Below are 50,652 nucleotides of genomic sequence, written 5' to 3'. Positions count from 1 at the left end.
AGGACGTCAATGGGAAGATGGAACATGTAAATAAGGGCTGTTCAGCCTCAGTCCTGGGGGGTGGGGGGGGGGCAGAGACCTGCAGGCTTTTGTTCCTCCCAAAGGAGGTAATAAGCTCCACCTGGTCTCAGGTAGATCTGGGACAGGTGGGGCTCATTAACTGCCAGCGAATAATGAAAAGATGGAAAAGTAGAACCATAAAAAACAAACTGATTCAATTACTAGTGGGGAAAAAGTGTAGTTTTTTTTAGAAACCAAAGAAAAAATACAGTTTTTTCTTGTCATTTCTACAGATAAACAGCAACAGAAGAGTTTAATTAGAATAAAACCAAATGTTTCTTTTGTTTCCTGCCTGCTGGGAGAAGCACAGGTGTTAATAATGAACTGGGCTGTAGAGATTTGTGAATGAGAGCAGCTGTGATGGAGGAATCACTGCAGCTGATTCACTGCCGCCACCTGCTGCACCAACGAAGAACCGACGCCGTCCAACACCAGAGAGAAGACCAACCAAGTCTTAATAATATAGGTATATATTTATTCATACGTACATATTCATTTATATCGGTTAATTGTAAAAAAAAAAAAAAAAAAAAAAAAAAGAAAGAAAGAAAAGGAAAAGATTTACAGTAATTATATGAACTACAGTCATTGTCAAAATTGTTTTTGAAATTTCTCAGGTGTCGATCTACCATCTCACCTGTTGCCCTCCGTCCTAATCCTCAGCCTCCCTCCAGTGTTTGCATGAAAAGACTGATGCAGAGCAGAGCTGTCTGCTGGGCCGCTCTGTGGAGGCTGTAGTGTGTTTTGTACCATGAAGACATAGAAAAGTATCAGGAGCGGGCAGAGCGCCACCTGTGATCTGTTCACTCTGCTTTAGGAGCTCGTGTTGGCTCCAGTCTAAATCCCACCACTTTTCCTTTTTCCTCCAGTTAACCATCTTAACCCTGGAGCACGGTGACAGAGTACATTAGATATCTCCGCCATTTTGACTCTTAGTGGTTCCCTAATCCCCCGTAAACCCCCATTCAAACAAAACAGATCAGACTGGATTACACTGGATTCATCTCAGCTTGTATCATCCCGCCTGCCGAAGCTGTCAAATCACAAACCGAGCAGAATCATCTTCGGTGTTTTGCAGGTTGCCGTGCACCTTTAAACCAGAACAATCCACGCTGGGGTTATCTCTTTTTACCAATTTGCGTCTCGTTTGATCTATTTGGGCAGGGTGCATCGTGGGAGGGGGTGTTTGGAAAAGCAAGGCATTTAAATTGAGGAGAGGAAAGCACGCTTATGGGAGAGAAATCAGATTCTGCTAAAGCGGCACACGATGCCTGAACAGCCACCAGAGGACTCCTCTGCGATGGAGACATTCAATAAGTAAACCTACGTCACACAGACACGCCATCCTGAACTCACAGTTTTAAAAATCCAACTTAAACTCTAACATTTATTACAATTGCACTGGCGCCGTCATTTCCCCTGGACAAAGGCTGCACTCCGGACATTTAGTAACAATAAAACTCTGAATACAAACACAAACACCATCAGATCAAAACTGAGGACTGGAAGAGGACTCAAACTCAAGTGGAGACACTGAACTCATGACTTCAAAACACAAAGCAGGCGCAATCCAAACCACACCAAAACAGAAATGCAAAAGAAGAGAGGAGGTGGAGATCCAGAGGAAGTCCGGAGGAAAAGCAGTAAAAGACATGTTTATAAAATGAAATGGGAGCAAAAGCAGGAGAAGATAATCCATAAGAAAAGGCTTCAATACTTCACAGGCCGGGGGGGCTGAAGTCCATCAGAGCCCTCAAAAAAATCATCCCTCTCGTCTGTCAGCAGGCCAGAAGTGTGCGCTCAAGATTCAGGTGACTTCCTCTCCGCCGGTCTGACCCGGTCTGACCCGGTCTGACCCGGTCTTCACCTGCGACGGCAGCGTCCCTGGTCCCAGGCGGACTGAGGAGGTCACAGGTAGGGGGGGCGTCCCTCCGTCCCCTGCGGAGCAAGGCCTCGTCACCGGTGCGAAAACAAGAGAGCAACTAAAGGAAACCAAACAAACTGAAAAATAAAAAGTACTTTGATTGTTTTCAGTTGGCTTTTTCTTTCCGTCGTCCCGCTCTGACAGCAAGAACTCATGTAGTGAAGTCAGACTTCTTTTTTTCTCAGTGTCTTTAGACCTTTTCCTGCTGCTGACACGAGCTTCCACAGGCCAGCAGCAGCTCTTTAAACTTCCCTTCAGAGACCCCATCGACAGCCGGCTCTGCCCCCTCTCACGACACCTCCCGGCGATCAGCGGCTTCCACTCTCGGCCTCCACAGTCCTCACATATTTACAATTAGATTTTAAAAAACTAGAGGTGTTACATGCAACATTTGGCATCTTCTCCAGTCCCCACTTGTGAGTCTTAATTGGTGTCCATTTTTAGAAAAATATTGAACTTTGTCTTTTTTCTTTTTTTTTCCTTTTTCTTTTTCTCCTCTTCAGTATATTGAAGCTTCTGATTGTAACAGAGAGACAGAGAGAGGTGAGGGTACAGGTGTAGCAAGCTCAAGGTGTGTGTGTGTGTGTGTGTGTGTGTGTGTGCATGTGGTGAAGGAAGGTCTGTATCGGTGCTGTTAGTAAAATGCCAGTCTTAAATTGGGAGATGGACGTCTTTGTAAAGTGTCTCATAATTGCTTTACTGTAAGTGCAAATAGCTGCAAGTATGCTTTTTTTTTTTTTAATAAAAATCACAAAATAGGCTTTCTGCTGCTGAGTGTGTGTGTGTGTGTGTGTGTGTGTGTGTGTGTGTGTGTGTGTGTTGGGGGTGTCAGCGGGTTACTTTGCTGTATTGCTGCCCTGTTTGGAAATAAACAGCCTGCAGAAGAAAGCTAACACAGGTCTCAGTTCCCATCTAGAGGTAGCTGTTAAGTGACCTTCAACACCGCGTGTGAGAGGTTAAGAGGGATTTTTTTCCACCTTTCCGATATTCTGTTTAGAGGCTACAACAGTGTCAAAGTGCTGAATCGGTGCAGAGTGCGGCTCCCCTCACGTGGAGCGATGGGTCTGGATGTGAAGATGTCGTCGTGCGGCTCCTTAAACAGTTCTTCTGTACTTCATCTGATGTTAAATCCCGTCACAGTGGCGATCGTGTTTAGTAATTCTGCAGAACCCTCTTCTTTAAAACGGGTTCGTCCACTGAAACACACTCCAGGAATGTTCTGACCTTCTTCTAAGAGTTAATCTGTGTGTGTGTGTGTGTGTGTGTGTGGAGGGATTTGGGAATGTTTTTGGGATAGTTACCCGAGACCCTGTAGCGTTATTTGGCTCTCTCCCTCTCTCTGCAGCTCCAAAAGGGGAGGTGGGGGTGGGGGGGGGACACATCAGCATGTACTCTATGATGGGGGGCAGCAGGTCAGGGATCAAGTGACGGGTTTCGGGGAGCGTGTACGAAGGGAGAGGAGGGAAAGGGAGAGGGGGGGGTTGTTGTCTTTACATCATAGCAGGATGCAGCAGCGGCAAAACCTCTGACGGCTGCCCCCGACGGAGGGGGGCGGAGTGACGGGGGCGAAGTACGCATGCACTTTGATGTTAGGCAGATGGGTCTGTGGAGAGAAGAGGGAAACACAGACGACAGGAGGGCTGAAAATGATTCACTTCAACGCCCCGAAATCATCTCACATCAGTTAGCAACACGTTTTCCAACCCAGTGAGTTACATCAGAGGAGGAGACAGACAGGAGATGTTTGTGTTTCATCATACGTCACCTCCTGATCAGTATTGGCAGGATCAATAGGATCAGATGAACCTTTACTGAAGTACTGACTGAGTGCATGAGCCCCACTAGAGAAGCTTTAATGGAATGGTTGGTTGGTTTAGAGAGCGACAACAGTTGATCAGAGATGGTTTCTAATCCTTCGTTACCAAAGCCAAAAGGTTCATGCAGCTTTTTAAAGAGTCAAATTCAAGCACTTTTCAAGGTGCATGGACTAAAAATGTCCAGACAAGCTTTTATCATCACTCCTGGACTGCAGCAGTCAGGGTTTGTCTATTTTACCAGCTGTTCAAATTAACTTTAATGGTGTGTTTTGATCAGGATTATATTGATAATGGCGTTCCACAGTAAGGGATCAACAGAGGATTATCTAGCTATGAGTGCCCCCCCCCCCTCCTTATCCTGTACAGGTTCATCTCCTTCCTGCAGCTTGTGCAGTACATCTTCCTCTCTGAGGCCAGATTTTAAAATATTTGTCTTTAACCAGCCTGTCGTCCTTAAAACAGCAGCCTGGTGTGTTGCTATAGCGATACCAAACTCCACCTGTTCTCTAGAAACAGGTACAGCAGTCAGCTAGTGGCCTTCAGTAATCAGCACGGACAGCGTCAGAGGTCAGAGGTCAGCCGCTCGGTCTGAGAGCAGATGGTCGCCCTCATGACGCTGCTCGTCAGTCGTCACGTCTGGTGTCAGACGCCAGGAGACAACTAACAAATATGAGTGATTGTGTGGATTAAACGCCAGATTATTTTGAAAATCCAGTATTTTTCAAGGAGTATATTCGAATTCAAGCATGTTCCCGACCTTACAAACACAGCATCAGGAGTATAATAGTGAGGCTGCACACCAGATGTGATTTTATCAGGTTAAGAGTTGACCTCCACTAATCCTCTATAGGCAATGAGAAGCTGTGTCGTGGTTAATGTCAGTTGTACTTTAAAAATGATCCCAAACTAGTCTGGATGGTGGAGCCTGAACGCAGCACCAATGGGCACCGGACCCCACCGGACTCTTCTGCTCCGTCCTCAGGTGGCTTCACCTCCACCAGTGTCTCTTGGATGTACTTCCTGCTTTGTTGTGCTGCAGCTACAGACAGCAGCTAAAGTCACAGTCAGAGTGTTTCTCCATCCCAGATGAACCTCTGGTCGTCATGGTGTTAAAAACCCTCTGAGCGGCTGACGTCTGGCCTGGTGCCCCCCCCCATTAGAGAATAACACTGATGTGCTGCTGGAATACACCACTGACAGTCTGCACGGGGGCTTTTACTTTGAAAACTGAGCTGATTCTCTTTGCTGTTTGACTGTCTGATTTCCTGCCGCCTCCTCTGCTCTGAGCCGTTTGACACACCGGTCAGAAATGGACCCGGTGATTATCTTTAGCGGAGCACCGCGGTGCTTCTACTGGGACTTGAAGCGTTGAAGCGTTAACTACGAGTGGACGCCATCAGCTTCAGAAGCTGCGTCGCAGATGCCCCCAGTGGGATTTAGCCTTGAGGGGCTCAAAACACCTTCACTTCATTCAGCATCAAAATAAAATATATACATCAGTGATTTTAAACCGTTTTCTACCACATTCTCATATGTTGAGTTCACGAAGTGGCCGTTCAGAGAAACCCATGTATGAGTCAGTGCTTGCTCATCGTTTGCCCACACAACTCACCCTTAGTCTCTTGATGCCGGCGCGGGTGATCTGCTGGCAGTCGTAGAGCTCGATGCGATCCAGGCTGTGGCAGCTCTTCAGGTGCTCCAGCGAGGCGTCTGTGATCAGGGGGCAGTTGTCCAGCTCGATCACCTCCAGGCGGTCGTGAGCACAGGGGCCGCTGCCGAGGTGTCTGATTCCATCATCGGTGATCAGCTCACAGTGAGACAGGCTCTACAGCAACACAGCAGCTCCGTTACTCAACTGTCTGCCAGGACGAGCTGCGACTCAGGAGCAAAATAAGCTGAAGTGGAGGACACGCACTCACCAGGACTTGCAAACGAGGGCAGTGGATAGAGAGCTGGATGAGCGTTCCATCTGTGATCTGATGCACAGACAAACAGAGACAAATGTAATGGGTCTCCACGGTTACAGCGGGAACAGAAGAGGTGTAGCTCAGGTTGTTTATTTACCTGCACACATTCTTCTAAATCCATCTTCTCAAGCTCGTGACAATTCTGCAGCAGAAGAGGAGAAAATAAACAGAGATGATCTAATGTGGGCGTGTGGAGACGAGAACCTGGAAATATTTAGTAGTCTAGTATATTTAGAGGTTTCCAAGAGGTTTGACACCTTTAATTTGGCATTTTCAAGATCAACATCTTATTTTCAGCACCAGAAATTATGTTTAACTCCACATTTGATTGGTTTGGTGAAGACAGGACCCTCCTCTGATTGGTCAGTGAGCAGGTAGCCCCACCCTCTTCCTGGTCTATCTTCCTCTAAATGGACCATAATTTACTAAATAACCGTCCTGCTGTGCTGAAGAAGACAGTAAACTAGAGACTGAGAGCAGAAACTGTTCACTGAGCTGATAAATCAAGAGAGAAGTCGCCTCATTTCCTCATTGACTTCCATCCAATCAGACTCAGTGGAGTCGCCCCCTGCTGGACACTAGAGAGGATGCAGGCTGAAGGTCCCGGAGGTGTCCACCTCTTTACACCTGTGAGCAAAGACTCAAAGAGGCCGACGCATCACTCACCCTTGCTAATGTAGTGAAGCCCACATCTGTAAGCTGAGAGCAGCGAGCCACCTCTAATATTCTGTAAGGAGACAGAGGAGCAGAGTTATAGTGACTTTAAGTGGATCTGCAGGAGTTAGATCTGTTTATTCATTACCATTATTATGTCAACCTTCACTGCAGGATTAAACTATTACTCACATTTATATTATAATTACTTCATCAAGAAATTAGTCCTGAAATCTTATGTTTGCAAGAAAACAAAAGTGAGATCACTGGTCTGCAATTACAGGATCAAGGTTGTCAACCGATCAGTAAGCGTCCTTAAAATACATTTAAATACTTCACACTCAAGTGAAACTGAACAATAACTCACAGTAATTAATGTTCAGACTAAATGGAAAGTTTTTTTAGGGTCTTTTGCAGGATTTTTAAGGATACTCCAGTATTTTCAATCCTTGTGCCTGATCACAGTAGGTCCATTAAAAGAGCTTGTTTGATCCACTGACAGGCTCAGAGTGTTATTCTAAGTGTGTGACAGCATTATGGAAAGGATCCCTACAGAGAGAGACCTGGAAGATCCTTTTGGTTTAACCACAAACAGCCGTTATATCGTTCTCTGCACACACACCAGACTCCATTCACAAAAACAGGGATTTTACCTTGCAAGACATAAGAGTGGCTGGTCTACTGCTGCCTTGATCAGTTGGTTTATTTATGTTATACGAATATTGTGTTGAGCCGAACTAACCCTTTAAAAACACCAAAGTCACATAATAACACAAACAAACTAACTGATTGAAATTGCAGTTTGCCAGTAAATATCATGTAAAATTACTGTTTTTGTCAATGGAGTCTGGTGTCCTTGTGGAAAGTGATATAATGGCTGTTTAATGGTTGATCTTCCAGGTCGGTCTCTGTAGGGATCCTTTCCATCATGCCGTCAGACACTCAGGATAGCAGTGGACGTACTAAGGTCAGGCACAATTGCCCCAAAGTATTACATTATATCCGCTGTAGCTTGTTGGCCACCTGTTCTGGGCTGCCAGGTGAGACGGTCCTTCAACAAGTGATGCACAGCTGAGCTCAGAATGAGGATGTGTGTGTGTGCAGGTGTGTAAATTCACCTGAGGCGAGGGCAGTTCTGTCCCAGGGCGTGCAGGATGGCGTCCGTGATATTGGCACAGCCCGACACGCACAGAGACTGCAAACGGTGACAGCCACGGCAAATCGTGATGAGGCCTTCATCTGTGATCTGCTGCTCACACAAAGAGAAAGTGTGTGTTAGTGTGTGTGTGTTCATGTTCCACCTTAACAGCCTGCTAATGAGAGCGAATTTCTTTTCTTTTGCAGCAACAGATGAGGAGAAAGGCAGCGAAACAAGAGGAGGAACAAGACGGCACGATGAGTTTTTGAGGTGTGACTCATGGAGATGTATAGATGAGGAAGAGCATTTAAATACATTGTGTGAGCAGGTTTCACAGACTGTTGTGGGTTGAAGAGAACAACATTTGAGTACTTTCCTTCTTTTTTCTGGCAAAAGTTCAGATTTAGGGGGTTTCTAACAGTGTTTGTAGATAGGAGCTGCATGTTAACATGCTGAAATGTGCCCTCAGCGTCACTTAAATTGCAAAACGGCCGAGCCGACGCATCGTTTGGTGCCGTTAACTGTTCTTACTGAGCATGTCTGCAGGTTGAGCGTGACCAGCTCTGGACAGTGAGCCCCGATGTGCTTCAGCGCCTCGTCTTCTAGCTGTGGAGGAGATCGACAGAGACAACAGTCACCTGGAAGCAAACTACACTCATCAAATGTACAACAAAGCACACTGAGATTAACCCGCCATCTGTCGCTGACATAAAGGGTTGTTCAGTGTATTAGAAACGCCTCAGAAAGCTAAACTGAGGTGTGTGTGTTTGTCCTGTAAGTAAAAAGATGTGTGGCATCTTCTTTGCATGCTGTAGTGTTGACGGTTGATATAACAGGAAGGCACTATGATAAACGAAGGCTTTTTATAACAGGAAGGCACTATGATAAACGAAGGCTTTTATATTTGCCGTCGACCGTTTCTGGCCCGTCTTTCCACAGAAACATCCCCTGTTGCACAGGAAGTGATGCATTTTATGTTTTGCGGTAGCAGCAGCTGTGCTCTAGTCGGACTGAAAATAAGAGGAACTTGGTCTTTAGTTTAATAAGTGACGGCCGCTATGATGAAACATACAAGAACAGTAACAACAAGAGAACTGTGCAACGAGGAAGTCACCAGTTAGTGAGTTCATCCACATAAGTTTCATACTAAAGTAAATCATCATGTTATTCCATGTTTAGTGGGAAAGTAAATAGCTGTTCGCATGTTTATTCAGTCTATTTATACAAGAAAATATCTACATAATTACATTAGTGATGCCTTGTGCTGATGCTCCACCATCTCAGGGCGAAGGAGACAATAAACACGTGGCGACAGGTTTGTTTTATTTCACATATAAAAAGATTTTTGGTTTACATGAGTGATTGTGTTGATAAAATGTCGGATTATATAGAAAATCAAGCACCGTTCATGGAGTATAGTCAAATCCATGCAGATTCCCCACCTTGAAAAACAGTTAAAGTCAAACATTTTCCAAACATTCAAGGCTGTGTGTGAACCCTCATACTGAGCCATACCTGTGTGCATCCCTTGAGGAAAAGGCCTTTGAGTCCAGGGCAGGAACGCACCAGAGCCTGGATCCCATCCTTGGTGACCTGATCACACCAGGAGATGTTGAGCTGCTCCAGCAGGGGACAACCCTCACTGACAGGAGGGAAATACATGAGGGCATGTTAGCATGTACACAACACCGGGGAGAAGGACTTTACATGCAATGCAAGGATATTATTAAATGTATTCAAGTGTATACAAATGTTTAAAATCTCCAACTCTGCCTCCCTTTTATTACGTTTCAATAGAAGAAAAAAAAGTTATAGAATTGGTCCAGTAGAGCAGAGAACAACCTACAATGACTGTAATGTAATCCTTTGGGTCACCAGACTCCATTGACAAAAATAGTAATTTTACACAGTAGTTGCTGGTCAACTGCTGTCTCAATCTGTTAATGCGTTTGTGTTATTATGCGACTTTGGGGTTTTAAAGGGTTAGTTCGGCCCCCACACAATATTTGTGTAACACAAAATAACACCAATAAACTACCTATCGAGGTAGTGGTGGACTACACTACACTACTTTTTTCTACGAGGTAAAATCCCTGTTTTAGTGAATGTAGTCTGGTGTGTGTGCTGTTTGTGGTTAAACCAAAAGGATCTTCCAGGTCTCTCTCTGTAGGGATCCTTTCCATGATGCTGTCACACACTTAGAATAACACTCTGAGCCTGTCAGTGGATCAAACAAGCTCTTTTAGTGGACCTACTGTGATCAGGCATGGTTTGTTTGGGTGTTTGAGCCACTGTAGCTCACAGGCTGCATGTTCTTGGCTGCCGGGGCGTTAAAATACTGGCCTTATCCCATAATGTGTTGTAAATCCAGGAGAAATGTACATCACGACATTGACACAATGTACACACCTGAGAGCTTTGAGTGACAGGTTGGTGATTGAGGTACAGGAGGCAAGGTCCAGGTGCTTCAGCTTTGGACAGAACTTACTGAGGCTGTTACATGTGCTGCAGAAGAGAAAAGACGATGAGCAGTTTGAAGGAGAGGAAGCTTTCCGATACGCCGACATGGCAGAACAATGCACATACCTGTCAGTGATCTTGGTGCAGCCGTTCAGACTAAGCAGCTCGATGTTCCTGCAGTTTTGTGAGAAAGTCCTGCAGAAGAAAAAAACAAAAACAAACCATCAAACTGAAATTGCCTCTCCCTCTCCCTCCCTCTCTCCCTGCCTCCCCGGGGTCTGAAGCCACACTCACCTCAGGGCGCTGTCACCCACACCCAGGCAGCCCCGCAGACTCAGCTTCCTCAGGAACCCTCCGCACCGCTTTGAGATGTTCTCCACCACCCGACCCTGCAACAGAAACCACCCACCGGCGATTTACAGCAACGACAGATTAGGAGTGAAGTGCGGAGACTGAAGGTGGAGAGTAAAGTAGACAGAGACCAGATTCACTCACTTCAATGTCCCTCTGAAAGTCAAAGAGGTCGATTCGTTGCCAGTTGCTGCCATCCAAGGCCAGAACATTCCAGGACTGAGAGCGTGGAGGAAGAAACACACGTTTAGGGTCAAGATTTTCCCCAAACACACCACACACACACACACACATATATATATATACAGGCACACCTTGTGGACACAGACTCACCCGTGAGACCTGGGCACAGCGACAGAGTGTCACCACATCCAGAAAGGAGAAGATTCTGGAAGACAGACAGGGACGGTTTAGAGACCCTGATCCCCGCTGCCAGAAGCTTCCTCTTTACGCTCTCAACTCAGCCCTGCGTCTGCTTCCACTCACAGCACAGCGGTGTGAGTAAATCAGCTAATATTGTCTCTGACTGTCAGCGGGAGAGATGTGTTTACCCCGTTTGCAGGATAGATGTGTTTACACAAAGCGGGGACCTGGCGAGGAAGAATCTGCCTCGGATGAACGCCACACCGCTGGAATCGGACTAGAGGATCCCTCAATGCAGCAAATACTGTATTAGGGTTGAAGCAGGGATGCAGAGAGTCCCTGCACGGCCTGCCAGCCTCACAAATCAGGGCGATGAACCTGGCCAGGCTGCACACAGTCAGCAGCCTGGCTGGCGAGGCCGAGGCTTGAGTTATGGCCTTCATTTTCTGTTTGCTCAGGGACTCTTGAGGTGTTTTTTTTTTTTGTTGTTGTTGCCTGAAATCAATTTGAATCTTTTATAGCTTTAAGCATCTGTGTTTAATTACAGTTCCAGCATTGGGGGAGCGGGCTAGGGTGGGGAACTGGGGGGGGGGGATGGCACCTTGGTGGTTGGTTTAGTTGACATGTTTGCTAAAGGATAAGTGAGCATACAGTGTGTGATCATCAGATGCACGATGTTAGTGTGTGTGTGTGTGTGTGTGTGTGTGTGTCTGAGGGGTGTAGAGGGAGGAAGGTGGTGCAAGGTCAACTGAGCCTTTGTGTATGATTGGATGAGCTGATCGGGAGCGAAGGTTGTGAGTGTGGAGCGTGCAACATGCCAAAAAACACCAACAACCTGCAGACAGTCTGATTGAAGTGTTTTGAAATGTCACTCACCGTAGCAACAGCTCCTTAGGCAGCTTCTTATTGATGACCGCCTCATCACTGTTTGTGAACATCTGTACGGGTGCAGAGGATAATAATGTGTTAGTCCTGTTTTAACTCACTGTAGCCTCCTCCACCTCCTCCTCCTCCTCCTCCTCCTCCACCAACACACCTCACTCAAGGACGGCCTCAGCAATAAGCAAGGATAAATGATCGTAATCTCATCAGCTGAGATAGATTCAATGTCAAGCCTTGGAAAACACTAAAGGTGACGGAAGATAAAGCAGGAGGCTGGATTTAATATCTTCTAAGCAGAATCAGCAGGACGGGACTTTGCACTGCCGACCACAGAGCCGCCGCGATGGCCTGCGATGTCACGTTATCTTTTCTGCATAAATATTCTGTCCGAGCTTCCTGCGTCGTTCACGCTGTTGAGTTTCCATCCGCGTCCGCATCAGCATGTGCCGTGAATGTACACTGGAATTAGCCACAATGGCTCTGGCGTCACTCTTTGATGAATTTCTCCAGCTTCTGCAAACAGCTAATGGATTTCCACACAAATAAACACATGCTGTGTGAGCGTAAATACCAGCCTGTAATCCACAGAAAGAGCCTCAGCACACAAAGAGGCAATAAATGAGCATTTATTAAACCCCACCTACTCACACACACACACACACACTTATTGACTCCAGGGTTCCCTTGATTTGTGGGAATTCATATTGTGCTGGATTGTAAAATGCAAGATGTTGAGACGATGACGTTTGGGAGCATTCGCTCAGTCACAACAAGGCAAATGAAGCAACATCTGGCCCAATCCATTTTCCCCCTCAGATTTAGAAAGATAAATGTAAACCAGGGACAGGGTAATTGAGGGGTGGGGGCTTTTTAGTGTGTAAATAAGATCCAGGAAGACGCATGTTATTTACAACAGGCAAACATGTGACAAGATCAACAAGGAATTTGCAAGTTCGTTCTTTACACGTCTCACAGGTGCGAGTATGAAGCAGCAGTTATCCAGAAATACATGATGATGAGCGGCTCCTAGTTATTTTGGATGATGGGTGTCCACCCTGTGACAATAGCTTCAGATTTTGAGGGACTTACACACTTAAGCAAACCCATTCATCAGCTCACAAAAACAAACTGACAGGTCTGCCTGTTTAAGAATCCAGTCAGCTCTGGGTCAAAGCCTCTCTATGTCCCTCTGATAAACATACTAACTCACACACACACACACACACACACAGAGCTGTCTGTGCAGGGGCTGCCTGCCAGTGCAGACGTGTAAAACTTTGAGTTTTGAGGGAGTAAGGAGGGACTGACATTTCACGTTTGGATTTGGGGCAAATTGACTCTGACAGCTCGTCTTCCACGGCACTACTTTCTGGCCAAATAATCCAGAGCCATTTCCAAAGAACCAGATGCGCATGGTCAACGGGCATACACTGTCCCCTTTTGTGCTCTAACATAAAATGAACCTGATGCTGCATGAATGTGAGCATTATGTTTTCTCCACTGGTCAGCTATAGTCAGTGAAGCAGGCCTGGCGGGAGGTAAAAAGCAGGGTGAGCTGTAACCTCCAGCTGCACATCTTTGGAAAGCAAAACAAAAGGTGATAATATTTTTAGAAAAACTTTTTTTTTTTTTAATGTTTCCTTACAAAGAAAATCCTCAGATTAAATTTAGATTAGTCTGACAAGTATGTTAAACCAGTGATTAGGTTCAGATATCTACTTTGTCCTTCCTCACATCCACAGATGAGACAGACACACCGGCAGCTGGCATTGTTTTGTTGCCTCGTGTTTAAACTGTTTCAACAACTCTTACATCAGTTCACCCAATTACACATAACTTGGCGGTAATGTCATCACAATGTGGGTTTCATTTACACGTTCCTTTTCACTGGGAAATAGAATTAGGGGTCATAAATGGCCGTTTACTTTGCATAGAGCTGGAGTCTTTTGTTAAAGGCTGGTACACAGCAGATCAGTATGTGCTGCAGAGCCGTGAAGACACACACGACGTAAGAGGACGTTTCTGGCACAGTCTGTCAAAGTAAAGCTCAGACGCTGTTTGGCCAAAGTGCATTTCTAGTGATGAACAGTGACGATCCATCTTCGGTCTAAGACTCCTCACCGACCTCTGGGCTCGGTTTTTAATGGAGCTAATAAGTGAAGTAAACCAATAGACTGTGCAGTGTTTTGCCCTTTATCCTTTATATTAAAACTACTGGAGAATATTTTCATTTATAAGAAGATCAACCAGTGATTGGCATCGTCCCCTGGCACAGCTAAAACATGAACATCTTATTCTCCACATGCTTTGTATGTCAGACTAGTTTACAATAGAAATATCTTATAGACTGACAGCATAGTGACCATTAGTGATTATTTATCACAGATACACCACAGGTCAAACTGTATCACACTGGTCAATAGCACATTTTTCAGGCTATGATACATATTGGATGGATTTGTATGGAAGCATCTCTATGTCTAAAGAAAGCGTGTTGTCAAGAGGGCTGTAGCTTTATAAATCTATACACAACATACACAGTGACACCACATTTCACCTAAAACCCAAACCGGATCAGTTTCCCCTCTAAACTAAAAACTATAGCACAGGAACAGCCTCTATTCAGCCTGGTTCGGCCCTGCAGTACGAAGAATGCTAAATTACTTGGACTGAAGCGGTTGTGGTGGCTGATTGGTTTAGTTACCGGCCTTTCACCCAGGACAGTAAATTACATTAACTCATTTGTTAACTTAAATAATACAGATTTCAGCTTTGTATTTATTCTTATTTTCACTTTCCAGTCTCAGTTTGGTTAGGTTTAGGCACCAAAACTACTTTTATTCAGGAAAATATCCTGGTTTGAGTTTAATTAATAACTCCAACACTAATAACTAATAAATACAATGTGCATTAAACACAAGATCTAATCTTTCCAACATACATCTGAGAGCAAATAGTGTTTCTGACTACAGACACCCAAAGAGCATCTGACAAAAAAACAAAAACAAAATGTAGAAATATTTGCTTTTATTTTGAAGGCGCAGCATCGCCACTTCCTGTTTGTCCGCGCTAAATCCGGGTACCTTGACCAGCAGCCCTGCCGCAGCTGTCGGGCCAGAAGGTAACGGCCTGAATCTTCTGAGTCGTCAGCTGTTGCACCGTTAAAAATAAATAAAACCACACACAAATCCCACGCTGGCTGCGGATTAAACGGCACCGAGCGCCGGGGCTCCGCCGCCCAATGTCACCGGCCGGAAACACACACGTCTGGGACAACTTTCCACCCAAATATCCGCCGCTGCGACACAAAGTTTACAGCAAAAGCTGCAGAAAACACTGCAGCCAGTGTGTGTGTGTGTGTGTGTGTGTGTGTGGACATGTGGCCCCCGTGCCTCCCCCGGGGGCTACGGTGCGTGTTTCCCGGCGGCAGCTCGGGCCTATTTGTTGATGTTTCGGTGCTAACACGGGGTGCGTGAAGCAGTCACAAGCCGAGGCCCCCGCAGCCGCAGCGGCCATGGACGCGCACAACAACACCCCCCATGAAAGTGTACAGACAAAAAAAAAAAAAAAAAACCCTCCTGACGACCATGGGGGCAGTTATGAAACAGCTGCAGCCCCCCAGTGAAGAGCCCTCTTTTATTCCCGGTGGATGTGCGGACGGCTGCTCCCCGTAGCCTCCGTGTCTTTGTTTTGACGGCGCAGAGGGGACCCGGGGCAGCATGCTGGGACCTTTAAAAGCGCCTCCATTTATTCAGGAACACCACCGCAAGCTCGGTGGGAGACACCGGCTCGTGTCCTGGACGAGAAGACACCCAGGCCCGGGCTCAGTGTGTGTGTGTGTGTGTGTGTGTGTGTGTGTGTGTGTGTGTGTGTGTGTGTGTTTGACCTAATCCCAAACACTGACTGCGGAAGCTGCACCGACAGTCTGAGCATAAGCGCAGTTTTACACCAAAAACAGCGGCGGGCACCGTGCAGGCCCACAGCCTGACGCTGGAGCAGCTCACCGGGGAGCGAGTGGACGGCTGTCAGGGTGAACTCACCTCAAACCGGCTCCGTGAAACACCGTTAACCTCCTTCCCCATGTCGGACGCTGGTTACCGACTCAATGAATTCGGTGCAGGCGAAGTGAAAAGCAGAAACGGAGCCTCTTCCTGCCGAGTCCCCTCCACGTCTCTCATGCTACCGTCCTCTCGGTAGCTCCCGGGCTGCGATGTCGTTGTTTCTTCTTCTTCTTGTGGCCTGCAACAACACACACACACACACACACACACACACATACACACACACACACACACAGCGAGTCCCCTTGTTTTCTGATAAAATATGAGCCACAGGCAGCAGCCAGCCAGCCAATAAGCCACTTCTCTTATCTGCTCGGTTCGCCCTCTCCTCCTCCTCCTCCTCCTCCTCTCCTCCTCCCCCTCCTCCTCCCCCTATACAGCTTTCCATCCATCCACATAATAGCCCGACAGGAACAGGACCTGACAGCCTCAAACTGAGCCCACAGCTCACCTGCCTCACTCAGAAATTAGAAATATAAAGGAAGTGCGCTGATGCATGTGTTGCACAAACATGACTGACTTGTCGGCTGGTCCTTTAACCGAAGCTCCCAGTGGACAGATAGATGATCAATACTACAGCAGGGGGTCTGACACAAGGATCAGGAGTCACAGGAGTCAGTCAGGTATAATATTTAGCTTATTTAAAATAAAATTAAAGTTTGCTCAGAGGTGTTGGTAGATCCTGACACCAGCAGAGACAAAGAGGGGCCAGTCAGGACACGTGGCTGTAAATGTAGACGGTGCTTTTTCGCCTAGAGCTCCATTAAAGAGACAAATGGCCTGATATGTTGAATATTACTAATGTCCACTTCAAGGCCCCTGTCAGTGAAGAGCGAGACAAAGCGGGCATAATTCATTCACATTATGATTCGTGTAGGCTGCTATAACGACCACAGAAGGGAGGGTTTGTCTTATATTAACGCGTTAACCGTTTAAGTGTCTGTTAAGTGTTTCCTTTCTCGGGTATTGTTCTCAAAACATGCGCTGTAACTTTGTTAGAAATAAAGGAAGAGCCACTTCCTCGTTTCTCTTTGGCCCCGCCCCAGCTAGGCATCTTATCCAATCAGCGTCCAGGACGGCCCCTCGTCATACTGCGTCATCAAACTGGGGCACACATGCTTGACAACAGTTCAAATATGCAAAAAATAATAATAAAGATATAAAAGAAAACAGTTCAATGTAAAATAATAAAGATATAAAAGAAAACAGTTCGATTTAATAAAATATTAAAATTTAAAAGAAAACAGTTCGATTTAATAAAATAATAAAAATATAAAAGAAAACAGTTCAATGTAAAATGATAAAAATATAAAAGAAAACTGTTCAATTTAATAAAAAAAGAATAATAGATATAAAAGAAAACAGTTGAATGTCTGCTGGACTGTGTTAATAAAATGTAAATGGGCTTTTCAAAATTTCCTTATCTGTTACCCGTGTTTCTTTCTGCGTTTGAAACTCTGAAATAGACTTGAGGTGTTTTATTTCTAATGTTTTCTGAGAGACATGCTGAACCAGCATACCATCCACAGTAATTAGGCTACATAATAAAACTACAACGATGTCTTTACAAAGTACATGTTTGGTTAGAATAACAATAAATGTTTTTGGTGCAATATTAAAGTGTCATCACACACAGAGATTTTAATTTAAGGTATTCATGAGCTTTCATCAGACATTTGTTATTTATTTTTGCATTTTAGCTCCAGCTACTGTTGTTATTAACTCAACACTGATGGTGCTGAATACAGAGTTCAGTGTCAGCTCTAATGCAGAGGCAGTATCAATCCAGAAAGTGAGACTGGATAGAAGTAGCTCCCCTGCCTCCATTTGTGTGTGTGTGTGTGTGAATGTCCACTTCAGCTTCAGATTTTTTTAAGTTACTGTATATTTATTGCTCAATAATTCTGTGTTTGAAAGCATGCAGTTTTAAACTTAACATGCGTTTCTAGCACTGCACTATTAATGTTTATCTTGAAACGTGAGACCTATATTAATCTCCTATTCTCTGTGTAATGTTTACAGTTTTTCTGTGCATCACCTGCTAGAATAACACCTGGCTCCAGATCTTCTGTGCTATAATCTGAATGAATATATTCATTTAGGAATGTGCAATGAAATAAGAGAAGTTAAACCTAGATGTCAGCACACGGGCCCTCCTCGTGCAGTAAAGCAGAACCAACAGTAAAGGCCCTGATTATATTTTATGCCTCGGTGGTGCATATTATTAAAGAAATGTGCATCTAAATTAGCACAAATCAGACGACACAGAGGAAGCTTGGAGTTGTCAGGGCCCTGAGGCGGCTGCCTGCTGGAAACCCAGCCTCGCTTCCTGCATGTTTAAAATTCAAAACCCACCCTGATAGTTATGAATCTGACCCCTCCGTCTTCCTGTGAGGTCTTTAAACATTCCTAATGTGTCTGCTGACACCATAAAGTCTCTCTGCGCTGCCTCGCTGCTCAAAAACACATTTTCTTGCTCTTTTCTCAACGTTTTTTGCGTCGCTGGCGCGCTACCACGAGGTCAGGGGGCGGGCCGTCGCCTCTGATTGGCCGTTGCTATGACACCCCGCAGATTGACAGCGTTCCGGTTTCCGGGTCACTCCGCTGTGCGCAAGAGCTGCTAGTCACAGGAGCCACAATGGCGTTTGTAGTCTCCTTCAGATAGGGCTGTGGATGATATTAAATCCACTAGCATCGCCCTAAATATAGGCCTGGTTGATTCCCAGAGCCATTGATAATAAACTGGAACATCTACTGCACACGAAAATACTATGATTTCTAATCATTATTGAATTTATAGGGGATAAAACTTACATTAAAGGGAACATGTAAACAGCACCAACCGGGTCAAGTTTTCATTTTGTTCGAGAAACGAGCGTCTTTAAATGAAGGCGTCTGCTTGTTTCTGAACGCTAAGACCGTAATTCTGTGGAATAAAAGCACCTTTTACTAAACTTGGCACCGGACAAGGACACCTTTCACAAAGGGACTTTTTCTTTTTTACCAGTCAGCTCGCTAGCCGCCGAGCGTTAGCTAGCGGTGCTAGCTAAACTGAGACGGAGACGGCCGATGTTTGTTTGGGACCTTCTTCCTTCACTGACTGACAAACAGTAACGTTACAAACTTCACTGGAGAACCAGCGGGAACATTTTCTGCCTGGACGAAGCATGTCGGCGGTCTGAGGAATGAATCGGCGCTGAGGAGGACTGGACGTGAGCGGCCTGCTGTGTTTATTTTGTGTGTTTTTTATCGCCCTGATTCTGCTTAGTAACACCTCTGGGGGTTTTTTGGGGTTTTTTTTGTTTTTTTTTTGGCATTTGGAGCAGCTACTGTTCTCCTGTGAATGAATTTCCTGGACCACCGAGGCCCAGTCGCAGGAGAGGTACCGACGCCGGCGTGAGGGATGCCTGGGTCGGACCGACACCATGGGACCAAGAGGAAGCCGGAATCGAGCATCAGCGGTGTGCCACACCAGACCCAGGCCCCGACCCATACCTCTGCGGGAGACCAGGCGAGCAAAGACGGCAAGGTGCAGTTAAAATCTTCAATGTCCTCTTCCTCTTCTAAACGTAAACGGCATAAATCAACCAAACATAACCGGGAATCCTCGGCGGCACCGGGGCGAGAGTATTTTACCCTCGGCGATACGGCGCCGCCTGGTGTCCACACGGTGAAGCCTCTGGTGGAGTACGATGATATCAGCTCCGACTCGGACACTTTCTCTGACCCACCGTCCTCCAGGCCGTCCGAGAGGGGGGCCGAGGGCCGCCTGGAGCCCTCACCGGACTACGACGGGGACGATATCGACAGAGAGGCTGACGGGAGAGAGAGCAGGGGGCACAGGCACTCCCGGAAGAAGTCCAAGGACCCCAACAAAGTTAGGGATTCTGGGAATGGGGAGCGTGGGTACAAGAAGAAGAGCAGCAAAGACCGGGAGAAAGGCAGCTCTGGGAAGAGCAAGGACAAGGCTGCCTCATCAGGGCCCTCATCCAAGCGCCAGGTCCACCTGGAGGCCGACTCCAAACGGGGGGAGCTGATGCTGTCCTCCCAGGTGCAGCCTGCAGCCAGTGTGGGCAGCACCACCTCCTCCACATCCTCATCCCGCAGCAAGGAGAGCAGCCGCTCAGGGAAGTCCCGCAAAGACAGGCAGCAGCGCAAGGAAGGCCGAGGGGAGGGCAGCCGCAGCGCCTCCCAGAGGAGCAGAGCAGACCGGGGCCACCGCAAGTCCTCCAAGAGCCACAAGTCCAGCCCCAAGGGCAAGGCTTCGAGCCGGGGCAGCCCCCGCAGGAAGGGCGCCAGCGCTGCGCTCTCGCCCAGTCCCAGAAGAGGAGCCGGCAGCGAGAGTCCGCAGGGCAGTGGGTATGGTCAGCAGGGCGACGATGGCTACTCCAGGCGGAGGGCGGCCCAGCAGAGCCCCAGTCCCTACGGGGACATGTCCCGCCGCAGCAGACAGAGATCAGACAGCCCCTACGGCAGCAGGCACCGGTCCTCCAGCTACGAGCGGGACAGCAGCCCCTACTCCAGGAGGCGCTCCGTCAGCCCCTATGGTACCCGCAGGTCCTCCAGCACCAGCCCCATGTCTCGGTGAGTATGTGACACCCCTGCAACTCCAGAAACCCCTTTGGGAGTGTATAATATCAAAAACCATGATTCATGCATCATAGGACCAATTTACCCCTCAGGATTATTAAAGTCATTCTGATTAGGGTAGTATTTTGCAGAGCCATAACTCACACTTCCACACAGCTCCCTTTGGGGCTATTAAATAAACAGACATGAGCTACTTGCTTTGTAAGTTTAAAGTGAGACAGACCTGTTGAACTTGCAGAGCTCCTCCTCCTCGAGCTAAATATTTACAGTGACGAGGGAGCTGGCTGCAAAGAGTCGGGATGCGGATGTTCTCCACATTAAAGTTTCCCCAACATAAACACCTAAACAAAAGCCTGAAGGTGAGGCAGTGGCAGGATGCTGTTTTCGTCAAAGAAAACTAGATCTACTTTCATGCACAGTATCAGGCTCATATTTCTCTAAACAAAGAAAGTCGTCCTTTTCAGTTGCCATGTTTGGTTGGAGGAACTTTGGACAGAAAACGTCCCCGGCAAGTCTGGAAATGTCATCAAATTGCAGACATGTTCTTATTAATTTGCCTGGTTACTCAGAGTTTTCCATGTTTTTTAAAGAAAACAGTGGCATAAATCTGTAGTGAGGAATGGGGTCAGATCAGATGTAATGTAGGAAATACAGACAAGGAAGTTGTGTAACTTCAGAGTCCGCTGAGGTTCAGATCCAATGAGTCCGTCGGTTTGTCCCTCCGTCTGCTATCTTCTGTTCCACATCAGAAGGCCCACATGGTTTTGCTTTCGTTATATCATCAACGGCCATTTTCTTCTGTGATGGATCAGCTTGTTTCTGTTCCTTTTTTAAAAATGTTCCATGAAGCATGCAGCATGTTTGATCCTCTCCTTCCTGACCGTCACCACGAGGCGGTAGAATCTAAAATGTTAATGAGGTTTTTAAAAATGTGTTTCTTATTCAGCCGCTCCGGCCGCTCCAGGAGTCGCTCCCCTCTGCACTACTCCTCCTCTCGTCGCTCCTCCTCTCGTTCCCGTAGTAAGAGGCATACCTCCTCTGGCGGAGTGGGGGGAGGCTCCCACAGCAATCGACCGGCCAGCCGCTCCCCCCCCGCCTCTCGCCTGCCGCTGAACTCCAGCCTGGGAGCAGAGCTGACCCGAAGGAAGAAGGAACGGCAGGCCGCAGAGGCGGCCGCTCGCGCCAGTGGTGGTGCGTCCCCTCTTCCAGCAGCACGTAGGCCCGCAGGCCCGTCCTCGGTACGGCCCGCTAAAGCCGAGGCTCCAAAGCCAGAAAGAGACTCGGCAGCGGTGGCGGAACCTCTCCCGCCGCCACCTGTGCCGCTACCCCAGGATGCTCCCAGCGGTGAAGATCAGGTTCCTGCTCCTCCACCTTCCTCCTCTGCCTCCTCTCCTGCACCTCTCCCTCCTCAGCCTTCCCCTCCTGTGCCGCCTGGACAAGCCACCCAGGTTCCTCCTCCACCTCCTCAGGCAGAAGCAAGTATTCAGCCTCCCGCTCCCTCAGCCACATCCCAGGCCAAATCACCAGCTCCGGTCCCTGCACGCAGCCCCGTCCGCCAGACCCCGCTCCACAAGACGTCAACGCTGCCTCCGCTGCCTTTACCACCGGCGCTGCTGGGAAACGCTCAGGACAGGTGAGGACCCACTCGCCTCAGAGCTCACATCCTGAACAGAGTCCCAGTAAACTTTAATCTTACAACATTGTCTAATAATACACTCAAGTCATTGACTTTTGCTTTTGTGATCAAACCATCGTCATTCTTGTCCTCTAGGACATTTCAAGACATCAATTTAGACTCATTGTCAGAGTATGGAAAGAAAACTGCACAGATTTGGATCAAAATGAGGCACTCGATAACTCTGTGGTTAAAACCTGCTGGGAGATTAAAAAACAGGGGGCATCTCTTTATTACCTCGGTACACAAGGACGCATTCACTTTCCTACAGATACTCTGACCCGCCTTGTTTGAAATTTGCTTCAATTCGCTCTCACATCAGCTTGAAGGTGGCGAAACACAGTTCTTGTCAGGTTACTTGTACTGTATGATCGACTCAGACTGTCCTCTGGGCGTCCTGTATGTCAACTTGACTTAAAAAAGAACAAGTGGAGCCTGATGACTTCGATCAGAGACTGTCACATGTGTAGAGCTCCTGTTAAATGATGGACTAGAGCAGGGGGGTCAAACTCAATCAAAGAAAGGGCCAAAATTTAAACCACGGTCTAAGTCGTGGGCCAAACGGGCTCAACATTTAGTGAAGACTCTAAAAGTGACTCTTTTATTATAGTATATAATATATATATATATTTTATCCAGAAATATGAATTTAAACAGCCAAACTTCAACAACTTTTCCTTAATAAAATAAATAGAATTTTAAATAATTGTTTTATTTTCTGTACTATCCTCATGTTTTGTCTCATAGTGTCGTCTTATATTTATATTCTTTAATTATGGCCACATCAGCTCCACAAACAAGACACACAGGTTCACCTCCAACAGACAAACAGGTAAAACTCCGCCCCCCACCTGCTTTGAAAGTCTCTGTTTTCAAAGTCCACTTTTCCTTTAGCCATTTATTTTGGGGGGGGGGCTAGCTTAAGTGTCGCTATAACAGCGCTGAGCGATGCATTGATCCTCTGATCGGTGTGTCATTATACCTGCGGGAGGAGGGGCTGCTGCACGGGTCCTGACTAGCGCGGCAGCTGTTAAGTGCATTGTGGGATTTGTAGTATTAGAGGTGGGAGTGCTGTTTACCGACGGGCCGTTCTTAATAGTCACATGAAATTATCTCGCGGGCCGGATGTTGAGTTTGACATGTATGGACTCTTGGTACATAATCAATGAGAGCTCCTATAAGTGCTTATCGAGTACCTGCTTCTCCTTTAGTCCATCTAATCATTTACACTTTTCTCTGAAACACGTCATGTTTTGTATTTTCAGTCCAAAGAAGTCCACTCCTCCACAGAGGCTATCTAGGAAGGAGAAGGAGTCTCGCAGCCGGCCGTCACTTATCGACCTTCCTTTACCACCCACCCTGCCTGGGGGCGACTCCTCGCCGCCGCAGTCGCCCATCCGCCAGGCTCCACCGCTGCCCCAGACGGCCCTAAAGAAGAGACCAAAGTCGGTTGCTTTTTCCTCACTCAGCCACGTCCAGTCTCCGTCCTCCTGATCTCACATTAACTCACATCTGTTCTTCTTGTTTTGGTGGTTTACAGGATTTGCTGCCCGCGATATGGTGAGCGCAAACACACCCAGAGCGACTGGGGCAAACGCTGCGTAGATAAATTCGATATAATCGGCATCATAGGGGAAGGCACCTACGGCCAAGTGTACAAGGCCAAGGACAAAGACACCGGTAAGAGAATATCTCCTTGCTGTTGTACTTGCATGTGTTTTCTGTGAAAACAGGAAGAGGCCCCGCTCTCATTGTGACTGCTGCTCTAAATACTCTCTCCACCATGCCAGGTGAGTTGGTGGCTCTGAAGAAAGTGCGTTTGGACAATGAGAAGGAGGGCTTCCCCATCACAGCCATCAGAGAGATCAAGATCCTGCGGCAGCTCAAACACCGCAGCGTCGTCAACATGAAGGAGATCGTCACTGACAAGCAGGATGCACTCGACTTCAAGAAGGACAAAGGTATAAAGGTTCTCAGCTTGTACCTGAAATAAAACATACTGCTGGTCAAACCTCAAGATTCATGTGCAGTTAGAAATATCACATCATAGTTATTTTAAGCTGAATCGAAGTGAATTGGAGATAAATTGAACCCCATCACCTCCTGTTGGGTTTGTCTCCTGGTACATACAGCTAATTGGTGTAGGAACTAAAGTCAGCAGTAGTTTAAAGCTACATTTTTGGTCACTGTGATGATTTTGTTTAACTCTCTTCTTAAATGTTCGTTTCAGTTAATATTTTACAGTCGTAGTTTTGTCAGATTCTAGTGTAGCTTAGTGGTGGTGATGCTGAAGTCATGTGACCACGGTGTAGTTAGACCGTGGTCACATGACATGCACACCTCTGGCGACATTTACGCTTCAAAACTCCTCAAACTGGTGTCCGTCTGTGGATGTTATCGTGTGAGTGTCATGAACCGTTGTTTGCCACAGAGCTGATTTTCTGCATTAACACAGCATCCAGTGGAGGAGGAAGGGTTAGGGTTGTCAAAGGAACCAGGGCGACGCCAACTTCAGCGTTGGCCCACAGAAATACTGTACCGACGCTGGAAGCACACTAGTTGCACAGCTTCACTCACTGTAGCGTACTCTAAGTCACAGAGAAGGAATTTTAAAGCCAGGATAAACTGCCACAAGCCCGCCGCGCTAATCTCCAGCTGTGTGTAATTCTGTTTCTGGTTTCTGAATACATCCTCCCTGTGTTTCAGGTGCTTTTTACCTGGTGTTTGAGTACATGGACCATGACCTGATGGGCCTGCTGGAGTCGGGCCTGGTCCAGTTCTCCCATGAGCACATCCGCAGCTTCATGCGCCAGCTGATGGAGGGTCTGGACTACTGTCATAAGAACAACTTCCTTCACAGAGACATCAAATGCTCCAACATACTGCTCAACAACAGGTGAGGAACAGGAGTGAAACAGCGTGGTGTCCTGTATATAGATGCTTAGTAGCAGATCCCATGTAGAAGCATGTCGGCCTTTACAGGGTTTGTATGAAGTCTTTTAAAGTTTGGAACATGCCTGAATTAGAATATACTTGAGCGAACGAGCGGCTGACCTCTGACCTCTGACGCTGTCTGTGCTGATTACTGAAGGCCACTAGCTGACTGCTGTACCTGCTCATCAGTTTCTAGAGAACAGGTGGAGTTTGGTATCGCTATAGCAACACACCAGGCTGCTGTTTTAAGGACGACAGGCTGGTTAAAGACAAATATTTTAAGAAGTGGCCTCAAAGAGGAAGACGTACTGCACAAGCTGCAGAAAGGAGATGAATTGTACAGGATGAGGGGGGGGGGGCTGGATCCCTTAGTGTGGACCGGCATTATTAATATAATCCTGATTAAAACATACAATTTAAGTTAATTTAAACAGTTGGTATAATAGACCGTTATAAAATACAGTGACTGTGGGTATGTCTTGTCTGGAAATGAGTTTATGTCTGTATTTATGTTTAGTTTATTTACCTTGAAAGTGTTTAAATGTTGCTCTTAAAAAGCTGCATGAACGCTGCCTTTACCAACCACAGCTGTTGGGCAGTAACAGCTGTTTCAGGTGAATTGTGATGTGTCATTGTTACCTACAGGTTGCCTACTTTTTATTCTTTTTTTGTTAACTTTAGTATCTGATGCCTTAAACAAACGGACATTAACAATATCCGACTTGGAACATCCCTGCAGATGGTTTAAATGCAGCTGTAGTCTGTAAATACTGTGAACTGAGACCAAAAACAGCGAAACACCAACTTTAATGATCAGAAGGAAAGTGTTTAGAGGTGCGTCAGCAGCAAAACTAATTACTTAGCTGCTAATTTAATCAGGCGCTTCAAATAACAGCAGTGAAGGAGTATAGAAACTACTCTCAGATCGTTGCTCAGAACAATTCTGTGGCCAATCTGGAGACATTACTCAGGAAAACTCCGCTAAATCAGCTGCAATAGCAAAGATGCTCAGAAAACAAAAGGTGGACTTTGCTGTGAAGTGGACCAATCAGAGTTTGCTCTCGCTCGCTGCACTGCTACTGTACAGACGGAAACAGATGCACTGTACAAATAGACGCTTGGAGTTTGGACGTTACACCGACTCTCCTGACTTTTGCTGAGTTTGACAGATAACTCTTATTTTGGCATTAAGCTTCTGAAAGTGCAGTGCACATGTTTCATCCAGTTCTAATATTAGTAAACTGATGCTTGTGTCAGTGTTTAGTAACCTGAATGAGACGACTACTAAAAAGCAAATAGCAGGTTTCCTAATTTTGTCTTATTCAGATCCAAACTAGTTCTTCACAGTGAGCTGCCTGAATGCAGCAGATGTCTGTCTGTGTGTCAGTGATTTGCAGGTGATAACAGTTTGTGTTCTCCTGCTTGGTTGTGCTGCTAATCTCTGTTTTTTTTGTTATCTGTGTTTCTGTGTACAGAGGTCAGATCAAACTGGCTGACTTTGGTTTGGCTCGGCTTTACAATTCAGAGGAAAGGTAAGAAGACTGTTAAAGACAGTTAGTTATATGTGAACTGTATCTAATATAAATGTATGATTAAATGTGTGTATGATGTTAGAAGCAGTGATTAAAAGTCTCCATGAGCGTGACTTTTCCTCCTTGTTTACACCGACTGTCCACTAGATGGTGGTGTCAGTCCTTTGAACTCTTTGAGGTGAGTCTCACTCCCCCCTCTCTCTCTCTCTCTCTCTCTCTCTCTCTCTCTCTCTCTCTCTCTCTCTTTGCCCCCAGTCGGCCGTACACTAATAAAGTAATCACACTATGGTACCGGCCCCCTGAACTCCTGCTGGGAGAGGAGAGATACTCTCCAGCCATCGATGTTTGGAGCTGTGGGTGAGTATGACGCTGTCCTGGTAGCTGATCTATCAGTTCACTCACACTTAGTTTTTCCCTCTCTTACCCACACAGTCCTCCTTAATGCAGAGGCTGTAATGTAATGTAATGTAATGTAATGTAATGTAATGTAATGTAATGTAATCCTTTAAGCCTTTTTGTTTAACCACAAACAGCCGTTCAATCACTCAGTCGAAAGCCACCAGACTCCATTTATAAAAACCATAATTTTACCTTGCTGAAAATGAGAGTAGCTGGTCTGCTGCTGCCTCCATCTGTTACTTTATGTTAATGTGTCACTTTGGTGGTTTGAGGAGTTAGTTTGGATCCAAACAAACATCTTAAAGCACCAATATCATATAATATGATATTATAATATTGGAGAGAAGACGTCCTCTTCAGTAATAGTAGGACATTCACTCGCTGACGCTGCTTTAAGTGTAGTGTAAGCTTGGTATGTGGGAGTGTACGTCGTCTTACTACCTCTACCTGCTCAGGTGTATTCTGGGAGAGCTCTTTACCAAGAAGCCCATCTTCCAGGCCAATCAGGAGCTTCTACAGCTGGAGCTCATCAGGTAGGCTTTCCTCAACACAACACTTCAGTAACAACCAGCTGCTGCGACCCTCACACCTCCGTTTGTCTGTTGGCTGACCACATCTTTGCCCGTCTGTCCTTCAGCCGTCTGTGTGGGAGTCCCTGTCCTGCAGTCTGGCCTGACGTCATTAAACTTCCCCTCTTCAACACCATGAAACCCAAGAAGCAGTACAGACGGCGACTGCGAGAGGAGTTTGCCTTGTACGTAGCCTTGCTGCTCTGACCCAAAGTTGCAGTTACCGACCCCCTTCGTCTGCTTCTGTACTTAAAGACTCCCCCCCCCCCCCCCCCCCCCCCTCTTCGCAGTTTGCCGACTCCTGCCCTGGACCTGCTGGACCGAATGCTGACCCTCGACCCTGGACGGCGCTGCACATCAGAGCAGGCTCTCAACAGTGACTTCCTGTGTGACATTGAGCCCAGCAAGATGCCACCGCCAGAGTCAGTAGCCCCACGGCCGCCTCGTCCACCTTCAGACTATTTAGTATCAGAAACGGCGTTGCTTATGTCTCATGTGTTGGGTCCTGTGTGATTGATTAGAGGTTTGTACTTCCTGTTTGGCTAGTCATGATTATTATTTTTGCATGTCTACCTGCTGCGTCTGCAGTCTTCCTCACCACCAGGACTGCCACGAGCTGTGGAGTAAGAAGAGACGGCGTGCGCGTCAGAGCGGGCTGCCCGAGGATGTGCCTGTGCCCAAAGTGCCCCGTAAGGACGCCACAGGGACGTCCAGTGGAGAGAACAGCCGCCCTCAGAGCAGCCCGGCTGGAGCCCCACCGCCTCCACCTGGAAAACCGCCCTCCACAGCCAACTTGGAGCGTGAGCTGTCAGGTAACAGCTGCCGCTGGCAAGCATGTTAGCAGAGAGCCACTAAACCCAAGATGTTTTGTGTTAAATGGTTCAACATTGTGAATGTGTGTGTTCAGGTCTGGGAGCTGCTGCTGAGCAGTTGAACCAGACAGAGTTGGCGGTGCTGCTGAACCTGCTCCAGGGACAGACAGACCTCAGCCTGCCCCAGGTGGCTCAGCTCCTCAACCTCTCCAACCCAGAGACTCTCAGCCAGTCGTTGTCTGCCCTCAGTGAGGCCTCTGACCACCAGGGGGCCCCAGAGGACCAGGCCCAGTCTGCCGCCAGGTCCCAGCCCCCAGAGCCGCCTCCTGAGCCGCAGGAGCTCTCGCCGACGCCCGGAGACCCGCCGCTCAGCCAAGAAGACCAGGCCAACCTGCTGGCTCTCATTTTGGGTCACATCATCAAGCCACAAACTGAGGAGCAAGGCGATGAGAGCAATGGCGTCCAGTCAGAGGAGGCACTAACGCGCGATTCGTCCGCCTCTACTACTGATCGCAAGGGCAAGTCCGGGTTTAGTCTCTAGAGGGTGGGAAAAAAGGGGAACCAGGTTTAAAATCACCGGGGACTGCAAGAATGTGGAGAGCAGGGCAGAGAACAAACAGAAGCTGACCGAGTCTGGGTGCTCAAAATTCCTGTATGCTCAAATTAATTACACTTCAGACTCCCTGAGAAAATCAGCTGAATTCAGTTAATCTCATGAATCGGGCTATTAGATTTATCACGCGTCCCCCACCCCTTCCTTCGCCCCGTCACTGTGACATTCCTCAAACGCACCCTCTCGGCATCGTCCCTTTTCACTACCTCGCATAGTGAAAAGTGCAAAAGAAAAAGCTTGCAAAATGTCTGCCGTTTGAGCGTTTGTCGTCATGTGACCCCGGTAACGAGGCAGAGGTTCGGTGCACATGGACACGTCTCACTGGTGTACTCAATAAACCAGGAGGAGGTGTAGTATTACTCTTTGGAGTGAAAAGAGAGAGGCTCACACTGTATTGTTCCCTTCCACGTTTCTCCCTCTTCTTGTTTCTTTCTCACAGTCTTTGTTTCTATATCTGTCCCATCTCCACACGTATTCTTTCTTCCTCACTTCATTTTCATTATAAAGCAAGTGTCATGGATTCTCCACAGGAGAGCGGTGTTGCTTTAAAACAGTCTGTAATGTCAGTCTTTTTATGAAGAAAGTCTAATAAATTATCAAGTGAAAATAAATGTTTTGAATCTTTAGACCTCACCTGCATGTGTTTCTTTTAATTTTGGTTTGTCACATTTTTTTTTTCTTCTTTTTCTTTTTGGTTTTTAACTGTTCACTCTGACTCATTAGTTCAAACCAAATGTGATTAGCAAGTTGAATAAAACTGTTGACTTTGCTGCTGACACTGGAATGGTAACAGTCCTGTTTTCTTCTGGTTATTTCCTCTGTCAAGGCCTCCAACACCCCGAGCCTGTGTTTGTCCTGCACGGCTGTAGAAAACAAACTGACTAACCTGGTTTAGTAGTCTTGTCCTGACCTTTGCGATACTTAAGATTCTCCTACATAAGTCACCCTCTCTGTTCATCCAGCTGTACATGCCCTTCCTAATGTTGTCCTCACCGAGTTCCCGCATTTTTCTTTTCATTTGAGGTGGTTTGTTTGGAGGGAAAACAAATGCAGCTGCGTCTGTTTTGCATACATTAGTACATTCTTATTGGCTGCTTCTGTTCTCACCCGTATTGCAAAAAAAACAAAACAAAATCAAATGTTTAACTGTGTCAAATAAAGATTCTTTAACAGCGACGGCCAGTCACGTTAAAAGTAAAGCATTATTTCCATTTTTAACACCAAGACTTACTACACCTGAGGAGCTGCATGTTTGTTTGTTTGAGTATTCCAGTGTTTCTTGTGCAGTATCTACACACTGACCTTCAGGTAGAGCTAGTTTTAGGACAACAATGCTGTCATGTATGTTCTGTACATGTGGAGATGCTCTCAGTGTGTCCTGCCTCCCTCTTGTGGTGAAGGTAGGAACATCAACACTGTAACTCCACGTCAGGCCCGTCTAACAAAATACATTTTATTAGATAAAGAAGATGAGACGAGAGATTAAGGGTCATTGTGTAGATAGTTTGTGTGTTTCAGTGAAACGTGACACGCCATGTCGGCCTCGATCGCTAACGTCTTTGTGTTCTGTCCTGTCCTGTCCGGCTCTTTCAGATGGTGCAGCATCAAAAAGGAAGCAGCTGGGGGCCAACCAGGCGCCTCCATCCGCTGACCAGCGTCCACCCTCTCCACCGGGGCCGCCTCCGTCGGCTGTCGTCCTCGGGAACGCCCAGCAGGCCGGGCCAGAGGCTCAGCCGGGCCAGGACATCAGCCCTGCCGTGGCGGCCGCCCTGCTGCAGCTCATATCTCAGCAGGACTCGGAGGCTGGAGCCCCCCAGTGCAGCAAGGACCCGTCTCCCGCTGTGGATGCTCCGGCCCGGGGACAGCCCCCTCCACCCTGGGGTGCAGACTCGCCACCTAAACCTTCGGCTGCAGCTGAGGCCCCAGCAGGACTGGTGACTGCTGCTCCTACCACTGCAGCGCAGTTCCCCAAGGACCAGGACCTCCGCTTTTCCCATGGAGCTGCCCACTGACCCTCGACCCCCCCCCCTCCCCCTCCGATGAGACAGACTTGGCATCTTTGGACAGCTCCAGCGATCCTGTCCTAAAGGGAAAGGCAGAGGAACGCCTACAGATTATGACTCACTGGACCATGAGCAGGTAGCCAAAGTTGATTCAAAGATGTTGAAAATGAATGTTTGACAGAAAGAGATTAAGAAAGGCCTTTTCAGGTCATGAACATCACTGACCAAGCTGTCGTGCTGTTCTGGGCGGAGAGTTTGGACCTGGGGTCGGTCTGACCTTTTAGAATCCACTGAGGTTAGTCAGCACCTGCATCCTTTGCTCCTTCGTGTCCACTGAAGGTCCTGACTTGAATGAAGTTTGGCTTCCAAACTGAGTGCTAAACACCTGACACTCGACTTAGAAAGCAGCTGTGATGTTTTTTTTCCCCGAAACAAATGATTGTCGTGCTTCTTACAAAGCTACCGGTTTTTAGGAGGAGGAAGTCACTTCCTCTGTTCCTGTCTGTCCTGGAGCGGAGTCTGTCATGAGCTGAAGCTAAAATACTGCGAATGGGCACATTTAATTGAATGAGTGCACTGATAAGAACACTGGAGGACCATGAGTTTCTCATTAAACCTTACATGCTGGCTAACTCCCTTATTTTCAGCCTTGTGCCTCCTCTGCGGCCCCAGCGACCCCTGAATGATCTCGGCCTAGTGGGGAAGTGTGGGTTAAGTCTCTGCTGTGGATGACACCTACAACAGTGTACATCTGCAGGACTGTATTTTTTTTTATTTTTTAGATTTTCCGCAGAGGCTGTTCTATATTATATTCTGTCTGCCATCAACCTGACTGAACTCCAGTGTATTCTCGGCCCACATGAAGATTTTCCTTCCTTTACATACAGCAAACCTAAACCTATATCAAGCCTAAGCCTGTAGTGCTCACCTTCCTGTCTCAAATATGGATTAAAACACTACATTATGATAACACACGCTGTTCTGCTAGATGAAGTATGAAACTACAATCACACACACACACACACACACACATGCACACAGAAACTGACTTTTCCAGCTTTTCCTGGTGGGCTTTGAAAGCCTCGTCTAATATGTGGTTGCCTCCCTGTCAACTTGTGCAACAAAAGCTTTTTTCCTTTTTTGGTCCAGTTGTTTTCTACATAAAGAAAATGATACACACTTAAAAAAAAACAAAACAAAATGGTCCATGGTTCTGTTCCATTTTTTTTGCTTTGGAAAAGGAAAGGGAGGAGAAAATGGTTTCACGTGTCTGTAAAAAGAAAAGAAATATTTTGTAATATGTGTTTTCTTGGTTCAGTTTATTAAAGGAAGTTATGCGACCAGTTGAATCGTCTCTGATGGCGTTTCTGGATGTTTCTCTGAAGTGGCCACTAGATGGTAGGAGACGACTCGAGCTGCAGGAAGTCCTCACAGTCGGGCCTCGGCAAAGCCTGAAGGTTCCCGGTGCGACTTAGTACTTTTTATTCTACAGGTTATTGTGACCAGTGACCAGTGATCACACAGGGACCCAAACAGGCCTCATCACTTATAATTAAGAACAAAAAGAACACATAACTACATCTTAAACATGGAACAGATTAAATAAAGTCAGACACTCTGAAGCTGCTTTGTTAGTATTTTTCATTATTTAAAAGTTAAAAGTCATTTTTGGTGATAAACAATCTGCTTTATGTCTTTTTTCTCTCCTCAGTCTGTCTGCACTCATGTTTGTCAGACAGTTACAGAGCCAATGTGGACAAACCACATTTAAAGGAGCACGTTTGGAGGCTTATTTAAAACCTTGTTTGTGGCGTTTTAAGTGTAGTTTAATTTTTACTGTGGCACTCTGTGGGTTTGTATAATTAATTGTTTCCTGTGCACGGTCTGATATGTGAGGTGTAGAGTCTGACCCAGTCACACGGCGATGTGAAGTGCTCCCCGTGCATCAATCTTATTTATGTGCCGATTCCTTTACCACTTGGGTTGATCTCTTTATGAAGATCCTGACAGGGAGACAAGGCTCATAAACTGCAGATTGGCAAAGACAGAAGCCTGCGAGGTTCATGCAGACAGGCTGTGTGTGTGTGTGTGTGTGTGTGTGTGTGTGTGTGCGCCTCATGCATACCCAGACCAGCTCCTCAGTTGGCAGGCTTTCAGAGCCGCTTACCCCTCTGGCCCACCAAGCAGCTGAGCCCTCTGGGTGAGAGATCCTTTCAGAGTGGAGGCAGTGGGAGGCTCACCTGCCCTCTAGCACAGGCCCAGTGTGAGTGAGATGAGATGGTGCAGTGTGTGTGTGTGTGTGTGTGTGTGTGTGTACATGTATGTTTCTGTCTGATGCTTTTGCCCATCGGGACTCCAAATAATAGTGAATGTGCCCGCGGGGAGTTTCCACAGGAGAAGTAGTGGGCACTGCCAGTGCCAAGTCACAGAGACTAGACGAATAAATCAGGACTGAGGACTGAAGAGAGGGAGGCGCGTGAGACCGTGCCATCAATCAGAAAGGCACCTTATGGGGAATGCCCATAAATGTGCCGCGCTGCCAGTCTGAAGCGTGCACTCGCCATGGCAGAGACGGGCGACGCCGCATTCAAAATGGAGCCTCCATTTTGGATGCCGTCGCTTTGCTGTCAGCCACAGTGCTTCTGGTGGACTTCCAGACAAATAGTGAACTGATCGACAGTCTATTCCAGTCAGTTTTATTCATACACTAGTATTTTTTTTTGCATCACTGCTTGGTCCAAGTTCCTCAGCTTGTGTGCAGGCTGATTGTTAGAATATAAATGTGGAATCTGTAACATGCATCACCATAATCTCAGCTGTTCAGCACCCTTTGTCCACTATGTGAAATCTGCAGCCTTGAACAAATGATGAATCCTGATGTGCTTCCTTCTGCTCAACAAACGCAGCAGGCACTGGACAAAATGCTGATGAAGTTTTTGGCAAAGGGAGCATGTTTTCAGTCAGGTTATTGTTGTGTTGTCTGGGTTAAAAGCTGTAGAAGTGCATAGTGACCTTTCAGGTGCTGCTTTCAGGTTCAGTGTCATTTTTCTGCTTGCCACAACAAACAATGTAAGAATATAATCTAAGACCCGTCTGTCTGAACCAGTGCTACATTTTAATTTGGCAGCAAACTGGCTCAGGATGCAAGAAGAAGAAGAAGAAGCGGGCAAACGGGGATGGAGGAGACAGGATTGATGGACAAGGAAGGAGGGCAAACACCGACTGGCTCTGGAGGGAAAAAAGTAAGGAATCTAATCCTGCATTTCAATTTCCAGTTGAAACACTGAGTGATCTTTTACACATTTATACAGTATTTAGATTCTGCCTTCTGGCTGCTTTGGCACTTTTTCAGATTCAGATTGAGATTTATGAACTCAAGCCCATGTTAACATTCAGAAGTGCACAGTTTGACTCGCTGGTGATTCTCCACACAAACAAAACTATGAATTCTGCAGCTGAAGTTCTCCATAAATTCAGCCGCTCATTTTTTTTATCACTTGTTACTGTAATAAATTCTAGATTGAATCTGAAAGTAAAACATAAGAGTATCTTAAGTGACTTTTTAAAACAAGTTAATTTCTCTTGCTCCGAATGCACAGGTGTGTGTGTGTGTGTGTGTGTGTGTGTGTGTGTGTGTGTGTGTGTGTGTGTGTGTGTGTGTGTGTGTGTGTGTGTGTGTGTGTGTGTGTGTGTGTGTGTGTGTGTGTGTGTGTGTGTGTGTGTGTGTGTGTGTGTGTGTGTGTGTGTGTGTGTGTGTGTGTGTGGTAGCTCCTTTGTGCAGTGTAAATCTGGGCCGCTGTCTCTTTGAGCCGCGCTTTGGTTTGATGTTGAGTTTGATGACTGAGGCTGTTTGATCAGTGACTATGTGTAAACTCGGTGAGGGGAGACAGGGACTCCCAAGGTCCCACATCTACACACACACACACACACACACACACACACAGAGTAGAGTGCTCAGCAAAGAACAGCTAATGTGAAGCACGACTGGTAAACTGGACATGAACAAAGTTAAATCAACAGATTAGAAAATGTCCTGTTTCTGACCCTCGTACTTGACAACAGAAAATGGTTTAATTATGAATGCGTCCTGGGCGGTGAGTGAATTGTGCTGTCTTCATCAGATCCCTCCTTTGTCTTCTATCAAACTAAATTTAATGTCAGTCATTTCGTTTATGGCTACATCTTTATTTATGTGATATTTCGAAAATTGATTGACTTCATCCCAGCAGTGATATATGCTTTAGTGCTGCAACAGCATGCTTTATTGATGCCATAACACCATCTCCATTTCTTCTCAGTTTATAGTTTATACACACACACACACACTCTCACACACACACACACACACTCTCACACTCACACACACACACTCGTTATTCCTTTATCGCTCAACAGCAGTGAGACCAACCAGAGTTTTTTTTTTTTAGGAGGCTTGTGGACTGGCCAGGCGATGCAGATGTGTGTTGATTTTCTATAAAGTCACTGGTGCCAGGTCATAAAATCATAATAATCTGTATAAATTCCACCTGCTGTGAAGTTTTAGCTTTATTTGCTCCATCAATAATCAATAATGGGAAAAAAAAAAGGAAGACTTTTAGAAAATATTTCTCTGAGCGGTTTCCAGTTCTCTCCTCTTCAGCCAAAGACACGTCGCCCTCTCTGCGTGATGCTGCACTCCTGACAACCAAAGTACTTTTGCAAGGTCTCAGCATCTCATCACCAATTCAGTCCAAAGAGCTTCATGAGGAAGGCGAGATTATTGTGTCTGTCTGCGTGGATGCTGCCGCTTTAAGGGCAGAGGGGCTGCTGGGAAAGCGGTGAGCGAGGGTGGTGGAAAAAGAGGAGGAGGAGGAGGAGGAGGGTGGTGGTGATGGTGGTGGTGGTGAAGGAGAGGGGGGGGGGCTTTGGGAGGGTGGGGGGTGTACGGGCCCTGCAGGACCATTTGTGCTGAAGCTCATTTGCGCAGCGACACTTAATTGGCTACAACAATTAATTAATGTGTTGGAAAGTTGGCACAAAAAGTTCATTTAAGAGGGTTTTAATAAGCAATTAGAGGAAAAGCAGTGAAGAGGGGGAATTACTGGAGAGGAAAGAGGAAAGCAGAGACGGAGCGAAAGTCTGGCCAGTAGGAGCGTGAACACCTTCCTGTTGTCCCACCGCTGACCCTTGACCTCTGAAGAGCTGCTGAAGGATTAGGGGTCGTTATAATGCCATTATTCCTCTTTCTGGGGCTCTGACTGCTCTCCTTAAGTGGACGTGAAGCCCGTGGTGCCCTTATATTGTATTGGTGTCAACCCTGGTGGCCCCTGCTGCCCCTCCCCTTCCTACCTCTTGTCCCAGCGCCCAGTGTAAAATATCGCATGACTAATGAGTGGAGCAGGTTGGAATCCTGGGGAAGATGTCCTTGGAAGACGAATGCATTTTCAGCAGAATAATTAACTTAATTAACAAATTCACATGCATATTCATCAGCCTATTAATGTCTGCTCTGCGCTGCTTGATGAGCAATGCAATAATAACCGTTTCATTTGCATATTTGCATTCACACTCACACCCTTCTCCAAATAATTAAAAAAAAAAAAAGACACAGAGTGAAGGAAACTCAAAAGACGAGCGAGCCGCTCTGCAGCCACTCTCCACCTGCAGCACACTCTCAAAGTACCGATGCTGGATCTCTGGAGCGTGTTTCCATCTTTGCTTGCCAGTTTAACTTAAACAAGATTAGAAGTGTTTGACAATCTCTCTCTCTCTCTCCCTCTCTCTCTCTCCCCCTCTCTCTCTCCCCCTCTCTCTCCCTGCACCTCCAGCCTCCTTCCAAAAATCACTGCATCTCCCTCTCTGCTTCCTCTCTTACTGCTGCACACTCTCGTCTCTCCTTCCTGTTTTCGTCTCTCCCCCCCCCCTCTTGTTATTTATTCATCCCTATCAGACTTGTCTTTAATTTATTTATTTCTTGCTTTTGAAGTTTGGTTCGTCTGCTTGTCAGTGTGTGTGTGTGTGTGTGTGTGTGTGTGTGTGTGTTTTGCTGGAGAACCTGTATGCGAGCGGCTGGCTGTGTGAGCGCCGCTGACAGTTGTGTTATTATGCCGGTTTTAAACTGAGGCAGCAGCTAGTGGGGATCGAAATAAACAAATAAATGTGGAATGTTCATGTTCTTTTACTTCCTTGATTTCTGTTTATGTTGTAGGGGCTCATCATGTGTGTACGTGTGTTTTCTTTCACACCAGATTTGTATTCTGAGCAGCAGAGATGCTATTTGTGTCTCTCAGCTACTGTCAATGATGAAGTGTGTGTGTGTGTGTGTGTGTGTGTCTGAGAGTGAGTGTGTGTTTCCTGGGAGGCTGAAAGCATCTCAGTCTTTCATCGCTGCGTGTATATTTGTGTTTATCTCTTTGAATTCAACTTGTACTGTGTCACTGATGAGCCTCGTATGTCTTTGTGAGCTCCTCTCCAATATTTCAGATGACAGTGATGTGAGAGAGAAACGTGTGTGTTGCATTTAAACCGGACGTGAGGCGACTGTGTGGGTGTCTTTCATTGCCTATTTGAGGGAGGAGGAGGAGGAGGAGGAGTGGGGGGGGGGTTCACCAGTGCATTTGTGAAACCATGAATGTGTGTGTGTGTGTGTGTGTGTGCTGCCAGCTTGTGTTCAGACAGCAGCAGTTTGCAGAGCGAGAATTAAAAGTAGGGAGAGATGCCAAGTGAGTCCCTGGAGACAGATACAGGGGACAGAGAGAGAAGAAAGAGGAAATAAAAAGGATTTCACACACACACATGGAGTCACTTACACAAAGAAAGCTAGTCTGCTAGAAGCCTGTTACAAACCCAACGCAGCGACACACTCGCACACAGTGAGGAAGGTTTTTCAGATGTGCTTTAATGGCTGTGTTCCTAACAGTTACATCATCTGATAGCTCATCATGTTTGGTTTCATCAAGATGCCAAAAAGCCTTCCCCACACCAAACCTTTATCTAAAGCTAACTGTAACTGAGCCTAAAACCAAGTCTAAACCCCCAGACGGCCTTAGGTAGAAGTAAGGACCTCCTAAAATGTTCTCACTTTCAGTCAATGGTCTAAAACTTCAGGCCTCACAAAGATAGAAGCATCCGTTGGGTCCCGGAGTCAGCAGCATGGTATTCCAGACGTGCTTCTCTCCAGCAATATTTTCCTTCTCCTCCTGCGGGATCCCAAAGTGTTCCCAGGCCAGATGAAATATACAATCCCTGCAGCACGTTCTGGGTCTGCCCCGGGGTCGCCTGGAAACCCTCCAAGAGGAGGCACCCACCAGTCATCCTAATCTGATGCCTGAACGACCTCCACTGGCTTCTTTTGACGAGGAGGAGCGACGGCTCCGACCGGAGGTGTCCACACTGTTCACCTGCTGTCTGAGGCTGAGCTCAGACACCCTGAAGAGGGAACTCACTTCCTGCTTTCCATCACAACCTGAAGCTGATGACTACAGGTGAGGGTTAGGATATAGATTGACCGGTAAATCAGAATCTTTCCTGCTCAGCTCCGTCTTCACCACAACGATCTCGTCCATCTCACGCTCCATTAATGAACCGTATCCTGAGATACTTGAACTCTCTCACTTGGAGCAGCATCGAGGGAGAAGTCCACTGTTTTCTGGCAGAAAATCATGGACTCGGACTCGGAGGTGTTGACTCTCAATTCGACCACTTCACACTCGGCTGACCCAGTTTCTGCTGGAGGTCACAGTCTGGTGGGTCTGGTGGGTTTGTCCTGGCTGGATGACACAGAAGAGGCGTGTCGGCCATGACAGCCCAACGATGTCCGCAGCCTTCAGCATCTCCGGGCAGATCTCATCCACACCTGGAGCTGCTGAGGAGCTGCCAGCGACATGAAGCTTCCCCTGAGGCTTCAGACCTCCATGGACACGTTGATCAGGTTCAGGAGCTCCTGAAAGTGTTCTTCTGGGTCAGCAGTTCCCCTCCCTCACTGAACACAGCCTGGGTCAAGACCGGCTTTCCCTTCCTGAGCTGAGCTTCCTTGAGGCCCACCAAAAGTCCTTTTCTATCACCTCCATGAACTCCTCCCACACCTGCTGCCAAAGCCACCTCACGGTACAACCTGCTGCTCCAGGAGACCCTGAGCCAGATAAAGGCTCTGAACATGGCCCGCTCAGATTGTGAAGGTGGGGGTTAAAGACCTCGCAGACCTCCTCCACACATGGCCGTAGACCTTATTGATCTTTGTCCTCAGGTGTTCTGTCACTTCTGTTCAGTCCTGCTCTTCAACATGATGTTTCTGGGCCAGAACTCCAACAGCAGAGCAGCACGTTCCTCCCACTCACCCCCCTCCAGGTTTCTCCATTTTTACCCGTTTGAGTGTTAAAGTCTCTCGAAGGAACCTTTTCCAGGACACCTCCAGAGACTCCAGGCACCTGCCAGGCGAGCTCCCCCCCCAGGTTTGACTCCTCCCCAGGGACCAATTTACTTTAAGAGACCCTACTTTGGCCCTGAGAACACAGCTCCCAGGGTCACAGGGACAAACAAGCCCCTCCATCACTTCAAGGTGGCGATTCTTCAGGGGGGGGTAGAAATACAAGAACACACACACACACACACACTGAAATAAATCTCTCACCTTTTTCCTCTGACTCCCTGTCAAGTTTCTCCCCCTCTTTGTCTGTCTCTCTCTCTCTCCCCCAGCCTGGTGAGGTGACACCCTGTGTGCAGTGTGACACTGAGCTGTCACCTCCCACTCCCTGCATCACACCTCTGCCCCCTGCTGGGCCGACCCCGTCACGGCACCCAGACACCCAGCCAGCCTCTCCTCCTCCATGGCAGCTCTGCACATCACTCCCCGGTCTGTCTCCTCTTTTCTACATTACTATTACTAGTTATTTACTAAATACAGATTAACAACAGTTTAAAGGCCAAAGATTTCCCTTCTTACATTGTTTTATTTGAATATGTTGGGAAAAACATCAACTTGGACCAAATGAATAGATGAATGTACTTTTAGAGCTTAAAGAGCTGAAACCTCCCATCACATTCCTTTATTTTACAAATATAAAATGTGAGGCCTTACGTAACCCCCAGACAGGAACCATGGATATAAAATAAAAAACACTTTAGTATCACAGTTGTTTTTCATCACACAGACTAAAGTCCAGCAAAAAAAACCCTGCAATGAATTTGACCAAAGTGGTTAAAACAAATACATTTTTCTCAAAATGTTTTTTTCTTTTTTAAAATTTGTCCTCTTTGAGTCTCTAAAGATTATTTACATAAAACAATCAGAGAGGAGGAAATCATTGTGCAGACAACCTGTGATACTAAACTAAAGCTTCTCTTCATTTGCTGGATTGTTTTAGCCACTGGTTTGTGTCACTAGTTGTTCTGAGGCATCAGGCAGGATATTCCTGTAGGGACGGTTTAACATGCAGGATTTTAAAGCAACAAATTTGGCTCTTCAGGCCTGGTGGGTTGTTTTGCAGACTGAGCAGGAGAACAAGCTCGTGTCGTACCTGAACAGCAGTGTGTCTGAGTCTGATACGTCGAGGTGACACCAGCAGAGCACTTTGTGGGGCTCTGTCACGCTCAGATGCTTGTCTTGTGTACCTGTGTGTGCTTTTCTACCTGCACCTCTCTGAGTCACAAGGTGTGTGTGTCCAGCCAGGCAGGCCAGTGGCGAGCGGGGACGGAGCGATTGAGACATAGAGCATTAGTTGGTGTCAGGAGTAAATTAGAGGCCAGATCTGTTTTCTAATCAGAGCACAAGCACCGTGTTAGAGGAATTAGGGCGACAGCTGCTGGGAGCTTTTTATTCCTCTCTCTCTCAGCCAGAGACAGGCGGACCCCAGCTCAGGGACCACCTCTTTACCACAGCCACCTGTCAACAACGGTGTGTGAGTATGTGTGCGTCAGTGTGTGTGCACATGCGTGTTTCCCTCCCCCACTGCCATGCACACTCGCATACATACATGTGAGCACACATCCACATCCATGCGAGCCTGCACACTGACACACAAACACCGTCTGGTACACTGACCTCCCTCCATCTCTGAAATTAATGACAGTGCAGGTTCCGTGTGCATGCAGCCATTCGTGGTGTGTTTACGTTTTCCGGCAAGTGTGAAAGGCCCTTATGAGATATCAAATTTAGATAGGTGGAGCGGTGGGCGGCCTTGCATATGTCTGTTTACTACGAATCCCAGCGAAGGCCTTAACGCCACATCAACCCGTTCATTCAGCACACCAGCTTTGCACGTAAACAGACATTCTGAGACTTTGACATACGCAAAGAACAAATGAAAACAATCTTTGTTTGGTGGTTAACTTCAGATATTATTATTATTATTTAGGTCAACCAGGAAGTAAAATAATCTGAGAAGATAAGTGATGTTAAAAAGGGTGACTGCTGATTCTAAGGATGATTGATGATACCAGGGATGAATAAATGAGTCGTGAGCGCTGATCTTACCCAGCAGAGATCTCTTGTGGGCAGGATTGTAGGATGGTGAGAGGTGTGGGAGGTGGCATCGAGATTCACACCGTGTCACACAGTTGATTCGGAAATGTCACCTATTTTTTTTCCAGATCGTCTGGATCCGCAGTGTGCTTCAGAGTGTTTCCAGGTGATGTGGGGGAACGGGGGAAATGGCACGTCTTGACAGAACGAGGTGATGCATTTTTAATTTACGTTTTAAATTTAGGATTAACTTAGAAAGAAGTTATAGCTCTACACCTCCTCCCTGCTGTCCTGCATGTTTATTCCCCTGTAAAGCATGAAGTAAACCACTCTCCACTCTTTTTTCTTTTTTTTTTTGAATATTCGAAACCCTGCAGCTTAAAATCTGACCTCGCCCCTGATCCTCCACTTTTTATTCCTCCCTGCATAAATGTAGTCCCTCTCTCTTTCTATTCCTTCCCTCAATCTGTCATTGTTGTGTTTTGTGTTCATTTGTTCATTTTGTTTGGTACAAACTAATAGCACCTTATTTTTTTAGTGTCTTCCTGCTGCGTCTTAAATTATATGAAGTTATACGAATATAACTTCATATAATTTAAGAATATAATCACAGTTTTCAGAGTAGCATGTCGATTGTAAAACAGTAGCTGAGTGTTTGTTATCTGCATTAAGTCCTTTCCAGCATGCCGAGGCCTACATGAGTCTGAGAAAAACTATAATCACACCCACTGCTATTACATCACACTGAACATAACCTGACAGTCCGGCAGACACTCGGCTAATAATACAGTGACATTATTGTTATTTTAACGGAGTGTCCCACTCACCACACTGTGCAAATAGTACGTTAAATAATCCAGAGAGAAAGAATCAGGGTTCGTAACGCACAACTCTCTTTCTAACTTCATTTTAGGCGACAGTCTTGTGGCTTTGGAGACTAATTTGCCATTGGCTGAAGTCTAATAGGGTAACACACACACACACACAGTCCGCCTCTCACTCTTGCACATCCCACACATGTGCGCCACCACACAGTGTCATAAATAGACAGACAGTGCCAATCTGAGGCCTGGATGGGAGCCAGCTCTGCAGCAGCTCAGTAGTTAAATTATTAACACCAACTGGGAGAGAGACAAAGAGAGGAGCGGATCAGGCAGCTCAGCGGAGAGGAGATCTGGAGAGGAGAAAAGAGGAGGTGAATCGAGACAAGCCAGACATCAGAGGGGGCTGAGGAGGTTAGGTGGTGAAGGCGTGTAACGATGGAGAAAGACAAACTCAACAACCATGAAAAATGTAAAAATATCCTTTTGATTGTCAACAGAGTGGGAGAGTTTGGGCTGAACACAGAAAACAACAGGATGTTGGTGCGAGTGAGACGAAGGTAGAGAGGTGGATGTTGAGGTTTTTCATGGATGGCAGTGGAATACTAATGGTGTGTGTGTGTGTGTTGGTGTGTGTGTATTTAGCAGAGTGAGGGGAGGGGAAGAGAGATGGAGAGAGATCTGGGGATGTTGGTTCTGATCCAGAGAGTTAATGTTGCGCTCATTGATGGATAGAGTGCCAGCCATGAGGCTCCATACCCACACAAGATGGATGGAGCACGGCTCTCTCTCTCTCTCTCTCTCTCTCATGTTCATGCTGTAGTTTCTCTCTTTTTCAAAGCTAAATGGTGATCAGAGAGTTCCACCACAAAGCCACCATCAGATCCCAAACAGCAGCAGCAGCGTGTGTGTGTGTGTGTGTTTATAGAGATGCTTTATGATTCACCATCATGTCAGCCGCCCCCTGTGGCGAGGCATCTTGTGTTGTGTTCAGCAAAAATACAGCAAAGTATTACGCGTGTGCATTGGAGTGAGAACATCTAGATTTCAAACGTACCTGTGTGTTAAAGGCACAATCCACGTGCAAATGGAAAGGTCGCCCCGACACCAAACCCAAACGCACCAGACAGGAGCCTGTTTTAATACCCAACCTGATTTATGGGCCCTTTAATAGACAAATAAGTCTGTTATTCATGTTTTTCTGATCCTGATAGACCTTTAATACCAGTAAAACAGACCAGTATGTTCAGCTCTGATCAGTAAAACATTTTCTGATCACTCACTCTTCTCTATCTGTTACCGATTGGCTCTTTACATGGGAGGCCAAACGGTTGTAGCTACTAGTGTGTGTGTGTGTGTGTGTGTGTGTGTGTGTGTGTGTGTGTGTGTGTGTGTGTGAGCATGTACATTAACCAAAAAAACTTGGAAACTAAAAAGTGTGTGTGTGTTTAAACAGACATCTGAATACAAGTGCATGTTCAGCAAGAAGCCACAGCTGAAGCAGAGCCATGTGTGTAATAGTGTGCGTGTGGACATGTGTGTACAGTGTGTGTGTTGTTTTTATTTACACACGGAACTAAAAGCTTGACTACTTTGTCTGTAAGGCCCCCGCTGCCTCCAACACACACACACACACACACACACACACACACACACACACACACACACTTTACCCAGCTTCCTCCTTTCTGGCGGGGGCATCGGGGGGTGAAGTGATCTGTGCGAAAGCCTCCTGTTCTATGCGCCGCGCGGCTGAGGCAGAGGGGGATTGTGGGTAGCTGCTGTCTGCAGGGGTGGGGGGTAGAGTTAGCAAGGAGGGGAGGGGTGGATGGGTTGCCGGGGCGGGCGGCAGCAGATGGCGTGCCACACTGTGAGGGCCGTCGGCTGGCATCCAGAGGAGGAGGAGGAGGGAGGGAGGGAGGGGACGATGGGAGGGGGGCACGGGGATTGGAGGGGCACTGCTCCCAAAGTGCCAGCAGGCATCAGGAGAGAGAGATGGAGAGAGAGACAGAGGTGAGGGGCTTTGGTGGGAGACAGGCTGGTAGACAGGCAGACTGGAAGGAACCCACAGACTCTGAGATTAGAGCTTAAGCGGGGCTTGGGAGCAGGATTTCACTGCTAATTGCATCCACTGAAGAAGAACCAAATCGACAGATTTGCCTTTGAACCCTAATTCACTAGCGACTTTTGACCTTTTCCACTTCCATACAGTGTCTCCCGGTGCCTGCCGCTGAGGGATTCGCACACTGGGCCAAGCAGAGGTCCACCGTTGGCATATTGTTGTCTGAAGATTGCCACCGATGTAGCATGAGGTTGGCATGTGGAGGGCATCGGGTTGGCATATGTAGTGTGAGGAGTTGACACAGGGTCTGCTCTGATGTGACATAAGTTTGGCAGGCTTGGCATCAAGGTGGCATAAGACTGGCATCGGGTTAGTGAGGGGTGCCGAATGGATAGTGTCTGTCAAAGAGGTCGCCGATGTGTGTGTGTGCACGTTCTGCGCTTCGTGCATCTACCTCTGATCCTGAGGGGCAGCAGTGCAGGAAGGGTTTACATCCTTTAATAAACTTCGTGAACTCGCCGTGCCTGAACTACCACGTATGCAATTTAAGTTTTGCTCAAGTAAAAGTGCACAAGTATCATGAGGAAAACGTACCATTACTGATTTGTACACTGTGGCTAATGTTAAAGCTGGCTGAGGGTTAGGTGGGGAACATTACATCTGATCCATATACTGTTTGGTCATTTAATGTAAAACGTCAACAGTCATTATTGACTGTAGCTGCAGTGACACATTAACGCAGTAAAATGTAGTTCCTCTTTTCTGTGGAGTCGTAGTGTAAAGAAGCAGAAAACGGGGAAACCAAAGTTTGGTCTAAGTACCTCTGATGTGTTCCGTACTTGAGAAAACATACTTTTCACCACTGACAAGCCCCAGAGCTGTATATGTTTGCTCTTTGAAACTCTTGTCGCTCTCGCTCAGGAGACGGCACACAGGACTTAAATATTTCATTTGAAAAATCTTTGTCATTCCACATTCATAAGAGCACATGGCATGCTAATGCTAACCCACATCTCTCGCTGAGGTCTTCAAATCTGTGCTAGAAGATTGTGCTCAATGCACTCGGGCGTAGCAAAGCGAGCTAGGACACACTCCTGGGCCGCTTAGGTTGACCTACTTGATGGGTGTGTTGCCCTCCTTCAGCCACAGTCTTTATTCTTCCCTTTGTGTTTGATGAGGAGAACAAATCAGCGCCGCCGTACCTCTGCCGGGGCGACCTGCTACGCCACGTGTTGTGGTTTTGATCAAAGACACTGAACTCAAGATGTAATTTGGGTCACAGTCCTGGGAGCAGAGGAGGCTTCGCTTAGCTTTTGGAGGTGAACGGGTCTCTTTTTGTATTCACTGTGAGTGATTCACATTACCTGCAAGTATTGTTGAAAATGAGTCTCTGTCTCCTTCTAATTAGGGTGCGGGTAACAACCAGCACCTTCAGCAGAGCATGCACATATGCAGGCAGACACAAACACACCACACACACACACACACACACACACACACACACACGTATTCAGCCGTACACACAAACACAAACATGTACACGCACACATACACAGACATCACAACCCGCTGCTGCTACCACAGAGAAGGTTGAACAGATGTTGAGGAATTTAAGATGCAAAAGGGAACTGGGACTCCCCCCACCACCACCACCACCACTACCACCACCACCACCACCACCACATACGCACACACACACACACACACACACCCTGTGCCCCACCTCTCTGTACCCCCCCCCCCCCCTCATATCCACACATACACTCACACAACCAGTTTTACACTCCAACACACACATGAATCTACATATATTACGCCTAAAACTTCAGGATAACATCTTTCTTGTCTCTGCACCTTTTCACACGTATGTATGGACGGTCGTGCACACACACATGTACGTACACGTGCATGCACAAAAGCAGACACACACAAACACACGCACACACACGCGTGCATGCATTGTGGTCCACATCCCCCTCCAGGCTGGCCCGGCTCATAAGGGGCACCATGTGGCACTCTATTCCCTCTGGCACGAGGCGCCGACTCTGCCAGCTCTGCATTGTCCTCTGCCCACTGGAGAGCACGTGTCCAAACCACGGCCCCTCTCTTCCTCCGTCTTTATCCGTCTCTTTCTCTCTCTTTCATCGCCTTCCCACTTGTTTACCTATGTGAACCGAGATGGATGTCGTTTGCTTGCTTTCGGTCTCCAAAGTGCACCGAAACTTAAGATGAATGGGTGTGTGTTTGTGATGGAACACTGTTGGGAAATCTTGTTCCCGCGCCTCATTGTCTGCCTTTGTGTCCCCCCCAAATTTCCAACCTTCATCCAACTGAAGAGGTAAATGTTGTTGTAAAGCGCTGGCATACAGGGTTGATAACTTGGACCTCAGTCAAATAAAAGCCAAAAATTACAGCACGAACCTGTGGCCAACTGCCTCTCTGAGGCTAAACACTGTTTGTAGTCTGGCCCGATGGCTGGCTGATTGGTTCGGTCCCTCGTTTTATTGTTCACCTCCATGTTAAGTGATTCATTCAGGGGCATTATGCACCTTTCACGGCAGCTTTTTCTACAGCGAGATTGTGGAAAAACACAGAGACTTGAGAGACACAGCTCATGATCAGGACATGACAGCTGAGCTTTGCTCGGCTGGAGCGTCGTCACCAGCGAGGAAGAGGAAAATATAGCAGAAAGCACAAGATCAGTCTTATTTTAAGATGAGTTATTACCCAACTCAGTGTCTTATTTCACGTCATTACAAAAGAATGGAGGTAAAATCTGTTCCTGCTCCTTTGAAGGTGGGGCAGGTTCATCCTCTGCACATTACTAGTCTTTAAAATCTTTATATGTTGAGTTTAGTGAATCACTGTGAGCCTCTGACAGCATACGGACTCCGATCCCTGTAACTGCAACAGACTATTTAATCTGCTCAGTTTTATTTCAGTAAAACTCTGATGATCTTTCGATGATTTGAAATGTGGTTCACTGCAGCAGTGAAGTATTAGTAGGATGCAAAAACAAGGATTATTATTTAGGGAAAAATATTTTAATGATGCAAGAAATACTGCAGTGAAATAGAAAGATGCATTCTGCCAGTCTGCTGAGATTGTGAAGCACAGAACAATAGGACAGAAATATGCAGGAAGGGAGGGAAAAGTTGGTATTTAAAAGGTAATATCTGACAGTTTATGAGTGTTTGGCAGTGTGTGGACCATTACTGTCAGTGCCACAGGGAGTAAATTGTATGAACGTCGCTTTGATTTCTCAGTTGTTTCCTCTGCTTCCTCAGAGGGATGCAGCTCCGTCCCTCCCTCCACCACCCAGCTGCTCTGAGGAGAGAGGGGCTCCGCGGGGCTCTGGGTAGCCTTAGCGCTCTGTGCTTGGGTGAGAATTAGCCAGCTTTAGCGCTCGCCTTGCCTGGTAATCCCTTAATCTGGCGAGGCTGAGGAGGAAGGCTTTGGAGGAGAGATGGTGTGTCAATCCATGTCTTCACATCTCTCTTGGCACTCTGAGGCGCACAGAAAACATGGAAAAGTTTGCGGTTGAGAGTTGTGCCGTGCTTTAATGAGTTAGATGTTCCTCGCTCTGAGGTTTTTCATGTTCTTCAGCAAGGTGTTGCATTTTTAAACTTCAGCTTGGCACCTATATTCACAAACAGTGGCTGAGATCTGTGGCCTGTATTTCACTCCTGGGTGATGAGACAATTTCTTGAAGTTAAGACCAGATTTCCAGTAGGTGCTGTTGCTTCCTGGACTTGTTTCAGTCTGCTGTTTGGAAAAGAACAAGTTGTGTGTGGAGGGTTTTCATAGTTTAGCAGCCATAAACAAGACTGGTGAGAGTGAACCAGAACAGCAAAGCAGTGGGCCGGACAGCCAAAGACAGAAGTATGATTTTTTAGTTCAGTTTTAATACGTAGGAGTCATAAAGAAAAGTTAGGAAAGATTGTCATGCTTTGTAGAGGGACGAAGAAATCTGTAGGTCAGTGAAAACACACATCTACAGACATTACTGTGTGATATTAAAATATTAGTACACCTTTCTCACAGAGCCACTCTTTAATTTTCCACTCAGTTTTTCTTTGGCTCATTGTATTTGTAATTGGCAATGGAGGTTTGTTCCATTCCAGTGTTCATTTATATAATCACAAATATTTGCCCAAACAAGTCTTAAACCATGTTACATACACAGATTTTTTTGTCCGTTGGCTCTGGTGTTGTGTCTCTGCACAAAATCTACCTCAGAGGGAGCAACAAACAAACAAACAGACAATAATCTGCTAAAACCAGGTAGCCCTCTAACCTCCAGAGCCAGCCCCCCCCCCATCTCCCCGACCAGCCCGTCGGGATACCTGCACACGTGTTTGGTGCCGCAGAGCAGTCCTGCAGATATGTGACATGATGGAGCACACAGTTCACGGCCGTGTGGCTCACAAGCTTTTTGGCTTTGGCTGTGTTTGTTTTCAGCAATCAAACTTGATAGATGATGATAAACTGCTGCAGAAATATCAGTTTAAAAGCAGATTTAAAAAAAAAAAAAGAGAAAGAAATCTTAGATTTCACATATGTAATGTGGCTCTGCTGTCGATCTGAGCACTGCAAGATGGGAATAAAAGCACGCAGTCATTTAGTGACTGATGTTTTAGGAATAAAGGACAAATGACAATTGCCTGATGATAAGTGATGGTTAAACAATACTCCTGCTAATGGTCTATGAATAACAAAGCATGCCCACATGTTAACATTGTCATGAATGCAATAACACAGAGGGGAATGAGGGGCGGCCTGGTACTGATTGTGCAACCACACGGTAATGAATGGCTAATGTGCTGGTGCAGAGGAGACGTTAATGCCATCCTAATTCCCGTTTGCTCAGAGCGGGGCACTGTGTCCTGAGCCTGTTAATCTGAACCCTTTAAACCTTTAATCTGGGAATCTGTCACACACAATCACACAAACGCACACTGGTGAAAACACGGACACGGACAACCTGTCGTTGCCTCGTAGAAGTACTACACCATGCCTGTCACACCTCTCTCTGTCTCCCCGCCTTTCTCTCAGACACATGTGACATATTGAGCGCCTGCAGCGAGATTCTTCCCCATGAGCGGCATTCCAGAGCAGGCCGTCCCAGGGGAGCAGGGGAGTGGGGCCGGGCAGTGGTGAGTCTGGGGGCGGTCGGGGCGGAGGGGGTGGTGCAGGGGGCTTGTTGATGCAAAGGTCTGGTTGTTTGGTATGGTTGCAGGGGCGTTGGGGTCGGGTTAGTCTGCTGCTGCTGCTGCTGCTCCCTCTCTTGGTCAAGACTTGTGGCTTTGCAGGAGGACGGAGCGACTTTAACTGAAGTGGATGTGGAGGTGATGTTATGACTCCCCAAGAGGAAACTAGTTTATCACCCGTGTGCAGGAAAAAACAAAAGTACTAAAACAATTCAGTCAGGTCACAATGAACCAGATATTAAACACACAGCAGTACTTACATACTTAAAGCACAATGTGCTCATCAGTCCAACTTAAAGTGCAAAAACACTTGAAACAAGACCAGTAAAATTCAAATAAAACAGTCAAGGATACCAAATATCTGTGTCCACAGCTCATGAATGCCCACACAAATGTCATCAATGATCATCCTGAACCTGTCACTCAGCACTTTTTTAGGCTGCTGAATGCTCCAAACAGGCAGTGACCTTCATATTTAAGTGTGCTTTCACCTCCTCCTGCTTATTCCATGTGCTGCCTGTTGTCTTTCCAGTGTCCCCTGTTTACATTTTTGCACTAACTGTTGGGTGCCTCCATCTGAGGAGAGTCAGCACTGAAACGTCTTCGTGTGCGGCGTCGTGTTTCCATAAAGCGCCGCCTGTTTTCTTTTTCTCTTCCTTTTCTGTCTCACAGCCACACATGTAGAGAGCAGTTTCTGGGTGTTTCCACTATGAGCTGTTGATTGTGTCTCTTCCCTTAATTAGATCAGAATGGAGACTGTGTGTGCGTGAGTGAGGACACTGTGTGTGCTCATTTTAGTCACATTTTATCTTATCATTTCTCCTCTTTCTCCTCCTTTGTCCTCGCTCCTCTCCCCATTCTTTCTGACTGCCGGTAAATATTTCATTCGCCTTGCCGTGGTAGTGGGCTGGTACATTAACCAGCGGTGCCAGTCGAGCTCTCTGCTTGTGGCTGGCTGTATAAAAATAAACACACTCTAGTTGTAATGAACAGATGTCACAGAATTTAAACGTGCCCCCCACCTCCTCTTCCTCCACACACACAAACACACTTCACCCTCTCCTCCTCCTCCTCCTCCTCCTCCTCCTCATCCTCCTCATTCTTGCTCACGCGTAAAGGCGCACATGCATGCATGCAGAAACACAGATAGCAAAGGAGCTGCAGGATCAAGACACTTGTCCACACCAGTGTATGTTAAACATACATAGAAGCTTCCTGGCAGAGGAGCATGCATGACAGACATTGTGCTGCTCTGCCAGTCTCTTCCTCTCTTTATCTGTCTCTCTATACTTCCCTCTTTCTCCTCCCTCGCTCTCT

At 46.8% G+C, this 50,652-nt stretch overlaps 3 protein-coding genes across 4 annotated transcripts; 2 read left to right on the top strand and 1 right to left on the bottom strand.

Annotated features, from left to right (window-relative positions):
• Positions 1-514: 514 nt before the first annotated feature.
• On the bottom strand, positions 515-15,926 carry fbxl20 (F-box and leucine-rich repeat protein 20). Of its 2 annotated transcripts, XR_011585573.1 has the most exons (16): positions 15,657-15,926; positions 11,611-11,672; positions 10,705-10,759; positions 10,516-10,590; positions 10,315-10,409; positions 10,147-10,215; positions 9,970-10,065; positions 9,076-9,202; positions 8,092-8,166; positions 7,541-7,671; positions 6,435-6,495; positions 5,866-5,910; positions 5,721-5,777; positions 5,414-5,626; positions 2,329-3,587; positions 515-2,282 (listed from the first exon to the last, which is right to left on the bottom strand). XR_011585573.1 is itself a non-coding variant. In XM_070847815.1 (15 exons), exons 1-15 carry the CDS (start codon positions 15,696-15,698, stop codon positions 3,480-3,482), a joined length of 1,311 nt encoding a protein of 436 aa, XP_070703916.1. In that variant the 5' UTR covers positions 15,699-15,926; the 3' UTR covers positions 515-3,479. The 2 variants fall into 2 exon arrangements, 1 of the variants encoding a protein (XP_070703916.1); XM_070847815.1 differs by having other exon boundaries at positions 515-3,587.
• Positions 15,927-18,728: 2,802 nt separating this feature from the next.
• On the top strand, positions 18,729-29,887 carry cdk12 (cyclin dependent kinase 12). Its single transcript, XM_070847251.1, has 14 exons — positions 18,729-18,889; positions 19,004-20,261; positions 21,214-21,900; positions 23,208-23,387; positions 23,483-23,622; positions 23,733-23,903; positions 24,649-24,838; positions 26,352-26,408; positions 26,664-26,765; positions 27,263-27,340; positions 27,445-27,561; positions 27,667-27,798; positions 27,965-28,188; positions 28,284-29,887. The coding sequence occupies exons 2-14, from the start codon at positions 19,081-19,083 to the stop codon at positions 28,727-28,729; spliced, it is 3,705 nt and encodes a 1,234-aa protein (XP_070703352.1). The 5' UTR covers positions 18,729-18,889; positions 19,004-19,080; the 3' UTR covers positions 28,730-29,887.
• Positions 29,888-30,140: 253 nt separating this feature from the next.
• LOC139216978 (uncharacterized) lies at positions 30,141-32,136 on the top strand. The gene is made up of 2 exons (XM_070848230.1): positions 30,141-30,201; positions 30,395-32,136. Exons 1-2 carry the CDS (start codon positions 30,141-30,143, stop codon positions 30,811-30,813), a joined length of 480 nt encoding a protein of 159 aa, XP_070704331.1. The 3' UTR covers positions 30,814-32,136.
• The last annotated feature ends 18,516 nt before the right edge of the window (positions 32,137-50,652 follow it).

Source organism: Pempheris klunzingeri, chromosome 17, assembly GCF_042242105.1.
Source record: "Pempheris klunzingeri isolate RE-2024b chromosome 17, fPemKlu1.hap1, whole genome shotgun sequence".
Lineage (NCBI taxonomy): Eukaryota > Metazoa > Chordata > Actinopteri > Acropomatiformes > Pempheridae > Pempheris > Pempheris klunzingeri.
This window is presented reverse-complemented; position numbering and strand designations above follow the sequence as displayed.

What these genes read in the sequence shown, in the direction of transcription:
- fbxl20 (XM_070847815.1), bottom strand. Translation starts at nt 15,698, where the DNA reads ATGGGGAAGGAGGTTAACGGTGTTTCACGGAGCCGGTTTGAG. An exon ending in TTTCACGGAGCCGGTTTGAG is followed by an intron (nt 11,673 to 15,656) that starts GTGAGTTCACCC and finishes GCACCCGTACAG; the next exon opens with ATGTTCACAAACAGTGATGA. An exon ending in ATTTAGAAGAATGTGTGCAG is followed by an intron (nt 5,778 to 5,865) that starts GTAAATAAACAA and finishes TCTGTGCATCAG; the next exon opens with ATCACAGATGGAACGCTCAT.
- cdk12 (XM_070847251.1), top strand. Translation starts at nt 19,081, where the DNA reads ATGCCTGGGTCGGACCGACACCATGGGACCAAGAGGAAGCCGGAATCG. An exon ending in AGCACCAGCCCCATGTCTCG is followed by an intron (nt 20,262 to 21,213) that starts GTGAGTATGTGA and finishes TTTCTTATTCAG; the next exon opens with CCGCTCCGGCCGCTCCAGGA. An exon ending in AACATACTGCTCAACAACAG is followed by an intron (nt 24,839 to 26,351) that starts GTGAGGAACAGG and finishes TTCTGTGTACAG; the next exon opens with AGGTCAGATCAAACTGGCTG.
- LOC139216978 (XM_070848230.1), top strand. Translation starts at nt 30,141, where the DNA reads ATGTATGTTCTGTACATGTGGAGATGCTCTCAGTGTGTCCTGCCTCCC. An exon ending in GCCTCCCTCTTGTGGTGAAG is followed by an intron (nt 30,202 to 30,394) that starts GTAGGAACATCA and finishes CGGCTCTTTCAG; the next exon opens with ATGGTGCAGCATCAAAAAGG.